Raw genomic sequence first — 72,089 nt, forward strand, 5'->3', positions numbered from 1 at the left:
CGTGACACATTTTCCCCACCAAGTTGAAGTCACTGATTTTGCTGTTCCAGACTTTTGGACTGAAAGTGAACAGCGGGTCCTGACTCCGCGTCCGTGGTAGAGGTTGACTGTCATGTTGTGTAAAGGTGGCATCCTCCTGCCCTCGTAGGAGTTTTTTGAGCTGTGGATCTAAACAGCTTTTTTTATTATTATTTTTATTTTTGCTTTGCCAGACTTCTACAACCTCAACTGAAAACTGTACGCTCCATGGTAATCCGCTGTTACTGGGAAAATATAAGTCAATGCAGTACTGTGTAAATACAGGGAGTTTATTGAAACACAAAGAACTTCAACAAAGCATAGCATGTTAAACCATGCAATCTGAATGGGAAAAAAAGCCCCCCCCCCAAAAAAAAGTGGCATTTAACATGATGATATTCTATTGCCTTCTGGGGGAGGAGGTGGTGCGCTCTTTCGTTTTTTCGCCTCTTTGGTGCCGCTCTCCTTCTTCTGTTTATTGTCCTCCTGTAGCTGTAACAAAGAGGGACGAAATAACAAAAAAGAGAAACATATTTGTCAAGTAATTTTACCCCCCCCCCCCCCCCCAAAGTGGCATTTAACATTTAACATGATGATATTCTACTGCCTTCTGGGGGAGGGAAGGAACAGCGGTTTTTCTTTTGAGTTTATATTCAAGTTTTCTCCTTCTTGCCCCCTCTGGTGTACAATTTCTTCCTTTTTCCTGTTTAAAAAGAGTTCATATATTTTGTCATTTGACTGTAAGCAGTGCAAGGAGGAGATGCTCGCTTTTTGCATGACAGTCTGCCACTTCAGCCTTCCCTTTCTTTATAAGGCTGGAAAATACTTCAGACCCCTCCTCAGGCAGTAAGGGGCCTGAGGTGGGGTCTGAACTGTGGGTACCGGTATGAGGAGAGAAGGGGCACAGGACTGGATGGTGGGTTAAGGTTAGGATTTGGTTGGGGGAGGGAATTGCTAAAAGTCCTCATCTCGTCTTCAAATCCCTTCTTTCCTGTATTAATGAGAATCCTGCGACAGTCTGTTCAGACCCCTCCCTGACTGAGGAGGGGTCTGAACCGGGTCGGGTAGAAGCTGGAGTGGAAAATGGGTTAGGGTAGAAAGGGAAGGGTGACAGACAGTCACACAAAAAGCAAGCATCTCCTCCTTGCACTGAAGTGGCTGCAATCAGCTGGAGGTCCAGGCTCCAGTGGATGAGGGTACAGGTACTCAACAGGTACAGGGGGCAGCCACGGCATGTTGGTCATGAACTGTTGAGATGGAGATGAATGGCTGCTGGGGTAAAAACCAAACAACCCAACTATGGAAGGCTCCTCACATACCCTCGAGGATACTGGGCAAACCCCACTCAATGAGGGCACCTCAAGAGCCGAAAGAAACATCCAAAATTATTGTTTTATATTATATTATATTATATTGTTTTATAAAAAAGCAAGAAAAATCTTTTCATTTCAGACTGTTGAGGCACACTTGGTTGAGTGGAGCTTCAGTGGCACTGTAAACTATCTGAAAACACATTCACTTCAGTAATTATAATCTTTTAAATGGAAGTAGATCAAACAAGCAACAAGAAAAACTACTCTCGTTCAGTGTAACAAAAAGCACTGTAACAGCTTCATATAGCAGAAGCTTCTCCTGACCACTGGAGCATAGCTGATTCTATAATGAACAGAATAAACAATTATTGAAAGAAGAAGAACTTATTTCTGTCCAAAGGACCTACTGAGCATTGGAACTTAAGAAAGGTGAATCACTCCTCCCACTTTTCCAAGGCTTATGGGGATGGCTCATTTACACACTGGTTCCACTGTTCTAACATACACATTGCTGCTCTACTAGTCGAGTGAATGTTGTCCTTCTGTGCCGAATATCACAGTAGGAAGTGCAGGAATCTGTTCATCTAAACCTGTAATAAAGTTGTTAAGATCCAACATTGTGGCTTGTTCTTTACAGATAAGGGCCTTAGAAAGATTGCTGACTGCTCTGCCTTTAGTCCCATTTTCAGCTCCATCACTGGTATTCAGTCCAAAGTTATAAAACCAGATTTTCCACAGGGTGCTTTCTCCAACTGGGCCTCACCGGGTGGCAACATTTCGCTCATGGAAATCTGTCGATCTGTACCCCTCTGCTTTATAGGACGGAGGAGTCTGTGCACATAGGAGTCACCGATGATCACAGATATTTTCTTCACATGAAGATTCCAGTCCTGCAGTTTCCTCTGTGTGTTGGGGTCTCTCGTTGGAGTGCAGACCTGTCGTTCTGGTGAGGATGGTGAGGAAGGAAGACAATAAGAGGAGGAGTCCTCTGTTATTCTTGTTTGGAGGCAGGTCTGCACACAAGGTTTCAATCTGTGTAGGTTTGTGAGTGTAACTCAAAGCTGTATTGTTTCAGTGAGGGGTTGACACGGTTATTCAGCTGTGTCGTTTCCCTGCTCACCTGTGGCTGTTGTTCTGGTTTACTGGGTGTGTCACTGCTGGTGTGGTAGCTGGATTCCAGTCTGCTAGCTCGGCTATAACCACCGCCTGGTTCTGGTCCAACGACTCGGGCTGGAGACGGCGGCCCAGGTTCCGTTTCTCCCAGGATGCTGCCATCTCAAAGGGGCCTCTCTAGAAAACTGAAAACAAATTTTAAACTCATACTCTATGCTTTGGTTATAATAGTCATGAAGGATAAAAATTGATCTCTGAGCTGAGTTTTTAGCATCTCCTCAATTAGAGTCTGTGTCCTTCTATTGAGATAGCTGGTCTAATCAAAGTTACTAAATTTGTGGTTATTTTTATTCAGAGATTGATGATAACGGTCTTCTGAAACATTTTTCTGATGATCAACCGCTTTAATAAGTCTGTAAATTTTGCAAACTTTAATAAAAAAAGTGTGGATCATCCGATTGTACTCTATTCCTCCGAGGTTCAGCTCTTTCATTCAGGGTGGATTTTACATACCGTTTGTCTCTGGCCACTCCTCGTTAAAATCTCCGATCTCCACCAGTCTGTACAAGGTAACAGATCATGTTGTTTTTTCATGTTAGGCTTCTTCTGGGTTAGGCCTTCCTGTTGCTCATGGTGGAAGATGGGTGCCTTTGTTGACCTAGGAGGGATAGCTGGAGACAGGTATTCTGAAATTGCCTTCTTTATTTTTTTTAACGTAATTTGAGATGGGCTACGTAAAAGGTATTTGCACATACCAAGGCAACTCTTTGGATTCCCCGTCCATAAACATCCGACAGTTCTGAAACATGGTTTTTTCCACACAGAGGATGGGAGAGGAGGAGGGGTGAGGAGGGGAGAGCTGGATGGGGAGGGTTCTGTGGGTTCATAAAATGGAGGTGGTCTGGTCTGATGGATTCCTCAAGCAAACGTGTCCGGTGGCAGTTTTATTTTCACCTAAATAACATTTGGGTGGGAGGAATCGGATCCACCGCAAGGCTTCTTTTTAAACAATTTTTCCCCGTTGTTGTAGCCGTTAACTTTTTAAGTGTCATGAGGGACTGGTTGTCTTGTATACTGGGCTGCGGAGCAACCCAGGCCTGCAAGATGGCATTGACAGTGGGCTTGTTGGTGTGCCATTTCTCCTTGTCCAAAGCCATCTGCACACGTGCAGGCTGAGGTGGGTAAAAGTATTTTCATTCTGAAATACATACAAAACAAACAAAGCAATGCAACAGAAGAGGCTTCTACTGAGCTTGATGCTGACTCAGCCATAGCATCCCCAGGTTCAGTGCTCAGGTATCTGTGGTTTTTAATGCATGCAAATTAATTAGAGCCAAGAGAGATGAAAAAACCAAAATACAAGGGGCGAACATCTCTGACATACAGCAACATATGTGGCTGACTGTTATGAGTCCAGGGTTAGGGTTTCTCTGTCAGATCAAAGAAACAAATCTTTCTTAATATGCTATTGATCCAGTTAGGTCAAGCACTCACCTCGCTTTCAGGCGTTTTACATCTAATGATGGGTTGGACAGTGGGACCCCACATTCTCCTAGGAAGAACTTGCCCCTGTCATCGCTGCCAGCAATTTGATTTTGCAAGGACACTGGACGGATGTTCCTAAAATAGCAGTCCAACAACTGCAGAGAAAAAAAGGAATCAATGTTAAATATCTCATAAAATCAATTCACAAGGTGCCTATAGAGCAAGAAGAGAGTCGCTGCTGAGAATGAATGACTTACTTGTTCTTCCTGGCTGGTTATCTTCAAGTTACCACTCAGCTCAACACCATCAGCTACTGCTTTCCGCGCCATCCAGTCCTCTACCTGTGTATGTAAAAAAAAGGTGTTGGAGCTTAAAGAAATACAGACTTACATCAGCTGTCATTTCACTTATCGTGCACTTTGGTTGTTGGTGGCGCACTTACACAAAGTTCTTGAACAGCATTTCCTGTCAGTCCATGTTGTAAAATCAGGATGGCCTCACAGTACTGTCTGAAGGTAGTCATTGCAAATGTGGGGATGCAATCACTTGAGCACCCGCCCCTTTCCTGATGGGTGCCCAAAGTGCCCTTTTGTTGAGGCAACTTTTAAAAAAAATAATTTTTTTTTGTGTGTGTGTGCGTGTGTGCGGAGTCCTGTCTGTGCCCCTCAACAATAATATTTAACTAGTAATCTGGCTTGCATCAGTCAGATGATCACATTTAACCAATGATCGCCCTTGACGGCAGAACGCGCTGGTTACAAGCCGGGAACGAGCTCACAAATAGCACGCGCATTTTTAGCGGTCCGGAGCTGTAGGAGAAACACAAGTTAACTCAGAGACACAGACTGATGCGACAAAAACCAGTAAGTAGGTGTACAGCGTACACTGTAGTGTGTAGCACCCAGGAGTATTGGCTTATTACGTACACGTTGGTAAGTTGTCTTGTTGCAACTGACGAACTGAAACAAATGAGCGTGCTGTGTGTGCAACAGCGCGACAAACATTACCTGTCCTTGTATTAACTGCACAGGTAGTGCTGGTCACAGCTGCTGGCTACCTGTGCAAGGCTGTCATGGGTCTGTAGCTTTGTCCCCGTTTTAGGGAACATATTTAGTTTTAAAGTAAGTTTTCGGGCTTTTCCTGCCTTTCTGGAGGGATTATATTTCACTAAAAAACGATCTAATATGGATGTTCACTTAATTATGCATTATTATAATTATAATATATTTTTTTAAAAAGCTGCATTTTAAAGAACATACATTAAGAAGCAGATTATATTAGATTTATATTTTAAATACGACAACATTTGGATTTTACAGCAGTAAAATTATTGTATCTCTACAGTTTAAACATGTAATAAGCTTTCCCCCTCCACAGAGTGGATAGTGAAACAAATGGAATCATCATAATGACATTATTTCATATTTATTACTTCCCCCTCCTCATTGCTTTATTATTGTAGCTCTAGTAATAAATAAATATGTAAGGATTCTGGATCAGCACAGTGATGCCCATAGTATATACAGTATTCTGAAGAAGGTCTAAAATGTCACTGTGTGTGCATGTGTGTGTTTTATTTAGATGGATTTTTAAAAAATAATATTACTCATGATATAACATTGTCCAGACATGGCTGGTAAGGACATGAGGAGGAAACAGTAGGAGCTGTGTGAGGCTACTAAAGGCAGGGCTATAAAATTTTTCTGTCATCATTTTATTATAGATTAAGTGCAAGAGTTGTGGATAATTAGATTATTATGACTGAATGACTGAATGTTGTGTAAAGCGCTTTGGGGTCCTATGGACTGGAAAAGCGCTATACAAATGCAGGCCATTTACCATTTACCATAAGCGCATTGTCCGCGGGTAACAACAGCAGGCGGGCAGGCTCGGTCGGGTTTATAAGTGTCCAAGATTACATGTGCAACCTTATCACCGACGTTTAGAAGCGATCTGCTCTCGTTTACTATAAAACTAAGGGACTTGGGCCCTGTGCTTCGTACGTCGCTTACTACATCCAAGATTAAATGAAACATCCAAGACCAAATCATCGCGCTAACTCTGAGCTCGCTATTCCGGTTCCCCGAACACACCTGTTGTTGACGATTAGTATAGCTGGATGAAGTAATGTGAGATCACTGGGTGGCCCAACAGGGGCTACGCATCGATAGTAGAAACATTGATCGGCAACCCTTTGATTGGTCGGCGAAAATGTCGAAGGAGCGCGCTCGGTATTTTTCGGCAGCAGAGCAAGAACTCTTGAGTGAGGGATTTCAGGAGTTTCAGAGTTTAATTAAAACGCAAGGGAACACTGCAAAGGCTGCAAAAGCAAGGAGAGAGGGCTGGCAGAAAGTTGCTGACAAATCAAACTCGTAAGTAATTCAATAATAACAATAATAATGGAGTGGATTTATATAGCGCTTTTCAAGGCACCCAAAGCGCTTTACAATGCCACTATTCATTCACTCTCACATTCACACACTGGTGGAGGCAGCTACGGTTGTAGCCACAGCTGCCCTGGGGCAGACTGACAGAAGCCAGGCTGCCATATTGCGCCATCGGCCCCTCTGGCCAACACCAGTAGGCGGTAGGGTAGATTTATCATATCACACCATATTATCCAATATTATATTACATTATATTATATTATAATATGTTATATTATATCCCCTTTCACATTAGAGCCACAACAGGACCCACTAGAACATGGGAACAAGTAAAAGTGAAATATAAGAATATTCTACAGAATGGTAATATTTATCACTTATATTGCTTTTAGTCTCTTGGAAAGAGACCCTGGAATACTCTGTTTGTTTGTTCATAACAGCAACCAAGAAAAGGGCAGAGCAAAAAAAAAGACAGGTGGTGGTCCTGCACCCCCTCGTCAACAAGTTGGTTAAGTGAATAATACCCTCACGGGAAAATCGATATCTCTCTATGAGCACACTGTCGCGCTGAGCTAAAGGATCCTGTCTGTCCCGCAATATACGCTGAATTCTGAGGACTCTCCTTATCAATCTTGCACCTTCCGCAATGGGTTGCTCGCGTAAACGGACAGGACATGGCTGCGACAGACTTCCCAAATCCACCTTCGCTTTTATAGCCGTGGTCTCTCATCTTGATTACACGAAGTAATTTACAATTACTACTCTGAAATATGAATTACATCTGTAATAATCACATACATGTAATAGAATGTTAATAGTACATTTCCCTTTTTTAGGGAATGACCTGTATGTATCTGTGTGAAATCAATAAAAGGATCAAGTGCTGCATTATCTTTAGTTACATTGATGTTATTTATTTATGGTGAAACAGTGGTGGAATATCGCTGTTGCTTTCGTATGAATGACGCGGACATACCTGCGTGGCCGCGATCTAATCCTGTTTACATAAAGTAAGCCTGCTCCCCAGCAGGTTTACGCTTACGGCTCTGTTGCTATGACAGCAAGTCCCGGATGGGCTTCGGGGAACCGAACGATCCAGGATCACGCGAAATCGTCAACAATCTAATCCAGCTAACTTACTTAGCGCGGTACGAAGAACAGGCCCTTGGTGACATAAAACTTATCGAGAAAAAGGTAAACAACATAGACTGAAAGGAAGTCGTCGTGACGTCAATCTTAAGGCGACAGCCTTAAGATTTAAAAACATTATTAAAAACATTACTTTTGTCGTAACCCTCTAATTCAGTGGTAATGTAAGAATGCTTATGGATGAGCACTTACCTCCGAAAGCGTTAGCGGAATGTTCACTGTGCACAATTTCACGCACGCTGAGTCCAGCCCTGTATATGCCGCTTCAGGAGCAAAGGTATTATCATCCAATGGCTGTTCCCATCGATCTCCGCTTCGCTCACAATTTGCAGATAATTGGTGTCTCTACATGATCGATTGACAGTGTGAGATGACAGAAGCTCCATTTTCTGCTCAATGCACGTCTATTTCCAAAGCAGTTTAGCTCAGCTTTCTATCAACGACTACTTCCGGGTCATAGGTCATTCAACGCAGCTGCATTTTAAAAATTATTTTGAAGGTAAAAATAAAATCTATTTTGCTTTTGGTCCATGCTTTTATATTTAATTTGTTTGTATTGCAGTGTGGCTGTCTGAGAGAAAATACTTTTGAAAGCTTTTGAATACATTTTAAGATTGAAAGTGTGTTTGTGTATTTTTTTTCTTTTTTTTAGGCATAAAGACCTTTATATTGTTTAAAAATATGAAGGTCATCGATAGTGACACACAACACCACTCTTTTTTCCCACTTTTTAAAGCAGAAAGACATGCTCAAAACCTGAATTTTTGGCTTGAGTTTGTTCAATGCTCAAAAATGAAAAAGAGAAGAAACAGGGCGCCACCTGGTGGACTAATAAAAAAATCACAACTCTAAGGCCCCTACCTCAAATCGTCAGTGAACGTGAAAAGATCACTTTTAAATTAATGGTAATGGTTGGGCAGTGAAAAATAGCGTTTATAATGGATTTCAATGGGCCAAAATTTGATAATATAATTTGTTTTGTGTAATAAACAACTGCAAGGATAGATGATTACAACGAATAGGTGACTAATACATAAAAGTAATACACAGATGAATAATGATTATGAGTTATGATGCGTAATCATGGGAACAAGCGGGTTTACAAACGGGAGCAGCTGATTAGCATTAGAAAAGCTGAAATAATACCTCAACTGAAGCCACAAAGCCTGAATAAGTTGACACAGAAGAGACTTCAGTTTCAAGGCAAGGCAGAGATCCTTCCTTCCCACAGTGATTGTGGTCTTCAACAACTCTTTGAAGACTTGATTAGTCTGAGCTGCAACAACACCTAATTTCCCTCTGGGATTAATAAAATACTACTGAATTGAATATATATAAAGAATACACATTATATTGAAAACATACATATATATGACCATACCCATTTCTTACAAGTTGCATGCGTAATTTATATTTTAAAGTCAGTTGATAAACTACACAAACTATACAGATATACTGTAATATATATATATATTTCTATTTTATAGGTGACTGCTGCAGAGGTGACCCATGTCTACCACACTGTAAAGCACGGTTTAAGTTATAACTCGGGTGACTGTGCACTCAAACTGAATGTACGAACGCTGAATGACTCCAGTATTGCCAAAAAGATGTCCTTTGGGAGGACGAAAGCTGAAGCAGTTGTCACAGATGTTGTGTCACCAAAGGCAATAGAAGAGGTGATCAAAAAATAGAACAGTGGTGCAACTTCACCATTCTCTCTTCACACTGATGCTTCAAATAAGGGAAATCGGAAGATGTTTCCCCTTGGCCTTGCAGTTTTTTACACCAGAGGCTGTAGTTGTCAACAAGATATTGGATTTTGTAAAAATCCAGATGAGTCTGCAGAGGGAATAGTAAAAATAATACAAAGCTCTCTTGAAAACGTGGGGCTATCCTTAGATCAGGTTTCTGCATTCAGTGCTGACAATGCAAATTATGGCATCCACAACTCAGTCCTCACAAAATTCAAAGAGACCAACAGTGAGATCCTTCGTGGCAACTGCCACGCACATATTATTAATAACACTGTGAAAAAAGTCCTGGACAAGCTCTCTGTTGATGTGGAAAATATTGTCCTCAAGATATACAGCTTCTTTTCCACCTCTGCCAAAAGGAGAGAGTCCCTGAAAGAGTTCTGTGAATTTTGTGACATTGAATTCCATGATATCCTGCGCCATGTTGTGACGAGATGGCTGTCACTCAACCCTGCAATCACCCGCCTGCTGCAGAACTGGGACCCACTGAAGTCATATCTCATCAGCATTGGTGAGGAATGTCCAAGGCACCTGAAGGAATTGCTGAAGTTGACAGAAGATGCTGCTGTAGTTGAGGGAGAGGCAGACATTGTGGAAGTCTACCTCCTCTTCTGTAATAATGTCATGTGTCTGTTTGAAGAAGTGGTGAAAAAACTGGAGAAGAATGTAACCACGTCTGTTGACCTCTATTCCATCATGGAGTGTTTCCTGAAAAGACTTTTTCAGAGAAGAGATAATGGGTTCTACGGGTACCTAACAAGACAAAAGCTCCAGCGTCTCTCGCCATCTGATGCTGATGGTGCCAGGCAGGAGTTTACAGCCTTCCTAGACACTGCCATCAGTTATGTCCGGAAGCGGTTTGACTTTTCAGAAGAAAACTGGTATTTCCACCGGCAGCCCATCTCTCTAGCATCTGTGAAGATTTCCTTTGATGACATGGAGAAGATCATTGAACGGCTTCACCTTGTTTAGCCTCACTGTGTACTGTTAAACTGTATATGGTTGAAGTGACAATAACGCCGACTTGACTTGACCTGGCTGGCAGGTAAGAAGAAAACATTTGCCAGTGAAATGATAAACCATGTTTTAATAGTATTGATGGTTAAAAATAAACAAATACAATTGATAGATAACATATATAAATAAAACCATAATCATTAACTTTGTTTGTAGTGTATATACACACGCATGCAATCTTTTATACACTGTTTTACAAATTCAAGGAGTTCATATACTTAATATAATGATGGATAAATACATAATAAATAAACTATACTTATTGTATTGTTTAAATGCTATACAACGTTATAAACATATACAATACATTTTTTCCATTTATTTACCACTGTAAATGTTCTATGTACCACTTAGGATTTATGTCAACTTCTCATCTCTATTGGCAGGTTAAACATCTCTATGGCTGAGCTTTATGAAGAGTGTGTCACTGCAACCAGCCTCCTGAAGCACCTCACCAAAGAATTCAATTCAATTCAATTCAATTCAATTTTATTTATATAGCGCCAAATCACAACAAAAGTCGCCTCAATGCGCTTCATAGAACATCAGGAGAAGGAAAAGTGGCAGTCCAAGGGAACAGCAGAGAAGTGGATGGAAATTCTTCAGGCAGCTGACCTCCCCAATATGCAGGCTGTTGTATCCTTTGTACTCAGCATCCCATGTCTTGCTCAGAGTTTTACTCTGCAATCCTGAACGACAAACAACTCCTAACTGCAGCAAGAGCTAAAAAAAAAACACAAATGGAAAAAGTAGTCTGTTTCCACATAATGTAGCATTGAGCTTGAGTTCATGAGTTTGTTGGGTTTTTTTTACTTCAACTTTCAGCTACAGTCAAGGCCTTTGAGGCACAAATGTTGTGTTTACAGGTGTTCCACAGACTTTTTTTTTTGCACTTTTCTAATTGCACTAAATGTGCACTGTTACAATAATGTTTTTCTTTCTATTGTTTTCTATTAATTTATATAATTTTAGTTTAAGCAGGACAGAGTTCTTTGTGTTAATTTTGTCATTTTGCACAAAAAGTGAAGCGTACCAGTCTTTCGTTTAGGAAAGATACCTATTTTATTGTGTTAATGTTATCATTTTGCGTTAAAAATAAATGGATAAATTATCATTTGTTTCCCATGTGTTCATATCACAAAGAATATGCATCTACTTAAATGAACTTCAAGTCAAATGGTTAAAAAAATAATGTCACACACAAAAAAAGAGCTAAAAAAATTCACCACACAGGGAAGGGTGAAGACAATTGGGCCACGAGGTGTCCCTTATTTATTTTTCAGGGAGTTGGCAACCCTACTTGGAATTGAAAAATGCAAATGACCAAAAATGGTCCCACAGACAAATTTCGTGTTTGTGTAATTTTAGACATTAAAGTTCTTCTTGTCAATAACTTTTTGAAAAAAGAAGTAAACCTCAAAACTTATTTCTACATTGAGAAACACCACCTATAAAAGGGCAACACCTCTCAGTTCACTCATTTTGGACCTAACATTCAGACCATCAACAGCTCTCTTCATTGGGGATTTATCTTCTTTGGACCTTAAGGTAAGTTCAGTAATTTTTGGTGTGTGTGTGTGTGTGTGTGTGTGCGTGCACTTACCTGCTGTGTGTGTGTTAGTGATGGGTTTTCCGGCTATCCTGGAGCACTTCTGTTGTCTTTTGTACGTGTTTTGAGTTTTTATGTCCTTCTGAGTTTTTACCTGCTTCTGAGTTTTTACGTGTTTTCACGTGTTTTGGAGTTTGTACATGCTTCAGCGTTCGTACGTGATTTGAAGTTTGTATGTGCTTTGTCTCTAGGGGCCACCGTAAATATACTCTTATTTATTCAACTTCTGTTGTCTTTTGTACGTGTTTTGGAGTTTTTACGTGTTTTGGAGTTTGTACATGCTTCAGCGTTCGTACGTGATTTGAAGTTTGTATGTGCTTTGTCTCTAGGGGCCACCGTAAATATACTCTTATTTATTCAACTTCTGTTGTCTTTTGTACGTGTTTTGAGTTTTTATGTGCTTCTGAGTTTTTACGTGTTTTCACGTGTTTTGGAGTTTTTACGTGTTTTGGAGTTTGTACATGCTTCAGCGTTCGTACGTGATTTGAAGTTTGTATGTGCTTTGTCTCTAGGGGCCACCGTAAATATACTCTTATTTATTCAACTTCTGTTGTCTTTTGTACGTGTTTTGGAGTTTTTACGTGTTTTGGAGTTTGTACATGCTTCAGCGTTCGTACGTGATTTGAAGTTTGTATGTGCTTTGTCTCTAGGGGCCACCGTAAATATACTCTTATTTATTCAACTTCTGTTGTCTTTTGTACGTGTTTTGAGTTTTTATGTGCTTCTGAGTTTTTACGTGTTTTCACGTGTTTTGGAGTTTTTACGTGTTTTGGAGTTTGTACATGCTTCAGCGTTCGTACGTGATTTGAAGTTTGTATGTGCTTTGTCTCTAGGGGCCACCGTAAATATACTCTTATTTATTCACTCTACATAAAATGTAATAAACAAATCATATAAAAAAAAATCAACTATTCACAATTAAACTTTTAACTATTTAAATTTTCAGCTTTTTCCTTTTACAAATTTAAAGTGAAAACAACACAAAACACTGCAAACCACAACACAGTGCACTTACCTGCTGTTTGTGTGTGTGTGTGTGTGTGTGTGTGTGTGTGTGTGTGTGTATGCACTTACCTGCTGTGTGTGTGTTACCTGATTTTATTGTGTGTACTTACCCAATTTTTTTCTTTTTACTTACCAGATTCCACCAGCCATGGAGGATGTTGCTAGGGAGAACATGGATGGTTTGGCCACAGCATTTTTGAGTTCCTCCAGTGTTTCAGATTTCCTTACTGACCCAGAGATCCTCATTCCTCTGCAGGCCAGTACTATTGACAATGCTCATGAGCAACTAGATGCTCAGTTTGATTTCGATGGCATCGTTATCGAACTGAAATTCCTGGAAAGGTTGAAGCTGTTGTTTTCAAAGTTCAACCTTTCTCTGTACCGGATCCAACAACTGCGCAATTCTTGGCATTTAATCAAGAAACATTTGGATCTCACCAAGTTTTCCATTCAAGGCCTGGAAGTGCTACACAAGGTTCGAGGCATCGACCTTATTGAGCTGGACGAAGGTTATAAATTGCATGTTGTTGCAATTCCCAGATCCCTTGTTAAGGTGGACAAAGCCTGTCAGTCCCCGGGATATTTTCTCACAGAAACCATTGAACTCATCAATGGTATGATGGTCAACTTTGTGAAGAGTCTTAGAACCCTCCCAGTGGGAGATCTTGATCGACCCTCTGTACAGAAGACAGTCCTGCAGAACAAAGGGTACATGAATGTCCTACCTCAGGATCAAGAGTTCGTGCTTTGTACTATTGATCAGTCCAAGGATTTGTTGCTTGAACATCCGACATTGGATCTCCATTTTTTTGTTTACAAGTTTGGCCAAAAGTCACATGAACCACTCATTTTATCCAAAATCACAGATTTCCAGAATATCGTTCGGTGTTCTCTGCATGTGGCGTGCAATGTGATTCCAGATGACACCAACACCCAATTTTTTTGGTCTAGAGCTGGTTTACAGTTGTTGGTTGGGCCAAGAGCAACACTTTTCACCGCCATGTCCATGCACGAGTGTGCAAACTTTCAGACAGTGCTGGATCAACATGAGCTGGATGTTGCTCCAGCTTTGGCTAAAATTGCCAGTCTGCCGTTTGTCACCTTTTGGCAGTTTTACGTGTCCAGTCCACACACCCACTATCAATCAACCTTCCGACACCCAGTAAGTGGGTTGATAGTGAATTGTGGGCTGAGCCACCCCAACTACCAGAAAGCTATTCACACACGTGCGGAGGATTACTACGTCCACATGCAGGACCTTGCCATCAAGTCCAAATGCAACTACCCCTTGCGCATTGAGATGGTCCAGGGGCTGGATGAAGAGCATTTAGGAGTACTGAAGGAACCCATTCCTGCTCACTCTTTCTTCCGGATTCCTAATATCCAAAGGTTATTGGAGAACGTCCCAATGCTCGTACCTTTCCAATGGAAGGAGGAAGAGTTAAGCCTCCAGTCTGTCCTTTCGCAGTGTCTAACCCACATGGTTGAGGAGCTCTGGCAGCTGGGCCAACAGCACGAGGGCAAAGGTGGGTTTCTGCCCACGTGGAGAGCCTTTCAGCTAGAAATAGCACTAGAAGAGGCATTCCATGGACACCCCTTGTCTAACGTTGACATTGTGTATTCCTCTGCCCTGGGCACAAGTTCTCGGCATGAATTCAGTGCCACACATGTCCGGGGCTTCATGGCGCTTGGCCCTGCAACTGGGCCAGCAATTGAGGACACACCTCCCCCTTTGTTACACTGGACCAAGGATCCCCTACAGGTTCTTCGAGTTCGCAGGGTGTTTTCCCTCACATGTAACATGGGGTGTGAGCCTGCCATAGTTGGTCCCTCACTTCTCCTCCTTCTGCTGCAAGATATTTTTCGGCGAAATGAAGAGATCCCCGTCGCTGCGCTCCAGGGAGCCAAGTGCCCTGAGAATTTGAAGGGACACGTCAACCTTTCCGCATTGGTTGAGAACCTCGCCATAAGGGACTCTTTTCCAACACCTTTCACCTTCTCCAGGGCCAGGGTGCTCATTGAAGATTGTGGCAAAGATGTTCAAGAATGCCTGAAGGCTGGCTTCGTTGAAATGAAGATCAGGTGGTTCCCCGACTTGAAATTTCGTGATCTCCGGGGAACCCGTAAGGCAACTTGGAACTTCGTTGACTTTGTTGAAGTCCACAACGATGACCAACAGCCTTCAGTGGAGGCACAGTCATCAGCCATGGTTGGAGATATTGCAATGGAGATGGAGCGACGTTCGCTTTGCTATGCCCGGAATCTTGACAGATACAAGGAACATGGCATGCCATGGTTGGTCGATGTACTGAAAAGGCTTCCAAAACAGATCGATCCTGAAACTCAGAAGAAAATTCTCGTTCTGGTGAGTTCAGTTGGCCTCCTGATGAACCGGGATTTCGTATCTTTTGAGAAAATCAAGGATCTGCTACTCGAGCTAAAGGTCAGTCAAGCGGACCTTCAGAAATGTAAGATTCTGTCTACATCTCCATGTCAGCGTACGTTTGGATTCACCCTGTACAAACTGTACTACGACATCCCATATCGTATGGTGATCCAGCCAGTGCATCCAAAGAAGAAGCCTCCAACACTGCAACTGGAGCTTGATCATGTGGAACTTCCCGTCCTGCTGGAGGATGAAGAGCCTCAGGTTGTGAGCACAAGCGCAGTGTTCATCCCTGCCAATGTCAGCAGGCGTTGGTCAGACATAGAGATAGGCTTTGTGAACACGGACCCTTCAGTCAGGGTAAAGAATGCATATGCACAGTATGTGCGGGATTGCAAGGCTGCAGGCTTGTCTGCCCGGTCTTACCAGGCATTTGTCAAGAAAAGACTGCACTTGGTGTCAATGTTGGACAAATAAAGAATTGGTGTTACAGAATTCACCAATCCAGTGCTTTTTCAAGTTATGGTGTGATGAAAAACTTATTGTCTTTTTTTTTTAAACTAAGTTTTGATTTTTTTCCCCATGTTACACGAGTGTGATGCCATGTTACGGTTGTAAACATGTTTCCAAAATTGTTAATTTTACCTTGTTTGCTTTGAAAACGTAATTCTTGTAATCAAACAATAAATGTTCGCTTTGTAAATATATCTGATAATTCTGTTTTTGACATCATGTTCTGTTAAAAAATCATTGTTGAGATGAAAATAATGTATGTTATTTTTGTAAACATTTGTGAGAGAAAATGAAAAAAAAAAAGTTAAATTTTCTGCGTCTGTCATTGTCTTTCGTTTGTTTTTTAAATACACAGCAAGTGTCACTCTCTCTCTCTCTGTCTGTCACAAACACAGACACACACACAGACAGACAGACACTGTGAGGTCTGCAGTGCAAAATTTGAATTTTAGTGCTTGGTGATTTCTCTCTCTCTCTCTGTCTGTCTCTCTGTCACACACACACACACACACACACTTATTTCTGCACAAACTCGCCTCACCTGGGAGACATGAAAAATATTATCCATCTTCACCTTAATAGGCAGAACCAGCTGAATGGTAACAGGATTTAACTTTGCTTCCGCTGGGAAAGGACCAATAAATCGAGAATATAAACCCTTCATGCTCCTTTCAAGCTCCCCTACCCTGATACTATGTACATTTAAGATAAAGCTTTTTTTGTTTTCAGTAGAGCAGGGCGATATGGCCAAAAATATTTATCATGATATATATTTGAAAATTTGCGATAACGATATAACTGACGATATAATTGATGCGAGACAAAATACAACTCCACAACATTACTAGCGCAAAAAGACAACCTTCCATTTATTTTCACTTAAACAAGAAGCTGGTTTTTATGTACATTAAAGCTTTATAAAAATGTAACAGTGCAAATGCAAATTCCTTGCTGAAAGTTTAACCAAAAGGCATTTCCAGTAGAAATGGGCTGACATATCCTGAGCATAACCATGTATAATATCCACTGAAGTTAAAAAGAGGTGCTTTGCAACATTAAACTGCAGTGTGCAGTACGTATTTTTCGGACCGTAAGGTGCACGGGATTATAAGGCACATTAAGCGAAACAAAGCAGTCAGATAAATCAAACTTTATTAAACTCATTCTTCTTGCTTCCTCCACTTCTGTACCATTGATTCATTAATGTTGAATTCTCTGGCAGCTGCTCTATTCCCATGTTGTTGCAGTATATTAATGACTAACCTCGTATTGTGGATGGATTATCTCAGTTGTTCTCCTGACTGAAGTTTGGTCCGTTTACAGCATCCTGCCATGCGATTGCATTTGTCTCTAACCATGAAGAACCTTCACGTTAACTTTTATAAGTGGAAAAATGTTAGTGTTCGTCCTCCAGCTTCACTGTTTATGTTATGCTAACATAGCTGTGTCACTAGTGATCACGTAGCACATCATTATATACCAGCTAGCCCAACTTCAGTAACCCTACAAACGTCACTGCTGTTTAGTTTCCTGTCTTCATTTATGTTGGAAGTGATAGCAGAGCTGTACGTTTGATTTTTTTCAGAAATCTCTCAGTCAGAACATGCTATATCATGCTTAGGTAACTAGCGAAACTAGCGAGCTAACTTCCGCTAGCTTCCTGCTAGCTTCTAACTCCGTTAAATGGTAAATGGCCTGTATTTATATAGCGCTTTTCTAGTCCCTAAGGACCCCAAAGCGCTTTACATATCCAGTCATCCACCCATTCACACACACATTCACACACTGGTGATGGTAAGCTACATTGTAGCCACAGCCACCCTGGGGCGCACTGACAGAGGCGAGGCTGCTGGACACTGGCGCCACCAGGCCCTCTGACCACCACCAGTAGGCAACAGGTGAAGTGTCTTGCCCAAGGACACAACGACCGAGACTGTCCAAGCTGGGGCTCGAACCGGCAACCTTCCGATTACAAGGCGAACTCCCAACTCTTGAGCCACGATCGCCTGTAAATGTAATACATTTTGTTTTCATGGATGCCTGGAAGTTAAACTTCATAGTTACACCTGGTAAAGCAGCAATGCTGATCGTTTTATTAAAGATGAAAGAATTTAGACAGTTTTTAACTCTTAGTGATGCTGCAGTGTTCGTTTGACCTGAAGCATCACTAAGAGTTTAGGACCCAGATTACTCCCAGATTTAAGGGCATCTTAGTCCGACGGCCGCTTGCATGTTCTGCAAAAAAAATGTGCTTTGTCGTGTATCTGACGGACAAACACCAAACCAGTTCCACATCACTGAAGTTGCACCATTTTTACAAACCAATTCTGGTTCATCTGTTTCACTCAACAATCGGCCATGTGCGTATGAAAACAAAGGCACTGCGCATGCGCGTTTTACTCATATTCTATCGCGATATTTCATTTTCCTATCGTAGCCTAACATTATACCGGTATTACCGTGAACGGTATAATATGGCCCAGCCCTAGTTTTCAGTATATGTAAAAGTATGGCTTTGTTATTCTATGTAATAATTTCTGAAAAACCTTTAGGTATTTATTTTATAAAGTCCATTTTTTATAATTTCAAGTAACATACTAACAGCTTCACTGTTCACCTTTCGCTCTTATAATCTAGCCAACCTTTATGTACTTGAGTAAGAAAACGGTATCTCACTGTACGGTAACTGATCAGCCAGTATGGTTTTAGGAAATTTTGAATTAGGCAGAATGACATTTTCATTATTGTTTTTATTTTTTATTTATTTATTTATGTATTCATCTTTGCTTTACCACCCTTCTGAAATCTCAGCTGAAAACCATATTCTCCATGGTAATCTGTTGTTACTGGGACAGTGGAGGCTTGGGATGTAATGCCATCTTTTTACAAACTGTCATTTGGTATCTCTCCCTTAATTGCTGGTCATTGATGAGCAACACATCGATGCAGCTATCTGTCCTCCATATGTACAATTATAGAAACATACAGACACACAGACACCTTTTAAGCCCTTGTCCTCTGATCAGGTGTCCATGTAGCATTTACCTGGACCACTGTCACCAAACCACCTGTTTCATAATACATATAATGTTTAATCTGCACTGGTCACTCCACGTTATTGTCATTGATATTTATATTTAAAAGTGCAATACTGTAATTTTCTGCTGCTCATTCCTGTGCAATATCCCATCTGCCCTCCCGTCATATTTCTTTTCAAGATTTTCTTATTTAATCACTAGTGTACATATATTTATATTTATAGATAAATATATATTTAGTCATCTTTTCTCTTTTACCATGTCTCTCTAATATTTTGCTCCTTACTATTTTTATTTTTTCTTATTATTTTATTTTCTTATATTTTCTCCTACTGTATCATGCTGCTGAGTGACTGCTGCTCGTCAAACACATTTCATTGCAATGTTGACCCTGTGCTAACTTGCATATGACAAATAAAACTGAAAACATGTAAGCTAATGGTCCCAACGTGCTTAAAATACATTTTTTAATTATCTGTGTAATTTCTGTTCATATTTAAATTAAGAGGGGGTGGCAGTAAAAACTCTAACAGAAATGTCATCAAGTACACTTTCAAACGATTGCGCTGTACGGACTCGCGTACTTGACTACTGAGAAATGACTTTCACGTCAGACTTAGCGGCTCTTATTTATCCAAAGTGCGACACCTGAGCGCAGACCCGGGCTGTTAAACAAATATGAGCAAATGCAGATGTCAGACAGACTGTCCAAATTCTCCCAAAAAATCTGCAGGCACCTGTTTAAAATTAGGGTTAGAATAGAAAATTCTAAGTCTATTATTGAGATATTCTTATTTTCTGTTAGTAGTTAATCTTTGCAAATGACAAGAGATAATGCCTAGATATCTCACCTCATCTTTCATCTGTGTATTACATATTAACTGCAGGAGACACTCATGTAGAGCTAGTATCTCACATTTATTATTATTATTGTTATTATTCATCTGTAAACCTGACGTGTTTCATAATTGCCTTGGCTATGTTAATCCTCATGCTCTTCAGGAGGCGTCAAGACGCGGGGAACACAAATGAGAAATTAAAATGGAGCCACAGTGGAAGCAAAACCAGACACCTGAACATGGAAACACAAGACTTTCACAATAAAACACGAAACGGTGAACGTAAATAATACAATATGAAGCAGAGTTAAATTTGGAAACATCACACTTTATTTCAATACGTAAATTAAAACAAAACAAAAAACCCTCAAACCACATTTAAATTACATGCAAGACAATGTAAAAACATCTGTGTTTTTTTAGAATAAAATCACTACATAAAAAAAGCCCATGCAAAGAGAAGAGGAAAAGAACAGATAAAATGAAAGTCAGCTGTCCAGCCACTCCAAGTCTTCCCCTTCACCACCATAAGATTTCCGAGTTACCCCGTAGTCCCATAATACCTCCTCACCAACTGCGATGTCCTTCAGGGCAATGAAAAGTATTGTCTCCTGAGGTCCTGCAGGGAAGTTCATTGTAAACTTCTGTGGCTTGGTGTTTGGATTTTTCCGGGAATGGTTCATTCGCCTCCCATAGGTGTCAATGTCGGGATGACAGGCACAGGGGAATGCAGTGGCATCGATGCACATCCCTCGGTCACACTCGTCCCTGAAGAAGAACAGATACCCCGACTGGGGCCTCCGTTTCCCTTCTGCTTCAGTGATATATGTCCCGTGGTAATCGCACACTATATCCCCTTTGTGGAAAGGCATAAGTGCGATCACACCTGTAAGTTGAAAGAGACCATCGGTCATGACAGGGCTCTTAGAAACGTTCACTTGCAATTTGTCTAAATGTTGTGTGCATTTTACCTTTGCCCTTCCGTTCCCCGAAGTCTTGCAAAGCCAGGCCCTTCCACTTCTGCTCTGCAATCGAAGACATGAGGGACTGGTTGTCTTGCATACTGGGCTGCGGAGCAACCCAGGCCTGCAAGATGGCATTGACAGTGGGCTTGTTGGTGTCCCATTTCTCCTTGTCCAAAGCCATCTGCACACGTGCAGGCTGAGGTGGGTTTCCTCTTCTGCCAACTGACTGACCTAAATGAAGTGGTCACAAAGCGATGTACAAGAAATAATGCAAGTGATTATTGCGGCTTAAAAATGAAAAATCAACCATATGCATTTTAGTCAATCACGTATTTGTACCTTAAAATATTCCATATATTTATAATTGAGCTATCTGTGTATATTTGGGTGTACAACATTGAGTCGGTTGAACTTACATGTATTGTATTATTTAATTAGTTCAGACTGTTACTGCTATTGTCTCTACACAAGTGTATTTCCACATAATTTTCTTAGAGATTATTAAAGTATTTTCATTCTGAAATACATACAAAACAAACAAAGCAATGCAACAGAAGCAGCTCCATTAACATGACATGCCCAGGCCTTACCGAGAATGTACCCAACTCTGTTCTTCAGCTGAATATCCCTCCATTTCTTGTAGTGGTGTCTGTGCTGTAGAAAGCCAGCCTGTACACACTGCCGTTTGGATGGTGGCTCTCCAGTCAGCGTGACCGGGAAGGCCTGCAGGAAGGCATCCCATTCTTGGAGTGGCAGATGCGTAGATGATGTGCTACATGAAAGGTGTAGAGGAGGGGATGCATCAAATCCATCAAAAGTTTTTAAATGTGGAAACGTGTAACACAGGTTGACTTGTGGTAGTGTGTGATATTTTTAAAAAAAAGTGTACCTGGCCTGTCCTGGTGTCGGTAGTCCTCCTACTGAGCTTGATGCTGACTCAGCCATAGCATCCCCAGGTTCAGTGCTCAGGTATCTGTGGTTTTTAATGCATGCAAATTAATTAGAGCCAAGAGAGATGAAAAAACCAAAATACAAGGGGCGAACATCTCTGACATACAGCAACATATGTGGCTGACTGTTATGAGTCCAGGGTTAGGGTTTCTCTGTCAGATCAAAGAAACAAATCTTTCTTAATATGCTATTGATCCAGTTAGGTCAAGCACTCACCTCGCTTTCAGGCGTTTTACATCTAATGATGGGTTGGACAGTGGGACCCCACATTCTCCTAGGAAGAACTTGCCCCTGTCATCGCTGCCAGCAATTTGATTTTCCAAGGACACTGGACGGATGTTCCTAAAATAGCAGTCCAACAACTGCAGAGAAAAAAAGGAATCAATGTTAAATATCTCATAAAATCAATTCACAAGGTGCCTATAGAGCAAGAAGAGAGTCGCTGCTGAGAATGAATGACTTACTTGTTCTTCCTGGCTGGTTATCTTCAAGTTACCACTCAGCTCAACACCATCAGCTACTGCTTTCCGCGCCATCCAGTCCTCTACCTGTGTATGTAAAAAAAAAGGTGTTGGAGCTTAAAGAAATACAGACTTACATCAGCTGTCATTTCACTTATCGTGCACTTTGGTTGTTGGTGGCGCACTTACACAAAGTTCTTGAACAGCATTTCCTGTCAGTCCATGTTGTAAAATCAGGATGGCCTCGCAGTACTGTCTGAAGGTAGTCATTGCATATGTGGGGATGCAATCACCGCCAGAAAGTCTTGTGTGGAAATATTCAATATCCTTCTTGGCCACGGCAAGAATTTCCTTCTTATCAGACCTATTGCAAATGTGACAGAGGTAAGACATTATTGAAAGTTTGTATGTGTCATCCAATATGTGGAAGTGGCAATAAGGTCATCATACCTCGCTGTTGGCACAACTGTCGAAAACGCTTGGGGACTGTTCGTGATGATAAATCCACGTGTTTGAAGGCGAGTGCAGAGTTTAATGCAAGATTCTTCATCCTTGCAGTACTCCTGGAGCTCTGAGAAGTTCCAGACTCTACCTTCATTAGAAAACAGCTTCTGTGAAGCAATGGCTCTGGAAGCTTCTTCCTCACATTCCTGTGGTGTGCAGTCTTTCAGGCACACTCTGCTCAGGTGTGTGCGAATGGACTGTTGCGGCTTTTTACAAAGCAGGCAGTAGACAATGTTTCTCTCCATCTTGTTTGCACTGTAAATACAAAGAGTGAGAGGCAGAAAGTGAGAGAGAAAAACTGCATATCAATTTAGTTTATTTTGATAGTATGAGAAAACAAACAAAGAACAACAACAATACATCGACACACAAACTTTGCTTCCATCCCACCCCCCCAAAAAAACTTAAAGAAAAAAAAGTTTTAAAACAAGTTTTAAAGTTTAAAAATGAGGAGAATGGCACATGCAAGTTTTACATGTTCAACCTGTCACGGCTGCCGAGGCGAGCCGTGTGGATTTAGAAGGAGGACCCAAGATGCAGGCAGTGGATGAGATACCGGTGGTTTTATTTACAGAGGTGTAGAAGCAAACAAACAGTGGGGTATAACAAACAACTAAAGACACCTAAACTGGGAGAACTAAAATAACAGACCTGGGAGCATATGACAACGGATGATGAATAGCAGAGAGACGCAGACGAGGAACAGGACTCCGTGGAACACAGGGTAACAGACTGACACAGAGTTACACAGACTGACACGGAGGAACACAGACGAACCGGCAACAGGCAGGAGAACACACAGGGCTTAAATACACACACCAGTAATCAGGGGTTGAGAGACAGGAGGGCAACACAGCTGGGAGGAATCTGGGCTGACGGGACAGGGGAAACGTAAACTGATCACACTCACATACGACGCGGACCTTCACAATAAAACAGGAAACTTGCATTAAAATATTCATTAAAATACCTCATTTGTAGATACCATCATTTTGTAGACCGCGGCTGAATACCCGCTAACTAGCTTTAGCATCCAGCTTCACCACGAGACAAAGAAATCACCCAAACACGCATAAATTCCAATCCAGGCAGAGAGACATACGCATAAATAAATCACTTTCAAACCGGGAGACGCTTAATATCCACTAAATAGCTTTAGGTGCCGAACATGACCACGACAGACAAAGAATCACCCAGTCACATGAAAATAATCGCGATCGCCAAGATACACATACAAAGAAAAAAAATCACTTCGCTTCTTACAAGTTTTAATTACAAACGATACCTCTGGAATAAAGTGACGTCCAAGTGCTAACCACACCATCATTTTGTAGATACCTCATTTGTAGATACCATCATTTTGTAGACCTCGGCTGAATACCCGCTAACTAGCGTTAGCATCTGCCGAACATGACCACGACAAAGAATCACCCAGACACATTAAAAAATCACTTTCAAAGCTAAATTTTAAACCGGAGAGAGAGAGATACACTTACCTTGTCAAACCTTACACTGTTGTTCCGAATACTTCAGAAAATGATGTTCAAATCTCAATTTCAAAACGTAGGAGAGGTGGACAGATGCATGCGGGTCCAGCATACGCTACGGTGTCTTCTAAGGTCAATTTCAAACTGGAGGAGGGGCGGACTGACGCGCGCCGTTGATAGTGTCATCATTACGTTAATCCGAATAGGCCGCACCACTCCCGGCATACCACTAGAATAAAGGAATTATCGGCCCATATTAACGAAAAATAAGTCCAGTGTGAAACAGTCGCTTGGCGAGCGATCGGGTGGTTTAGCGAGTGTCAGCCTCTTAAGTTTAAGACAAGCCCGGCTGCTTTTTAAGCGACGCGGCGCTAGCTACCCAGCTAGCGTCAGTACACAGGAACTACTTCCGGTAGTTATACAAAATAAAAGCGTCCCCCATTATAATCCGCTATAATGCTCTTATTGTGAAGGGCAAGCGGGACGCCATACTTCCGCTGCAAAATGTATTCTAAACGCTTTTAGGTTGTTTTTTTAACTCACTTTATGTGTCTTCCATAATGTTATTTCTCTTTCCTACAGTGTCTGTTACAAATGCTCAGGCAGGACCAATTAAGTAAATTATGGGATTAGTTATCTCGCGACTTCTTGGACAGCCAATAGCGATCGTCCTTACGTAGGCGTTGACAAAACTGGGCGCGATTGGGAACTGCTTTCTACAAATCGTCAGAGGACAGGATGCCTTCGCTGACTCTTAGGGGAGTGACAGTGAATTTCCCCTTTTCTCCGTATGAATCTCAGAAGGCATACATGAACAAAGTAATCGAATGTCTTCAGGAGGTAAGAATCGACTGTCATGTGTATGTCTGTTGATGGAAATGGGGGCAATACCGAGTAGTCATGGCTGCTGGGCTTTGGAGTTGACACATTTCTTGCAAGTATCAGCTCGTCTCACAGCTGCTATCCAGGCTAGATGACTTCTTTTGGTAACATCTGATACACGAGCTCCCTCATGATGCTTCCAGGTGGGGAAAGAATAAAAATAGAGCCGATTTTCCAGCTTATTCCCTTCCCGATCGTGCGATTTAACAACCAACAACACATTAAGTGCGAGCCATTGCTGATGCTTTCGCTCCTTCAGCCCTTTGTTTGGCCTGCTAAAATGGCACTTCGGCAGTCACACCCCCTCCCGTGACATCACGCTCCAAAGCCCCATGAAGCCACCATGCTTACCATTTGCCGAAAGACAAGCCGTCTGACGTCTGCTTGTCCAAAATGTAGCTTCACATAATATAATGATAATAATGGGGAAAAAAACATATGACAAAAGAGGCTTCATGTCATTGACCTGTCCTTAGAATTTCTTTACAGTTTCTATGTAATACAATAAATAGCACTCTGCTGACTTGTCTTGGGTTTACCCTGGCTCTTGACAGCTGACAAACAGCTCAAATACCCCCGATGTTTAATCAAGAACTGATTTAAAAATCTGCCTTTTCATGTGTATGAATGATTACAATGTTTTTCAATCATAAAATATTTGCTCTGGCAGTGAAAGCTTACTGAACCTGAACCATCCTTATGTTAGGCTCCCGAGACAGTTTTGCACTAAACATGTGGTTGTGTACTCTCTCTGATAGTTTTTTTCTACTTCTCACCACACTACACATCTGGCCAAAGGTCTGATCAGTTTATGCAATTGCAAGGTGTATATCCACATATCAGCCACAAGTCACAAGAATTTCTACTTCTACAGTGCTGGTCAGAGTTTGATCAAACTTGTACACAATTGTCACCTAATGGATCTTGACACACGCTGTGCTGTTTTATTTATTTATTTATTTTTCACCTTACCTTTTAACTGATCTGTGCAGATATCTGCCCTTTTATGAACCTGATCTGCTAGATATTTCTTTCTGCTAAAAGGGAGATCTTTTTCCACAATGCCAAATCTTTGCTCATAAAAGCGTAGTCTAATACCTGGAAGTCTCTAATATTTTAATGTTGTTACCATCACAATTTGTGTTTTTGGGTTTTCTCCGTTTGTTTTTTATTTTATTTTATTTGATGTATATCTTTACCTGTCTGGTTATTTCAGAAAGTCAATGGGGTTCTGGAGAGCCCAACAGGCACAGGTAAGACTTTGTGCCTGCTGTGTGCCACCCTGGCCTGGAGGGAGAACTTCAAGGACACCATGTCTACCTGTATGATGGCAGAGAGGCTGGGCCAGGAGATGTTTCCAAACACACCTATGTCTTCCTGGGGGACAGCTGACGGTGACAAACCATGTATGTTTGTATCATCTGCAAATCAAGAGTCATTTGTAATTTTACTTGTCAAAGAAGAATAACAGATACATATACAAAAACGCAAAGGATATAAGCTACGAAGACATGCTGTGTGCTTACATCGCTATGCAATAGAAAATGAGCTAGCACTGATTTCTTTATATTTTGATAAATGGTAAATTGACTGCTTCTTCTATAGTGCTTTTCTACTCTTTTTGAGCACTCAAACCACTTTATATTTTGTTAGGAAAATAGGATTTAACGATTCACTCAAACATGTAATGTTTCCAAACATACATGGAAATATTCTACATATTTCAAGACAGCATTTGTACTACTCTAACAAGGTTGTAAGTCAATATTTGGTAGGATGTCCTTCTTCCATTCCCTGTCAAGATGGGTTGTCATCCCCATGTTTCAGCTATGCATTCAAATCGTACAAAGAATGGTTGAGATGTAGGAGGCTGCTCAGCTTGGTGTTCAGGGGCTCCATGAGGTGGTAGCACAGCTAATAGCTGTGGCAGGTGCTCAGTCTCTCGCTTTGGGAAAACAGCTGTTGTAGAAATGTCAATCTGGACAGAAGGCTGATATAGAAGTTTAGAATATACATCATGTTGCAACTTTTGCATATTTATTGCTCAGCTGTTTAATCTGTTCAAACTGTATTGTCTGTGTTCTTTTGGATCATTGCATAAATTCTCAAATTTCTTCAAAGACAGATTTGCGCATATACACTGTTAGTAAATGAGGCCCAATATCCCAGAAGTTTGACTTGATGGTATACTATGTTAAAAAGTGTTCAGTTAATTTTTTTCAGCAACGTATAAAGCCCTAATTGTCTTTTCTTATTGTTGTCAAGCCTACTACACTGATGTCCCCAAGATCATATATGCAACGAGGACACATTCTCAGCTTACACAGGTTATTAATGAGTTAAAGAACACTTCATACAGGTAAGCATTTCTAACTTTTTGATCATGCATGATTGTCTGAATGACAGCTATTCACAATATAAAACAACATTTCTAATAGGTTTTGTGATCATGGTGTAATGAGGACACCAAACCCCTACTGTTAGTATATACTAGGGAGATACAAATTTTAATTACCAGGTTTACAGTATACATTTTAGTATAGCTGAATTTGATCCTGGAATGGTACAATAGCTACCGTTTTTATTTTGTTTTGTTGTGTAATGAGTTCAGTTTCACAAAAAAACACTCAGGCCTGATAACTGAAACCTAATAACAGAATGTATCTGACAAAGTTTAACAGGCTAAAAGATCTCAAAAAGCAACACACAAGTCCCAATTAACCAAATACTACTGGTGCTTTAAAGGGTTATTACATAAGCTATAATCATTTTGAAGTCTTACTGAGTGCAGCACCTTTTGTCTGTTCTGGTTTTTTTGGCTATTTGTGGTAAACCAGTTCTCCCATGTCTCTTTCGATTCAGCCCAAAGGTGTGTGTGATGGGCTCAAGAGAGCAGTTGTGTATTAACCAGGACGTCATGTGTCAGAAGAGCAACCACGTCAAAGTAAGTTATAAAGGCAATATTAGAGATATAAATATAATGGGATGTTTTAACTGCTATGTCTAATGAATTGTTTTAAACACAAAACAGTGAATTTCTTCAAGCTCACTGCTGGAAAAAAAGGAGGAAAATCTACTTAAAGTTTGACTACATTCACAAAGAACAAAAATCAGTTGTGCCAACTGTATTCTATTGGACTTCCACTCGAAACAGTAACTTCATCCTTGTTCTGGTCAGCCGCCAACAGTAGCATTATAAAATCAGTTCTCCACCTGCTGCAGGTTCTGGTTGGTGTGGTGCCTTCAGTGTGCATTAGATCTCAGGAACACAAGCACTACTATCGCCCGCTCTAGTTCAAGACGGTGGAGCTTTATTATATCTGAGAGCAAGATGAATTCCTCATTTTTGTGGAAGCAGCTCAATGAAACCAACGGCCACCACACCAGCCCCTTTACATGAATTCCAAATCCTGCTCCTCACATACAAGGTCTTAAATAATCAGGCCCCATCTTATCTTAATGACCTTGTAGTACCATATCACCCTATTAGAGCACTTCGCTCTGCAGGCCTACTTGTTGTTCCTACAGTATTTAAAAGTAGAATGGGAGGCAGAGCCTTCAGTTTTCAGGCCCCTCTTCTGTGGAACCAGCTTCCAGTTTGGATTCAGGAGACGGAGACTATGATCATGCTTAAAACCTTCCTCTTTTCTAAAGCGTATAGTGAGGGCTGGATCAAGTGACCCTGAATCCTCCCTTAGTTATGCTGCAATAGGTGTCTACTGCTTCTACATTTTAAATATTTACAACATTACATCATGACAATTTTCTAATTTTGGTGGGCTCAGGCCATTTGCTAGTAGTTGTCTTTCTACTGCGTGCCAATAGTGCCTCTACCAACTTGTTATACTTGTTCAGTGTCAAACAGGGAAACCTATCCAGGGTAAATTTTCTCAGAGTTTAAAGTAGGCTACTCCTCCACATTCAAACGAGCCAGTTGAGGTGGTTTGGGCATCTTACAAGACCTCACCAGCATGTCAAAAAATAGTTATTTCATCTGCAACAAGAGTGTCTCAACCGTGTTTTTCACGTAACAGTCACATGAAGATTCACCTTCCAAGGCCTCGCCCCGCAGGCCCTCTCAGTCCCAAAGGTCAGAGACGGGTCTCCTCTTCTCCAGTGATTTATGGTGCCTGGGTGTGCCAGTCTACATATAACTTGCAATACCTAACTGTGTGTGGAATAAAGCATAAAAGACATATGTGACGCTATCCTTTCTAATGTCTGTATGTGTACTATTAAAAATGAGCCAATGAGCTAGCTGGTGGAAAAAAAATGATAAGTAACGGGTTATGGGTAGATAGTTAGTGATTTTTGTCTTATTGTGGAATCAATTTTTTTGTTTTTCAGGTTCATATGTGCAGAGGAAAAGTTTCCACCAGGTCATGTGTCTACTACAAAAAACTTGAAGGTAATGGTCTAACAGAGTGACTATATCCGTGTAGCATAATAGTCTAGAAAAGCATGTAATTTACCTTTTTTGTTTGTGTTGTACAGACTACATATATCATTCAAATATTATATTATTCAACACTAATAACTTTCTATGTATCGCACAACCTTGGCCTCACGTACTACTGTGAGGAAGTTTGAAGTCCAGGAATGTCCAAAATGTGGATATTAATGAAATGTCTACTGCCTGCTTTTAGTGGCTGTAAAAATTTGAATGAAAATTGTTATGTTGAGAATGTGGTCCATGCATTTGTTACTTCGAGGATAGCAAATTATAATAACTTGTTATGACGCCGTTCTATAACTTATATAAAAATCCCCCATTTGATAGAAAACAGGAAACTTGACACGTGTCATTTTTATACATCTCTCTGTAAATTTTTATCTGCACATATGAATTTGGTTTCTTGTGTATAAAGGACTACTTGTGTTTATATCTGTCTTGCTATAAGAGCTGTGTAACCATCCCAAATTTCTAATTTCTGGGAATATAAAGGTTTAATCTATTCTATTCTATTCCATCAGTGATTTATAGCAATTTATCTTATAAATACTCAATCTTAAGCTTGATCTTCTTTTTTTCTTCTAGAAAAGAGCACTGATAGAGACTTTGTTAGTTCTATCCTTGATGTGGAGGATTTGGTCCAATTTGGCAACAAGCAGAGGTGTGTAATTGATGTGTTCTTTTTTTTTGTAAATTTCTGTTTCACTAATAAGTCTCTGTTCTGCACTTTCTTACTTTGGTAAGAAATAATCAGCATTGGCAGGTGGGTATGTCTCTGTGTGACACCAAAGTATTGTCTTAATAGTAGCTAATGAATCAAATAGTATTTTATTAATCAGTCACTTGATTAGTAGTATCCTCTTTACTTCAGTATAAGATGCTATTTAGCGCTGTCCAGCAAAACCCTTTAAAACTGTAGCCAGTGTGAAACCCCTGTAGGTAATCTATAGATGGGTCACAACTTAAAGTTAAGCTGAACTCTTGATTGGAACAGTGAGGTGACCCAATAAATATGTTACAAAATAGAGGCATTTCATTATAGTGGGTGGAGTGGGTTAAGTGACTTGCAAAATGAATGGGGCTTAACAGATATTTGGTGTTAACCGTTTAGGAATTGCAGCCATTTTTAATGCATCGTCCTCTATTTTTAGCAGTTTAAAAGTAGTTGGATAACTGACTGATAGACAGTTTCATGGCCAGGTAAGGACTGGTCTTTCATCATTTCATGACAAATTAAGCAGAAAAAAGATCTAGAGTTGATCAAAGTGTTGAATTTGTATTTTGTATCAGTTCACTAAAACTTTCAATACAAGGACCAAAGTCATATCAATACAATTGAAGGAGAAACATCATAATGCTGAAAAAACCCAAAGAAATCCATCAGAGGTCGAAAACAAAAATAAATAAGAGTGGTCAAATCAACAATCTAAAAGTACCTGGGTGTACCATAGCCGAAATAATAAAATGGCCACTGACACCTTATATAGGCTACTGATATCAGGACATACGGTGTCCTCACAGTTTATAGAGATCTTCACCCAAACTCCAGCACCCCAACCAATAGAAAGAGGCAAGGTGATTAGTGAGTTCAGGATGAAACCCTCAGCATCCATGAAGACACTAGCAAGATGGGCCACCCGAGATGAGCTGCTTGGGTGACTCAAATACATGATAAGGAATTGTCATGCACAATCCCTCTAGCACACGCACCATTGACATGGCAACTAGCAAAGGCTGGCTTAAAGGACAGCACAGAGGCTCTGATTGTGGCACCACAACAATAGGCCCTAAGCACCACTTCAATAAAGCCAGGAGTCAACCATAGCGCACAGGACCGAAACTGCAGAGTGTGCAATGGCTCCCCGGAGACTATCCAACACACAGTAGCAGGATGTAAGATGTTATATAGGCCTGGCTACACTTAGACCCAGCTATCAGGATGGGTCTGTTTTTGTTTGAAGTTCATGTATTTGATTTCGGATTTGCACATTTTTCCACAGAGTCTGTCCTTACTACCTCTCTCGTTCACTGAAACAAGAAGCAGATGTCATTTTTATGCCATACAACTACCTGCTAGATCCAAAGGTGAGCTCAGTCATCCATCCTCATTACATCTCAGGATGATATATGTGACCATAATTGAGCATTGAAAGAGACTTTAGTGTTATGATTGGCACTGTCATTTCCAATTTCCATGAATCCTAATATTCAACTGCCACTCTCTCGCTCTCTCCGTCTTTCCATTCCACAGAGCCGTAAGGCACTCAGTATCGACCTGAATGGAGCTGTGGTTATCTTTGACGAGGCTCACAATGTGGTATGGTTATATCTTTCCTTTGTTAAATGTATTCACTAAGTAAACTAAATTAAAGCTTCGAAGACCAGAAGTGACCCACTACTAAGGCTTTCAAATTCATTTTAACTTGTATGCCACATAGAGCCTAAATAAAGACCGCTGGGCTGCTCAAACCCTAAGCACATATTAAAACAAATGCTTCCAGATTTTCCTTTTGTTTTAGTGTAGAGAAATACAAGTACATGCACAAATTCACATTAATGAACTATCCTTTTGCAAGCCAGATATTGAACAGCATAGCTTCACAAAAAAATGCATTTTTTAATAAATCCCATGTCATTACTGTGCATTACAAGTGATTGATTACAGTAGATCTACAATTTCACAAAATGCTCAGTGTACAGTATTTAAACATGAACAAATATTTTCTTTTATTAATTAAAGAACCTAAAAAACATAAATTCAAACTCCTGTATGAAATGTACTCTTGGGCATACTAAAGTACTAATGTCATCATCATGCCATAATAGTTGAAGTGAAATGTATTAAAATTTCCAGTTACTTAAGCTTTACAAACAATTTGTAATAAATAAAACACAATGTGGTGCGATCACTATTATTTATAGGCTGATACATATTCCATTTTCAAACATGAAGAGAACGTTTGCAGACCTTTTAATTTGGGGTAGCAATGTTTATATTATATTATATTAGATAAAACTTTATTAATCCCTCCGGGAAATTTTACTTCTTTTATTTGCAGGAAAAGACATGTGAAGAATCAACATCATTTGATCTCACTCCCTACGATGTAGCCTCAGCCATTAATGCTGTGGACAGGCTGCTTGTGGAGCAGTCTAAAGAAATCAGCCACAGAGACTCTGTGAATGTAGACTTTCATGGAGAAACCTCCGCTTCTGGTAAGAAAACCTACTTGTCTCAATTTCTCAGGTTATATACATGTTTCTAAAAGAGTTTTCCATGGAATATAGTATAGTTATGTATAAATTTCATGGCATTTTGGGCTACTTGTATACTTGTATAAGTTTGGATTTACTTCTACCTTCTAAGTCTTCACTAACTTTATTAGCCTTAGTTTAGCCTTGGCCTTATTAAATTATTAATAGTAATAATTTTTTGTTGTTTTGTAAAGCAAGTAAAGGATTGTCAGCTGCACGTCTTTTAATATTTTCTTTTTTTGTTTTAGGTTTCAAATTAGGTTTGTCCACCATTGCAAAAATCAAACGTAAGTATTTATTAAAGTATTGCGGAGTCAGTCGTCCTGTTGGTTTGTGACAAGAGTTAATTTTCAAAACTTATTTTCTGCTTTAACAGAGATACTACTGGATCTGGAAGCTGCCATTGATGCCTATGATCCAAGTGATCAAGGCATTACCAAACCTGGAATGTAGGTGACAGCATGGTAGAACAAATAAAGTGTGGTCATAGAATGTCTCTGTAGTTAGTACCTTAACCGTAGTGCGGGTTCTCACTTAAAGCTGCTGAGAGAATGATTCTGAATCTTAACTGTTATAATAAACCTAATAAGCACTGCATGTCTCTATGTTGTGTCTTAGCTTCATCTATGAGGTGTTCGAAAAAGCTAATCTGACCTTCAGCAGCAAGACAGCAGTCTATGAAGCTCTGGAGCACATCATTGGATACCTGGCACAACGTAAGGCATCATATTTTGGCTTAGACACATTATCACATCATTTATCATTTGTAACATTGGCTGGTTTTATTATACCGATCAGTGCAACTAATTAACAAATGACCTGTTTGATGCATGTTTCTCCTCAGAGCCAGGAATATTTCTCAATACTAGTGGACTCCAGAAGCTTTCTGATATCATACAGGTACACTTTGTATGGCTATTAAAGAATTTGGTCAATATTAAACTTTTTTTGGGGGGGGGGGATTTTTGTCTTTTTGAGTGAAAATTAATATGCATTGGTCCCATATTATTTGTGTGGCCTAACAGATTTGATTGAGGACAGTCAATAAAATTATAGAATTCATTACTCTTCGTTGTATAAAGAGTAGTTATTTAATCACCTTGTGGCATGTTTGAAGGTTCTCCTTTGTTTTGTTATTTCAGCTGGTATTTTGTGGTGAACCGTCAGAAAAGGAGAAACTACACCAGATGGAAACCAACACGGCTCATTTCAAGGTGTGTTCATTAAGTCAATGGAATTTTTTTTTTTTAAATTTTTTTTTTTGGGGGGGGGGATACAATTCGTGTTCATATTGGAACCAGCTAAAAGTAGCATATCTTTGCCACAACTATCACCATTGTTCCGGTATATTAAATTTAAAAAGAAATCTTGGAAATTAAATAACTAATTATGAGCTTCTGTCATTTGTTCGGCTCAGGTTCATATCCATCGGGACACCAGCATTCACTCAAAAAAACATAGTGTTGATATGTGGGCTTCAGGTTCATCAAAAAAGCAAGGTAACGGTGCACAACCTGATGCATTGTTGTGTTACATGGATCCACATTGACAGAATGAATTTTATTAATACCATTTATATATTTCCGCTAGAGTGTGAACCCTGTTAAAAGTTATAGTTTCAATCGTTATTAGTGTATGAAAGATTCGTACTACAGGTAAATGTGATGTGTTTCTCTGGAAATTGCAGGAAATATTCTGAGTTACTGGTGCTTCTCTCCGGCCTTCAGTATGCAAGATCTGGTGAATCAAGGCATTCGCTGCATCATTCTGACAAGTGGTACCCTATCGCCCCTGTCTTCTTTCACATCTGAGATGAGAATGTAAGTTAGCTGTCACTCTGACTGCCCTGCTGCACAATTACATTTTTCCCACACCAGCTTGAGTAGCAACTACTTTAAAATAAAAAAAAATAAAAAAAAACAATCACCTTTATACCTGTTTAGTCTGAACATTGAACAGAAGAATTAAACCCTTTCTACAGTGAACTGCTGTTTGATGTAGAAACTGTTCACTATCTCATAATTTAAATCTTCTGTTCATTATTTGATTTTTCTAGCAATTGAACGATGCTCAACATAAAAGTTAATGATTCATTTTATAGCCAGGAGAACTTGTTTGACATGGTCTATGAATAAATCAGAATGATTCTGACAATACACAGATCTATGTAATCCTCTAACAATTTGTTAGCATCCAAAGGCATTGTCATCTCTGCTATATACAGTGTAGTATATAGCGAGACAAGACGATGAGGCTCCAATTCCATGCAGTGCAAATGACTAACAATAAATATAAGAAGAGTAAGAAACAAATACACACTTTATGACTAAAGTAAAAGGATCAATAACAATTTAAATTTACAAGTTACAGTTGAAAGAGTTAAATTGACCTTGATGGTCAAAGGAGCTTGCAAAGGAAAGCGTCTGGACTTCTTTAAGTTGCTTGAAGACGTTTCACCTCTCATCCGAGAAGCTTCTTCAGTTCTAAGGTCAAATGGTGGAGAGTCCCAGATATAAACCTAGTGGGAGTTTCTCCCCACAGAGGGACAAAAGGACCCCCTGATGATCCTCTAGTCGCCTGAGCCAAGGTGGGAAACTGGGTGTGGGTCCCAATCAGCCAGAGTTTCGGGTGTGTTCATTGTGAAACCTGGCCCCACCTTATCATGCGAATTCCTGAGGTCAGATGGCCCAGGATGTGAGTGGGCGTTAAGGCGTCTGGGAAGGATCTCAAAACTGGATTATAGATGGCAGAGAGTTGGTGTCGTAAACCCCGCCTCTGTTCAAAGATGGTCGCTCACAGTGGACATAGATGGCTTCTTTCACTCCTCTTTCAAACCATCTGTCCTCTCTGTCCAAAATGTAAACATTGGCATCCTCGAAAGAGAATGCCAATTGACCTTGATGTTATTTAAAGTGACGAGTGTAGCAGCTTGTAAATATGGGCAGGATTCTTGAGAGTGGAGTTAGTCAGTATGACACATGCCGATGAATTTGCGGCATTTTATCTTTACATTTTCAAAAAATTCTGTCTAATACATCTAACATATATGGTTTTCTGTAAGTGTAATGCTTTTTGAAAATGTTGTAACCTCCAATTTTTCTGTCCTTCACTGAATAGAAATTCATCATGAAGTATCATATGAAGTAGCATTACTAGTAAACTTTTGTTTGCTGCATGGACAGCGGGGTAAACCTAAAACTTGATCACAGTGAGTTTCTGCTCCTCCTCTTACAGAGAATTCCCAGTATGTCTGGAGAACAGCCATGTGATTGAGCGCGACCAGATCTTTGTGGGCGTCATTGCACAAGGCCCAGATGGAGTGCCCTTAAGTTCAGCGTTTGATCGAAGGTCAGTATTCTTTTTTTAGCATATGATTACTTTCTAACAGGTCACTTTGGAAATTTGCAGTTGTTTGAAATGAAATATGTTTTGCCATATGCCTAAATACAAATTAAGGTGCATGGCAAAACTTATAATTTGCTCATTTATTTGCTAGTTTTTCTGACTTCTGGAGTCAATTATCGTTGTGTAACGATATTTTTTTCTCATGTTTTGATTTATTATAAAGTCAAGTTAAATCCTTTTATGTGTATGTAAGACTTTAGTTAATTTTTATATAATACTAATTCAAGAAAACAGTCTTTTCTATGCACTTTGTATTGCAAGATAAGTATTAGAAAGAACACCCCACCAATCATACTGTTTTATATTCTGCACTCCAGATGGATTGAGTGCGTTAAAATATTTTTCATGTTAATTGTGAGGACTGCCTTAACGCGTTTAAGCCTGTTAACGCCAGATTAACGTGTGAACGCTGACAGAACTAATATATACCTACATTGGTTCTGACTGTGAAGTTTTTACTTGATTGCTAAACTCAAACTTTAAATTTCTGTCACAGGTTTGTTCCTGAAAACATGGCATCTTTAGGCAACACTGTTGGTAAGATCACAATATACAGTATTGAAATTGTTTGGTTTTGCTGTTTCTAAGGAGATTTTTTTTTCTTACTGACATCAGCAACACTGTTAACTTAATGCTCTGATCTTCATGGTTATTTCATATTGCTTATTATCTTTTTCATTAAGTGATGACGTACCTGAACCCAGTTTCCGGGCCCAAACTACTCTGCATTTATTGAGGCTGTTGTGTTTTTAACACATTTTAAGGCTTTTATCTTGTTCTATTCAATCTGAACAAGCCCATTTTAAAAAAAAAAAAGTTAGCGTCCATCCTTCGGCTGTATGTTGTAATGTTTTTTTTTAGAAATCTCTCGATCAGAACATGGCGTACTATGTTTAGGTGGAAACTAGCAAGCTAACTCTCTGCTAACTTTTAACTCTGTTAAATTTCATAAATTCTATTTTCACAGATGCCTGGATTTTAAACTTAATTGTTACCTTGGTTTTGATTGTGATACAGTTTTGTAACCTGTGTTCTTTTCTCAGCCAACCTGAGTCGTCTGGTTCCTCATGGACTCTTAGTATTTTTCCCTTCCTTTCCTTCAATGGAAAAAACACTGGAATTCTGGAGGGTAAGTGTAATTCAGCAGAATCACCTGTGGAAAACCATAAGGGTTTGGTTTTTTTTTTTTTTGTTTTTTAGCTTTTCTAGTCACTTTTATGTTTTGTGTTCTCTTTCTCCATGAATTATATTTTGTATTGTCTAGCAAATTAGAAATACATTTAATGGAAATTTAATATACAGACAACTCTGCTATTGTTTCCAGTGGATGATGGGCCATGCAGACGAGCTTTTGCAACAGTCGTATACGGATCGAATGGCCCGGAGCAATGGGCCAGACACCCTTCTCAAAGTCCACAAAACTTCTCAAAGTTTTGTGGACTTCTAACTATACCCTTACGTTCACGTGGTCTGTCCAGCATTCTCCCTGGTAACCCTGTCCCGGGTAGTAGGAACTGTTCCTTTGACGTTCTATTACCAGGGGCCTTTTAAATCGCTCTTTGTGTGGCCCCTCAACCAGGACCAGTTTGCCATGGGTGACCCTACCACGGGGCAAATAGCCCCCTCACAATTTAGCCTCTGGGATACCTGGGACATACAAACCCCTCCACAACGATAAGCTGGTGGGGCGGGGAGCCATCAGGGTGCGTAAGGGTACAGTGTGCATATTTTAAAAAATAGTAAAGATATCAAAATATAAATGTAATAATTAAAAGTAAAAAGCCTTTTAACCAGTATGAACTCATTTCTTTCTTTCTTTCTTTTTAAGTGAGGTACTCCACAGTCAATTTAATCATTTATAACAATCTAAGATGTTACTGTATAAAGTAATTTCCTGCGTGTGTATATGTGTTATCACCAGGCTACTGGACATGCAAACCGCATTGAGAAGTTAAAGCCCATGTTTGTTGAACCTACAGAGAAGGGCACCTTTAATGAAGTTAGTATTTATTTATATTTTAGGTGTCTTATCACTCGGCTGTGAACCCCTCTTTAAACATTTCACATCTGAAGAAATATCCTAAGCTTTTTATAGTTATAAAAATCTAAAGATTTGAAAGAAATTGAGCTTCTTTCTGTCTATTCCTAGGTCATTGATGGTTATTACACCAAAGTCAATGATCCCCGATCCAAAGGAGGAGCCTTCTTTGGTGTGTGTCGAGGGAAGGTGAGGAGGCTGTCCATGGACTCTGCAAAAGTCCTACAATGTTTTCTGTTGTCATGTTTCAGCTCCAACTTTTGCTGTATAGTGTGGGTATACAGTTGTGATCAGAAGTTTACATACAATCATCATGATCATGAATGTTCGTACAAATCATCCATCTGTACCATACTTGATAGTTGGTGCAGTGTTGTTAGGTGTTAAGCCCTCACTTTTACTCGTCCAAACACACCTTGTAATTGTGGACAACAACTCGATCATTGTTTTTCTCGGTCCAAAAAACTGTTCTCCAGAAATCATTTGGCTTATCTATGTGGACACCTGCAAATGTTGTAGTTGTTGATATCCTAGAGTCCCCCCCTTCAGAGCATGGTAAAGTAGTGAGTCATTTGAATATCTTGTATTTAATTGAAGTTGTTTGAACTAATGATCTTGGAATTGCAGTTCAGAATGGTTCCAAGAGACCTTCCCAATTTACATAAACTGAGTTCCTTGGACTTTCATGTTGTTCTGAATATTTGTCCTTTTTATGCTTGCAAAGAGAAACTTCCAGCTGTAATAAATCACAATCACTGATGAGTTTAATGGCCTTGACCTCATCAATTTGAAAGACAAAGACCTTATGAAAGATTTAAGTGGATGTCTGTTGATATTTGAGTTTATTATATGCCTTTGACCCTGTGCGATTAATATAAAATCTCAATTAATTTAAAGTAGTGCATCCAATAATGTTCAAGTCATAATAGATGAATGCTGTAAAACCATTTCAACCTGGAAAAAGAGCAGTTGAAAGAAATCATTAGAAGCCCAAAATAATCATGACATTCATACCCATGATGAGTGTTCATAAACTTCTGATCACAATTGTATATGATATTCAAAGGACATGTCATATCTTTGGTACCCTTGTCCTCTTGTGTCAACATCAGGCAATTTTTTTTCTTTTGTTTACAAGTGTATTACCATACAATGTTTTGGGAATGACTGTTCATTTTTGTGACATGAATATCTCTCTTTGTTAACCGTTTTATGCTGTTTTTCCATTTTGCAACCTACCTCTTTTTCTATGATGGCTGTGACTAATTGGATAAACATTTAAGAAAACGTAGATATGGAGTTAGGATTCTCTTTCATTTTAATGTAGGGTTACACAAAAACTTTCTCTCAAAGCTGCTATGTAATTATATCTTCTTGTCTTAGGCGAGCGAGGGTCTGGATTTTGCAGACATGTTTGGTCGGGGTGTCATCATTACTGGCCTTCCTTTCCCTCCAAAAAAAGACCCTCGCGTTGTCCTGAAAATGCAATTTTTGGATGAGATGAATCAAAAGAATTCTGTAGGGCAAAAGGTGAAAGAAAATCAACAAAATTAACTATTGAGGTACACTAAAGGATTGCTTGGTCGTATAACGGTAGTTGGATTTCTGTGTGTGTGTGTGTGTGTGTGTGTGTGTGTGTGTGTGTGTGTGTGTGTGTGTGTGTGTGTGTGTGTGTGTGTGTGTGTGTGTGTGTGTGTGAACAGTACTTATCAGGGCAAGACTGGTACAGACAGCAGGCTTTCAGAGCTGTGAATCAGGCCATTGGTAGAGTGATTCGTCACAAGGAAGACTATGGAGCGATCTTCTTGTGTGATCAGAGGTCAGATATAGACCACGTTTACTTAATTAAGTAACATCATACAAGAGGGAACATTCTCCACTATACCAGACAGTGTCTCCGAAGCTTCACATTTAAAAAATTCTCAATTAAGTGCTTAGTTCACCTTATTAATTGAAAATGTAAAAAAGTATTCTTAAACTAAAATGAAAAGTTTCCCAACAGATTTAAAAATGCTGATACCCGGGCCATGCTTCCATCATGGGTGAGGTCTTATGTGCGCCTCTATGACACCTTTGGCAATGTCGTCCGTGATGTCTCTCAGTTCTTCAGGACTGCACAAAAAATGGTGGGTAGTCGCACCTGCACAGTTCATACAATGCTGCAAATTCTTTCATTATTCAGTTTTGTTAAGGAACCAGCTAATAGTACTGTTGGTAATCCGGATTTGTGGGTAGGTTTTTTAAGCTCTGAAAAGATAGGAAACTTGAGTTGTGATTTAAAACAAAAAAAATCCAGAGTAGTTAAAAATGTGAATATTTACCTTGAGTATTTTCATTAATGTCTATGGCACTATTTATCTCGCCAAAATATACTTTTAATGAACTTTGATTTCTAGTTTTTTCTGCCAGTTTTTTTATAATAAAGTTAGAGTTATGGGTTTTTGTAACACCGTGCCAACCTTTGTTGTCGGATTCTTTTAATAATAAATATCGGCTAACATATCATATCATTGCATGTGCAGTAAAATGTGTAGACGCTTTTATGAAAGTTGTTTGCAGGTCAGTTGGTCAGCTTCTCCTGACAGTGTGTGCATTAAACATTTAAGAGGCCTGTGGTTGGGAAGAAGGCTCCAGCACACAACCACGAGACTGAGTGTTCACGAGACACTCAGTCCTCCAGTTCCACTTCTCGCCGCTACTTGCAAACTTCTCACACCCAGAAGGCCAAGGTGTTGGACACATACCTTCCCAGCTTGAAGAGGAGGAGACTCAGTTAGTACAATGGATGTGGTTTGATGTTTTGCTATGTTTCGTTTTAGCATATTAAAGATCAAGGTGTGCTTTTGCTATACCAGATATATTTCACTAGAATGTCTTTACAATTCATTGAGTTTAAATGGAGAAAAACTACATTAGAAACAATGAGTTCAATAATAAATGGTATAAATTGAAGTGACTAAAAGCCAGTTAAACCGAAACCTACAGAAATGCAAATATTAGTTTTAAAATGTACAGCTGCCCCAATGTGAGTCCTTGATTATTTTTTTGTGATCAGATGAGAAGAATGGAGCCAATGACATGGCCAATTTCCTTAATCAGTATGAGGTGCTGCACAATAACAGGAGACCACTCAACTTGCTGGATGCTTTGGAGCAAGCCAGCAATACCATTGAAGAGGACATGCGAGAGCAAAAGGTAGATCATTTTCTGACATTGTCACAGTGTAAGAAGTACTAATTCACATCATGAGTAACAGACAAAGTGTGTGAGTAATTGTGTGTGTGTGTGTCTGTGTGTATGTGTGAGGGGGGATTACTATAGATTTTGAAGAGGATGAAAATTGGAAAGGCAGTTGGTACAAATGACATACCTGTGGAGGTATGGAGATGTATAGGAGGGAGAGCAGTGAAAATTTAACCAGATTGTTTAACATAGTCTTGGAAAGTGAGAGTATCGCTCAGAGAAGAAGGATATTGGTACAGTTATTTAGGATGTGCAGAACTATAGTAACTACAGCAGGATAAAGTAGATGAGATATACCAGCAGCTAAGGAAGATATATATTCTTGGTGCATATATACCAATCTGTTTCAGGTATGCTAAGGCACGAAAACTAGATTTGTTTTTTGCATTGAGTGTTAACAGAGAAGTATGCCAGTATGGTATAACGTTATAACCATTTTCCTAATATTGTGTTGGTTGTCCTTACTTTCCGAAACAGTCCAAAAGACCTCTGAAGGTCGTCTGGGTTATCTGGCACCAATATGTTTGCAGCCAGAGTTGTGTTCCTCAAAACATTTTTGAACGTATTTTACATTATCTTGCTTAGCCATCATGGAATACTATTTCCATGAAAGGGTGTGCATGATCTGCAACAATGTTTATGCAAAATTTACATCTCAAAGTAACATCCAAGTAATGATCATCTTCTACTGTGGCTCCATTGAAAGTGTGCTCACATGCTGCATCTGTTTATGGTTCTCTAGCTGCACCATGCCACACAAAAAGGCATTTGAGAGGGTCATTAATATGACCCAAAAAAATAATTCAATTCTAATTACCTATTATTGGCAGTGGACAGGGCTTAGCATGATCACCCTGACTGGTCTGAAGCTATGTAGCCCCATACTTATATGTGATCCACTCTGTATTCTGACAGATTTCTATCAGAATCAACCAAGACTTTTTTAGCAGTTTTAGCCACAGTCGCTTTTTTTGATTAGTACACATAGGCCAGTTTTTACTCATTAGTGAGCCTTGGCCACCCATGACCCTGTCGCTGGTTCACACACTTTCTTTCTTGAACCACTTTTGATAGATACTGACCATTGCAAACTGGAAATTAATATAAACCAAGACAGGTACCATGATGAAGAGAGAATCAATCTTCTTCACTTCAGCTGTTAGGGTTCATAATGTTAAGCCTAATCTGGTATATAGAGAAGGTCAGAAGTATTCGCATTGTGTCTTTTTGGACCTCACATGGTAGCATGCCAAGAAAGGAAATATGGTACTGCAGAAATAAGTCAGAGTAAGAGCCAGATACATGAGTAGGTGTGCAGTAGGAATGACAGATGGGGATCTGATCTGGGCCACTTTTGTTTGCAGTACTAATGGTTGACAGATGAGGTCAGGCAGTAGTCTCCATGGACTGTGATGTTCTCAGACAACATTGTGAATTGTAGTGAGAGATGTAAGCACGTGGAAGACAGTCTTGAGAGCTGGAAGTATACTTAGTTTTTGATTGATTTCTGTACTTGTAAAATAGTGGTAAAAAAGTTTATGCTGCTCAGATTTTGTTTCTTCTAATGTCATTGAAGAAGCTGGGTGTCCCTGAGGATTTGTCTCAAGAACGTAAACCCAGCAGGGCTAAGACATTCCTGGCGGACATGAAGAAGTCCCTGAGTGAGGTCTGCTGTCACCGCATCATACGGGCGCTGCACACCTACAAAAAGACTGATGACCTGAATCACCTGCTGACTGAAACCGCATTTTTAGGCAAAGACACTAATACTCAGAATCTCCTACATGGTAAATCTTCTGCTGTCATAAATTAATAGCTGCAAAAATACCTCACTTGGTTAACACTGAGACTTTAAGAATGACAATATACTCACTGGAGGCATGAGAGTACGCTCTCTCACCTACATCTATGAAGTATACCTGCTTTGCACAGGTCTGAACTCGGAACACGTTTTCTAGATTTACGAGTAGTTCATATTACTCTCTAGGTAAAATGTGTCTAACCAATTCACTTATTTACAAATCCATTAAAGTCATTATCTTTTTTTCAACTCTTTCGAATTGAATGAAATATTTTAAATTATTATTTTTTTAATATTAATTTGTTTATTTAAAATCTCACGCCAGCAAAATAGTTGAAATATGTGCAGAATGCATTGACTTATTGAAACAAGCAGGGATTTTGATTTTCAACTTGGTCATGCACAGTACAAAATTGTAAAAGTTGTGTTTTGTCCAAATGGTAAAGATGAAATGAGCTTTAATTCAAGATAGAGAGAGAACTCTTTATTGTAATTGCACATTCATACCTATCACAATAGTAAAACAAAATAGAAAAATTTCCCACGTCGGCACTACAAACCAGGATAATTGTTAACATGGATTGTTTTTAATAACTGGGTAAAAATCTCTTGCAGTCAGTGATTTCCTAAATTGTCCCATCAACATCACCATATTTAATTTCAGCCTTCATACATGTTGACCATGGCTTGCCCACCTCAACTTGGATGAACTGGCATGTTTGGATACAGTGCAGATCATAGTTGGTCAATATGAATTTCCACTCTTTTCTTAAATTGATTTCTCTACCATAATATGTATACGTAATGAAACTATGTACTGTGGATAGGATCATTGCGTTCTTTGTAGTTTGCCCAGTTTTTCACAATAGCTTAGGAACCCCTCAACCAATGTTACTTTTAAAAAACTGAATATACCTGTATTCATTATCAGACATTTACACAATACTAATAACAATGTCAAAGTCATAATTTCGCACCAATATAACAGTGTGTTAGTGGAATATTGCTAAAACAGTTTGTAGTTGATTGCTATTGCTGCCTTGTGTCACAGGCCTCTACCACTTTGTTCGCCCACACCACAAAAAGAGGTTTGATGAAAATTGCCAGAAGATGGCAAGGCAGGGCTGTGGATACAAACCTGATCACACTCTGTCCAAGGATAGGAAGAATACAGTAATGCTGCAGAACGGTAAGAAACATTATCTGATATTTACTTAGTGCTCTTGTGCGAACAGATCAAGTTAAATTTTAGTTAAATGCCTGCTGTGGATGTCATATTATAGTTTGTGGTGTATCTACTCACAGACAAGTCCAAGTAGTTTGGAGATGACATTTGGGTGGAAGATGTCAGACTGGCGTATCACCTCTTCCAGGATGTCTCCTATTCCAGCAGAGAAGATGACTTGTCATTTGAGGACAACTTTACAAAAATGTTTTCAACGTTCAATAAAATAAACCAGCCATTCAGTGACTCCCGTACCTCAGCTTGGCTTCAGAGTTGTGTTCTTATGAACGTATGTATGTATATGTGGACAGTGATTGTGGAGAAGTGTTCTGGCAAATTGGAAAGACAATTAAAATTACAAAAAGCCAAACAGACAAAAGCTGTCTTGGAATCAACATTCAAAACATGATCACTACTGTATAAAAAAAAAGGTCCATAAATTACAAATGAATATGTTGCTTAACTGTAAACTGTAATCTCAGGTAACAAGGCAATTCAAGTGGCTTTTATTTTAATTTCAACCATGTATAGTGTTACAGTACAGAGTGAAGTGAGACAGCGTTCCTCTGAGACCCTGGTGCTACATACGACATATAACGGACAAACACAGGACTACTAACATCAGTCATAGTAAATGTTCTGTAAGAAAGATTGCCAACTCTAACTACATAAACCTGTAGTGGACATTTCAGTTAAGTAATTATATAATCTACACATTAAGGCCACTATTCAGCATCAACATGGACTGTCAACTTACAACATGAAGCATGTAGAGGTGAGCACTATTGCTGTTTTTCTAGCAATTTATATAGATCCAGCCAAGTGCTGCCTTTTGGTGGTTGCATTGTGCATAAGCAGCATGACCCTATAGAAAACAAGACGAAAGGAAAGCTTTGTACAATGTCATCACTCTGAGATGGACATCAAAAGTTTCCACGAGGACTCTGTGCCTCCCTGGACTACTTCAAGCACAAAAACAAGAAGGGCTGGAGATGTGTCAAACCTCAACATATTAACCAAAGGAAGAGCAGGGAAAGAAGAACTAAGTAAAATCACAGGGGGACCCTGAGAGCTTCAAAAGACCAATCCCTGGCGCTCTGATCAAGATTCCTGTGGATGCAACTCATCAGGGAATGGCAACGAGGAAGAGGAGAGGGGAGGCCTGTGGGAGTAGCATAGTGAGAACAACCACACATCTGCCAACTGAGTCAGCACTGCAGGATTGATCAGAATGACACAGAATGGCCCTGTCACAAGCCTATTTAGATATGCTTGAAAACAGACTTTGGGGGGACATGTGATACCACTGACTACTCCCCAGCTTTTTCCAACTTGGATGTTGTATGTGGAGTTTGTTGCTTTTTTCTCCTCTATCTCTCTCCACGTTTATATACATTATTTTAATCGTGTGTGTTTTGGTCTGCCTCTGTAATGTGAGTGTCAGCCCAGTGATGCTCCAATTCAAAGTGACATTGCTTTGGCAATGACTCCATCTAATGGTTAAATTTCTGAACTGCAGGCTCAGTAAGTAAGTAAGTAAGTAAGTAAGTAAACTTAATTTATTAAGCGCTTTTCACAGACAGACATTCACAAAGCGCTGTACACAAATATTAAAATAAACAATAAAATCAATAGACATTATATACAATGTAAAAGATCAAATGTAATTAGTGTAAAAAATATAAAATGTAGATCAACAAAAGGCTTGTTTGAACAGAAGAGTTTTTAACTGTTTTTTAAAAGAATCCACAGAGTCAAGCAAACGTAGTGGTAGTGGTAAACTGTTCCACAGCCTTGGTGCAACAGACTGAAAGGCTCTGTCCCCTTTTGTCTTCAGTCGTGTACGGGGAACAACTAAGAGACTCTGAGTCTGTGAGCGGAGATGACGAGCAGCAGTGTATTTTAAAAGAAGCTTGGATAAGTAATCTGGAGCCGTTTAGTGCTCTGTATGTTTAAACAAGAATTTTAAAGCGAATTCTAAACTCTATTGGGAGCCAATGTAAAGAATATAAGATGGGAGTGATGTGAACACGCTTGGTAGAGCGAGTTAGTAGTCTGGCTGCTGCGTTTTGTATTGTCTGGAGGCGAGAGAGAGATGATTTATCCAAGCTAGTAAACAGGGAATTACAGTAATCTAAGTGTGATGACACAAATGCATGAATGAGTTTCAGTCACAAAAACGCAATATTTTGACCATTACTGAGCTTACACTTGAGAATACTATTTGACCTTTGTGACCTTTTGTACTCCTATTGATATATGTTATATTGTACAAATAGTTCATTAAACACACATTTTCTCAATTTGATGACAAAACAAACAAACTGGGAAATAATTATTGGCTTTATTTGTCACACCGTGACTGTGGCTGTGGTCTGTGGCAAATTTTCATCTTCACCACTGTACGTGGAGTCTAGCAGTTATCTTTGTGAAAAACAAAGGATCTTGCGGTGCTTGCGGGCAAAATTGGTGCTTGAGGGCACTTCTGAACTCCTTTCAGGCTCTTTTACTCGGTCTTGTCTCACTAGGGTGGGCTGTTATGCAGTGAAAGCAGGTGGGAAGATGTGAGGGACACTTCTTCAAAGAATTTGTTTTCAAAAAAATATTTATCACTTTACACAATATTTATCACTAAGCAAATGTCTACGTGACTTTTGACATGAAACTCTTGTATGATAAACAACTTACAGCTTCCTCTTACTGTAAGAACATGCAGATTTAGAAAAAGGGGAACCTCAGCTCTGAATTCTTAGAATAACTCTGTTGTATTTGTACACACACACACACACACACAGACACACAGAGAAGTATAAATAAAGCACGCACACAGTGATGAGACGCAGGTCTTGCGTCCATGACTGCCCTCGCGAGTTAAAGACAGCTGCAGTGTTTGTGTTTTCTAACTCAGGTGTCTCAGCTGAAGAACTGCGGGGTGATTTTAAGAAATCCCCTGTCAATTGGTTATGAGCAAAAATTGTTTCTATAAAATAAAAATTAAAAAAACACAAAAAAACCCCCAGTTTTAACCGTAACGTGAAGTACACATTTTATTATTTTTTTCCTTTTAGTGAAAGGAAACAGCCGTCGCCGGTATGCTAGTGCGCACGCTCCACCCCCTCCTACGCCTCTTTTCCCCCCTTCTTTTTGCTTTGTGAATAAACAGAAATGTGACTTTTGCTTCATAAACAGTTTGACAAACAAGTGGTGCCTGCAGGGTGTATATTCATGGTATAACCGGCATAAACACAGCCTCACTTCGTGTGTGATTGTGCAGGAAATACAACTGTGCGCTCAGCTTCGAAAAAGGACCGCATCTATCCATTTATCCTCATCTCACCTCTATGTATGTGCTCTCTTTGAGCGCAGGTGCGGCTCTTTGCTGTGACACATCTCTAATGTAGTCTAGACGCTCCGGCGCCAGGGGTCATCGGGTGACACACACACACACACACAAACAACAAGTAACACAACATGGACCATGAACTCTGCGTGACTCAACTATACCAAGACAGTTCACCTATTACGAGCCTTTAAAGTAAGCTTATTGCTAAATAGTCTTGATATTTAATCAACAGGTAAGGTAACACCTGATTCTGTTCACATGGACGGAGTTTTTTCAGTGCTAAATAGTCTGCACATCCCGGCTCTTATTATTTATTTTGCTGCGTTATTTTGCAAAATTATCTAATCTAAAAATAAACTACATAAATGAGTGCGATGCAATATTTTGCTCTTGGTGTTTTCAGTCCTTTATGTCCATCTTATGTGTCCTTTTTTTCTGTTATCAATCAACCAACCGATCATTCGATTAAAGGCCTGTCAACGGGCTTCGTAAAGGTTCTTTTAAGGTCACCAGAAAGCTACATAAAGACTGCACCTGCACCTGCACCAAAGTTCTTTTTTTTTTCTCTCTATCTCCGAACATTGTTGCATTTTAAAACCTTCTTCAGTGAGCTATAAATATGAGGCGCTCCAAACACACTCTCAGTTTTACTTCTGCCAAAAAATGACCACAATGCCGAGACGACTGGAGGTCCAGAACTCGATCCTCACTGGTGGGGACAGCTTTAACATGTGGCACGACTACATGAATCTGAGCCAAGTGTTCGAGAAACTGTGCAGCAACCGTGAGGTTGATAACCGAGACACCGAGCGTCCAAAGAAGGGACAAGCGCCCCCTTGGAGTAAGGTCCACACTTCCACTCGGGGGAAGAAATCCTCCAAAAACTCATCACAGTCCAGTCCGACCAGCAGCGCGTCGGACACCAGCAGCAGCGCCTCATCCTCGGACTACTGCCGCTTATGCAAGCAGAACGGGGAGACTCCGAGGGTGTACCTATCTCACAAGCTCAAATCAGACGACGGGATAGTTTTCTGCCCCGTCCTCCGGAACTACACTTGCCCGATCTGCGAAGCCACCGGTGACAGCGCTCACACACGCAAGTACTGCCCGCAGATGAAGTGCGAGGCTGCTGGGAGGATGCAGACGGTAGGCAAGTTCTGGTAGCTGCTGAAAACTGAAGCTGCGAGAAACTGTACATATTTACCGAACTGTTTGGGGTATGTGTTCGTGTTGGCAGAGACCGTTTCAGTTCCAAAGACTGTTTCAAGTTTGACTGTCAAACACTCCGCTGCAGTCTGCAGCAAGGAGCTCTCATCCAGCACATCTGTGGAGCCCCGAGCCGGGGTGAGCGCTCTCAAACCTCGGAAAAAATTAAACTCTTTAAAGTCCTCGAGTGTTTATTGTTGTTGTTATTGTTGTTGTTGTTGTTTAATATGATACAATTTCGGGGGTACTTCATAGGTCACAAGTGAAACACTAAAGTGGCTAACCTTTCTGTGGAATTAAATAGATTTCTAAAAATGTGCCCATAGTGTCAGAGCGCGAGTCTTTTAGTTAAAATGCAAATGCTATATTATCCCTCATGTCAGACAGATTATTCGACAAAAACGTCAGTATTTTGTCTTTTTTTTTTTTTTTTTTTTTTTTTTTGGTATTATAGAAAATTTTTAACTCACATGCAACTCTTCCACTTGAAGTTACAGATGTACCTGAACTCACCAGAGAACATGCGTCATAAAAAAATAATTAAATTAAATTAAAAGTAACACTTCAAGGCAAAAGTGAAACGATTATGTGAAGTGAGAAATTGAATTAAGGTTCAATAGTTTTAGTTTCAAAATAGAGGGGCTGGGGAAATACAGTATACAAGGTCAAAACAGAGTTTGTACAAGTTTGTACAAAGACAGCTGCAGTGTTTGTGTTTTCTAACTCAGGTGTCTCAGCTGAAGAACTGCGGGGTGATTTTAAGAAATCCCCTGTCAATTGGTTATGAGCAAAAATTGTTTCTATAAAATAAAAATTAAAAAAACACAAAAAAACCCCCAGTTTTAACCGTAACGTGAAGTACACATTTTATTATTTTTTTCCTTTTAGTGAAAGGAAACAGCCGTCGCCGGTATGCTAGTGCGCACGCTCCACCCCCTCCTACGCCTCTTTTCCCCCCTTCTTTTTGCTTTGTGAATAAACAGAAATGTGACTTTTGCTTCATAAACAGTTTGACAAACAAGTGGTGCCTGCAGGGTGTATATTCATGGTATAACCGGCATAAACACAGCCTCACTTCGTGTGTGATTGTGCAGGAAATACAACTGTGCGCTCAGCTTCGAAAAAGGACCGCATCTATCCATTTATCCTCATCTCACCTCTATGTATGTGCTCTCTTTGAGCGCAGGTGCGGCTCTTTGCTGTGACACATCTCTAATGTAGTCTAGACGCTCCGGCGCCAGGGGTCATCGGGTGACACACACACACACACACACAAACAACAAGTAACACAACATGGACCATGAACTCTGCGTGACTCAACTATACCAAGACAGTTCACCTATTACGAGCCTTTAAAGTAAGCTTATTGCTAAATAGTCTTGATATTTAATCAACAGGTAAGGTAACACCTGATTCTGTTCACATGGACGGAGTTTTTTCAGTGCTAAATAGTCTGCACATCCCGGCTCTTATTATTTATTTTGCTGCGTTATTTTGCAAAATTATCTAATCTAAAAATAAACTACATAAATGAGTGCGATGCAATATTTTGCTCTTGGTGTTTTCAGTCCTTTATGTCCATCTTATGTGTCCTTTTTTTCTGTTATCAATCAACCAACCGATCATTCGATTAAAGGCCTGTCAACGGGCTTCGTAAAGGTTCTTTTAAGGTCACCAGAAAGCTACATAAAGACTGCACCTGCACCTGCACCAAAGTTCTTTTTTTTTTTCTCTCTATCTCCGAACATTGTTGCATCTTCAGTGAGCTATAAATAGGTCACAAGTGAAACACTAAAGTGGCTAACCTTTCTGTGGAATTAAATAGATTTCTAAAAATGTGCCCATAGTGTCAGTACAGGATTGTGAACATCGCAACGCAAAGTTTTTGATTTCTCTCAAAACATATATTTCTTTTCATGTTGAACAGATAATATCTTTAATTTGAGTCAAAGTGATTTGCACTTGAACACGCCCACCAGAAATAGACCGGGACCCATTTTTATTCTGCATGGCTGCTGGAAACATCATGTCACATCTTTGATTAATTTCATCTGAAAATAAACGTAAGTAAAGCCAAGTGTGTTACAAAAGCTTTTATAATTTGTATTGCCAAAATCGCAGAAAATAACCCCATTTAAGCTGGGTCGACAGCCACCCCTAATTTTTGCATGATTGTAGCTGCTAGCTATAAGCTAGCTAGCTATCCTGCGCAACGTTAGAACTGGTTACCAGAAACCGACCATCACAGTCGGGAATACAAGTTAGTATACTGGTAAAAAACGGCTTTTTGCCTAACTAGCTAGCGTTACCACGATGCATCGGTGGTGGATAAAGCTAGCTAGCATAAGTTCATAGTTCATAACATTCATAGTATAACTCCGTGCTCCGCTTCGTTTGAATTTTTCTGGTGAGCTCGCGGTTTCTAGACACAAGCTTGTGTTTGTGCGCGCACGTTTGTCTCTCTTCATATAAATATCTGTGTGTTATGTGTGTGTACACCGAGCGCAAAAGATAATTATTAATGTGCATGATTTAGAGACAGAAATAACAAGCCAGCATATAAGATCAATGACATAAGACTAATTCCTTCAATTGACTTTCAGGCGCAGCTCGGAAAAATGTGCATTTTCTGAAGAAATTTTAATTTTAACAGCAAAAAATTGACCCTATGCCAAACTTAGTCGCTAATGGCTGGTCTGTAGACTGTTTGGTATGTCATGTTACGTATTTCTTGGTTTTTCTATGTAATGTGTTTTATAGAGAAGTAACATTATTCTTTTTTTTCTGTATGCTTTCAGAACCACAGATCGCTCCATCCATTCCATGGCTGAAGCATACATTTTCATTTAATCTGAACAGGTATCATTTTGCATTTACACTGCACATCCTTTTTAAACATTTCATAATAATCTAGACTCTCCCTCATTATCCTCTCATTCACCTTGCTGATGTGTTGAGGACTTGATAAAAGAATACATGGTATGTCCATATCTGTTCTGTCTCTACATGAGATGCAGTCTCTTGATGTAAATTTGACAACTCTGCTATTAAATGCAGTGATTAATGTAGGACAGCAACGATTAATCAACTCATCAAGTTAATATCTTAGGGTTCTGTATTGTTTTCTTTTTTTTTCTTGGGCTTTGTGGAACATTTATGAAAATGTTCCACCATTGATTTAATTTAATGATTATGCAATTCACAATCTGATTAGTCAAATAATTGTTCTAATAGTCTGTGACCAAACAACTATCAAAATAGTAGTTTATTATGGTCAAAGATTTATCAGGTGTGCCAGACTTCAATTCTTCACTTGTACATTTTGTTCCATATTTTACCTCAAGATATCCCAGAAAGATGAAGCTGAGGAAGAGCTGCAGAGTACCACCATGGCACTCTTCGTCTTCAGGGACAACTCAAGCCTCCTACATCAGCCTCGAGACATCGGGATAATCATTGATGGTGTGGAAGTCCTGAATGAGTTGCCTTCTGTGGCAGCTGGAGTGGCAATGGTCTTTGGACTCTGTTATGCTCTTAATATGGAATATCCACGAGGATTCAGGTTCACCTTTGAGGCTCTTCAAAAGATTATGATGGAGCTTGACTTTAACAAGATGACCTCTAAGATTCGCAAACTTAATTGTGAACTTAACACTGCACAGTAGTGTGTTTGCATGCATGTGTGCATGTGTATGTGCACATGCATGTGCATGTGTGCTTGGTTATTTTGCTTGGTTGGCCTGCAGTGGTATTCTACATTCAAAATTTATAAGAACACCCATTTGAAAGGGAGATTTAAGTTGATTTCATTGATACATGTGTAGATTTTTTTTTTTTTTTACATTGTACAGGCACAGTGCACATATAAACATTTTTGAGTACTTGCAAATTGGTTTAAAAAGAGTTTTTATAATGGTTTTATGCCAGTTTTAGACAGGTTGCAGGTTTTATACTGGTTTTCAAAAGATTGCAGGTTTTATAAAACAAACATTTCTCTAATCATTTCTGCCGTAGCACTAAATCTGTATATTACTAATCCTCTCTATTGATTATAGTTAAAATGGTTTGGAACAATAAATAATTTTGAAATAATTGGTTGGCCAACTGTCTTGTTTTTTATAGGAAATGCAGAGCATTTTTGAACTGAAATGAAATGTAAAAAATATAGTTTGAATATATGTAAATCAATTACCTGGCTTCAACACAAACATATTAGTTCATGTTAATTTGGTTCGATGTGAATACATTAGGTTGGTTAAATTTCAATATATTAGCTTGGTTCAATAATTAAAATATGGTTCTATGTAAAAAAATCAATTTGGATCAATGCAAAATTTAAAGTTTCAGTCAAGTCTAGTAATATTGTTTATATCAACATAAAAGTATCAGGTCATATCAAGTGACTCAATTTGGATTCTATAAAGCCAAATATTTTGGATGTGACAACTGGACATCATTTTTTTTAATTTGAATAGGGTTTTTTTTTTTTTACAGTGTAGTTTATTTCTCACAGTTTTTTAAAAATTCTCTTGCTTTATGGTTCTTAGCGCTGTTACCAGTTTATCATCATTTTTTCTCTTTTTTCTTTCATGTTACACAAACATGATTACATATTGCATATGAATCAAGGTTGCGCAGAGGTGGTTGCATTTCCCAGACAATCATGCAAAATATATACATTTCTTTTTTAAAAAATGACATGGTGCGACAGGACTGTAGCACAGTAATACAGCAACATCAGAGGCAAATTCCATTCAAGTTTTGCAAGCCTAGCTTTGAACTTTATTTAAATAAACGGCAGTGACTCGTTATGACAAGGATCATTCTTAATCTCACTCAAACCATGCTGAACGGCTCTAACCCAATTAGGAACATAGGGTTGTTGTTGTTGTTGTTGTTTTTTTTTTTTTAAAAAGAAAAGAAAAACATAACTGAACACAACAGTATGTCAGTGCAGTGACTAATCAGGCAGTACAGTTTCAGGAACCGTTTTAACTGAGGCAGGATGGCATTTTGGTTTTTAAATGGGCATTTAAAACCTGAAATAATCCTAAAGGCTTAGACAAAAAGGTGACATTTGTTTTCGAAATTGAGGTGATGGGCATCTTAGTCGCTGTCACTCCTCTCTCCTCTCTGGAGCAGCCTCTTTCCACTGGAGGGCACGGGAACCTCATGCTTCACTGAGACCTTTGACTTGCTTTTGCTGTCCTTGTCAAGCAGCTCCAAACCGTCATTGATCTTCTTCAACATCTCGTAACGCTCACGCCCACGAACAGGGAGGAGAAAAACCTCCTTGTCGTCCCCCTCAGCACTGGAGGTACATTTGGACTTCTTTGTGGATGTGGTGTCAGGAGGTGGTGCGCTCTTTCGTTTTTTCGCCTCTTTGGTGCCGCTCTCCTTCTTCTGTTTATTGTCCTCCTGTAGCTGTAACAAAGAGGGACGAAATAACAAAAAAGAGAAACATATTCGTCAAGTAATTTTACCCCCCCCCAAAAGTGGCATTTAACATAATGATATTCTACTGCCTTCTGGGGGAGGGAAGGAACAGCGGTTTTTCTTTTGAGTTTATATTCAAGTTTTCTCCTTCTTGCCCCCTCTGGTGTACAATTTCTTCCTTTTTCCTGTTTAAAAAGAGTTCACATATTTTGTCATTTGACTGTAAGCAGTGCAAGGAGGAGATGCTCGCTTTTTGCATGACAGTCTGCCACTTCAGTCTTCCCTTTCTTTATAAGGCTGGAAAATACTTCAGACCCCTCCTCAGGCAGTAAGGGGCCTGAGGTGGGGTCTGAACTGTGGGTACCGGTATGAGGAGAGAAGGGGGACAGGACTGGATAGTGGCTTAAAGTTAGGATTTGGTTTGATTAGGTGAGCCGGTTTTTGGTTGTGTCTGCTTATGATTTGAAACAGGTCTGAAATGAGAGAAAGAGGAGTTTGTTCCTGGGGAATTATAAGACAGTGGTGTCCCGTTTTCCTTCTCATTAATCATATGAGAAGAATGAAGGCGTTTTAAAGATTTTTGAGTTGAGGTTTGTCCTTCTCTTTGGTTTTTCTGTGTGTTTTTTTTTTCAAATCCACAGCAAGTGTCACTGTCTCTCTCTGAGTGCGCAAAACTTTTTTTCTTATGCACACCATTAAAAAAAAAAAAGTTGGGCGCACCCAAATCAGCGTTCAAAGATTGATGGCTCCCTGTCAGAGCACTGGCTATGAATTTCAGATCGATCAGGCCTTAACTTGACAAAAAAGTTATCAATCGTTCTTTTCATCTTTTCTCATTGCCCACGGTCAGTTATATCCACTTCTGTCGGTCCTAGGATATTCACAAGCCCTGTGTATCATCACTGATTTCTATAATCCACTTGATTCCGCTTCACAAGGTCCAGATTCGATTTGGTGCAATTTTTACTCAGAAAGTGAGAGATCTTATAATTCTGATCATTTATCAGTACTGACACTAAACTTTATCAGAGATGTGACCATCACAGCACATGCCGTTGTGTCAAAGTAACTGAGAATAAAATAAAATAAAAAACATAAAGGAGATTTTCCTGGCATGGATTTTATAGCAGATAACCTTAAAAATATTCTGCAATTATACCCAATTTGAAAAAGTTTACATTTCTTCAGTATTGAACAGCAGAAATTATTCTTTCTTGTCCGAGGTCATTTAAGTACAAAGAAAAGAAAAGACAGCGGCCGCCAGCGCTGTAAACAACGGTAGACTGATGGGTAATAAGCGAATGAGTAATGCGGAAAACAGATGTTTGAGATGGGAAACTTTTCTTGAAGTACAGAGCGAGAGCTGTGCATGAACTGTGGTTTTTATCGTGTTGGAAGCAAAACAGCAAAAGTAATAGGGAATTAACGACGATATTTATCAAATGTGAAGCATAGTTTGGTTCTTCTTTTGCTGCTGGCCTAGTGAATTTTGGTTGAAGAGAGACAAAACCTGCAGCCCAGAATCTTGCGCAAAAAAGACGTAAAGACGATTCAGACACGACGAATCAGAATTAGTGAGCTTTTGGCTTTCAGCCCCGACGGCGGCTAAGCTAATTCTGATGCGCCGGTCCGCTCTGTGTTTACCGTTTCCTGCTCTCATTCGCTGGTTGTTGTTGAAATAGTTTTGTGAGCTTTAGCCTGAGACTCTGGCGTTTCTGGTAAAATACATTTATATTCATTCAATTCAGGATTTAATGAATCGGTATCGCTTCATTCAAGCTACTCACCTTTCTCTATCCACCTGCACTTTCAGCTGGACCAAGGACATTTCCAGAGGTCCCGCCCCTGACTATCTCTGATTGGTTTAGACCACGAAGGGCAATGACGTGTGTCTGTTGTTGATCACATGGATGTCGGTGGCAAATTTTACAAACACTTCTCATAATGACTAACTACTCCTGACATTTTTGAGATGTTAGCTCTTTATACAACGAAGTTATAGTGCGATACAAATAATATCAGGCTGATCCTGCCACAATTTGTTCCCCCTGTGTAAATCACGGACAAACAGTATCCCACATTGCTGATTTTTCATTCACAAACACTTCTTATTATGACGCATTACTCCTGAAACTTTAGAGGATTTAGCTCTTTTTAGAGTAAAGTTACAGGAGAATAAAAATAGTTATCAGCCAAAATGTTAATGTTTTATTAAAATAATCCCATCTGATACCCCGTGAGATGAGATAACTCTTTAATGTCATTGCACAGTCATACATAGTACAGTAGTACAATGAAACTGGAAAACTGTCCTACGTCGGCTTTTCCATATATATATATAATTTTCTGTTGTATGGTAATGTAACGATACTAATTTTTCACAAAATGAAAACATCAGTACTTCCTGCGTGCTCCCAGCACAGGGGAAACAAATTCTGTCGGGGATACCTACTTTGGCACAACAGATCCAAGTATAAAAACAATAACAAATACAATTTCTAGGTTCCATAACAGTTTTTATCATTACTTTATTGTGGATTAGGTGAAGAATTGTTAAATGTGGACAATTTAAATAATAGACTAATGCAATAGCAAATTGTGCCTTTTTCTCAGATGGACAGCAGATGGAGTTAGAGGAGATGAGGTAGGAAGAGAGGCAAAGATTGAGTCATGGGCAGAGCCTAGTTTATTTCTCATAGTTTTTTAAAAATTCTCTTGCTTTATGGTTCTTTGCGCTGTTACCAGTCTTTGCATTTATCATCGTTTTAAGTGTCTTGATTTTAACTGGATCTAAAAGGCTTGGATCTCCACATCGTTGGTGGGAGAAGGTTATCAGGGTGGCTTCAAAATTTGCGACCACACGTTTGCTTTGCATTTTCCCCACCAAGTTGAAGTCACTGATTTTGCTGTTCCAGACTTTTGGAATCTCAGCTGAAACCCACATTCGCCAGGGTAATCTGTCGTAACCGGAACAGTGGAGGCTGCAGGTGTAATGCCGTCTTTTTGCAAAATGTCATTTGGCAGCTCAAAGAGATTTTCACCAAAGTTTTCAGCTAATTGCTGCTCATTGATGATCTGAAACATCTCCATGGTGTCATCTGGCCTCCAGGTTTCATCATGACCCGTTGTATTGCTGTTCACGGTTGAGGTAGTGTCCAAACTGACGGACAGAGATTCAGTCACAGGTAGCTGTTCCCACAGCTCTTTAAATGAATTCTGGCTGAAGGGTAGATTCTGATTAAAAACCAAAATGCCATCCTGCCTCAGTTAAAAAGGTTCCTAAAACTGTACTGCCTGATCAGTCACTGTACACTGTTAGGGTTAGGTTGTGGAAGATAATCCCTTCTCCGAGAGGAAAAGGAGCGTACCCGTACCCGTCCCAGAACACTTGGCGGTCACGTTGGCGCCGGCGGCCATAGCGCACCACAGTCCAGCCGTTTTCCATGGCGTCCAGTCTTTTTTTCTTTTCCTCTTTTTTAAATTGTCTTTCAAAAAATCAAATGTTCTTCAAAAAAATATCTATTTAAGTTAATGTGAACCAAAAACGGGAGATTTTTTTTTCTTTTGTGTCCTTTCTCACTGTCCCTGTTGCCCAGTTTTTCTGTTCCTTCATCTTTCTCTCTCATCTCTCTCATCTTTCTCTTTCCCCCAACACTGTTTGTCCCGTCATGAACAACTGAAAATAAAATTTAATAAATAGTAACAACAAACGTTGATCAAATTGTTTTAATTTTCATTATTCAACATTTGCACAGTATTCAGGTGAGTATTCGCTACGACCAGGTAAGTATGTAGGTAGGTGTGTGCTTGGTGAACAGGTATGTATTCAGGTAACTTTGTGGGGAAGGCGTCACGGTGTGCAACTTGGAGTCACGCGCTGCACTCCGGGGATGGATGCACACAAGAGAATTTATTAACGTACAGTGTCCAACAAGTGTATATACAAAAGGTGAAACGGGCATGGCTCCGGGGGGAAATCCAGGGGAAAACTCTCGTTTCTCTCCAAACAATCACAGGAATCCACTCGAACACTCGCCACTCAGGGAACACCAGGGAAAACAGTCCAGAGGGTCTGCGCATAAGGAAACGCTTGTTAGTTTCAAACACACAACGACACGGAAAAACACTTGCTAGAATTTCACTTACGCGATTCTTACAAATCCAGCGAAAAACAACCGTTGTTTCCTGGCTTAAATGCAATCCACACTGACGAGGCACAGGTGTTTCTTCCTCCGAGAGCTGGCCCGAGGGCGTAAACCCGTAATCAGTTCCGCCCTGGAGAGAGAGATAGTGATAGGGAGAGAAACACCTGATCAGCGACCAGCTGAACCTCCAGGCAGTGACAGGAGGGTGAGGGACAGGAAGTATACTGCTCTGTCCTTCACTGTTATGGCCTGGAGGTTCAGCTGGTCGCTGATCAGCTGCTGGACTCTTTGGTTGTGTCCCAGAGGGACACGTAAGCCCTCACGCCACGTCAAGGCAGAGTCCATGTGAGGGGTGGTTTTTTTTTTTGGTTTTTTTTTATTTTAAATACCTCTATTTACACTGGAACTTGTGAACACCACAAAATGAACTGAGATCACACTTCTTCAAGATCAACTACAACAGAAATCAAATTCACACTTGTCTTAAAGTGGATTCAAAAGATAAACAAATATGTCCTACTGTGCTAGTTCTAAGCATAAAGTCAAAATAAAGAAAGGACATGATTAGAACAGGAAATCAGCTTGTATGCCTATGCATCCCTGAGAAGGTCTCTTCGCTTTCTCCCAAAGCCCTTGTACGACCTTGCAGGTAGTCTTGCTGCTTTGCATTGTCCGACATACTCCTTGTACGCCACGCCAGTGGAGATTGTTGGATCAAGGTTGATAAATCCCTCTTCCTGCTGTGTCCAGTGTCTGCTGGTTTGAGCGGGCATGTACACAGCTCTCGTCTGCAATAGGTCAGGTTCCTCATCCTCTTCAAGTACAGGTGCATCCTCTTCCTCCATCTCCAGGGGGAGATCTGGAGGCAACTTTTTCTCCGCATGGGGTTTTGGGTTCCCCATTCGATAAAGAATGTCATAGTGGAGCTTATAGAGAGTGAAGCCGAAAACCTTTTCACAGACTGACGTTGAAAGGATCCTGTACTTTTGGAGCTCTGCCTGTGTCATCTTCAGCTCCAGGAGTAGGTCCTTCACTTTCTCATATGACACAAAATCCTTATTCATGATAAGTCCCACTGAGCTGACCAGCACCAAGACCTTGTTCCGTGTGTGTTTTTCAGTCTTCCCCGGAATCCTCTTCATCACTTGCGCCAGCCATGGCATTCCATGCTCTCTGTACCTTTCAAGGGTCCTGGCGTAGCACAGTCCACGGCGCTCCATCTCCATGGCCACATCTCCCACTATGGCCATGGCCTGGGACTCGATGGAAGGCTCCCTGTCTTCATTATGTATCTCTACATAATCAATCAAGTTCCAAGAAGCCCTCCTTGTTCCCTTTATGTCGCGGTACTTAATGTCTGGGAACCACCTGACCTTCAGCTCAAGGAATCCTGCTCTCAGGCATTCTTGTACATTCTTCCCTTCCCCTTCAACAAGCTTCCTCGCCCGGGCAAAGGTGAATGGGGTCGGGAAGGAGTCTCTGGTGGCCAGGTTCTCCGTCAGTGCAGCCAGATTAATGTGTCCCTTTAGATTCTCTGGGCATTTTTCCCCTTGCAGCTCTGAGATGAAGATGCCGTCGTTCCTCCTGAAGAGGTCTTTCAGCAGGAGTTTCACAAGCTCAGGTCCCAGCACGGAAGGCTCGCACTCGAGAGTCAATGTGAGAGCAAATAGCCTCTCGATTCTTTTCATCTGGAGTGTGTCCCTTGTCCAGTGTGCCAGAGGAGGTGGGCAGTCGTCAACAGCTGCACCAGTTGCTGCACCCAGGCCCATGAAGCCCCGCATGTTGGTTGCACTGAATTCGTGCAGCGAGCTGGTCCCGAGTGCTGCAGAGTACTGTCTGTCCATGTTGGACAAGGGGTGCCCGTATAATGCCTCCTCCAGCGCAAGCTCCAGCTGGAATGCCTTCCACACTGGGAGAAAGCCGCCTTTGCCTGTGTGCTTCTCCCCAAGTTGCCGGAGCTGGTCAGCCATATACTTTAGACAGCGAGACAGTATTTCATTCACGCTTGGCTGTTCCTGTTCCCGTTTAAAGGGTACAACGAGGGGGAAGTCCGTCAGGCACTTATGTAATGCACTCAAGTCGAAGAATGAGCATGCATAAACAATGTCTGTAAAGTCTGCCAGTTCCTTCCCTTCTATCCCCTCCACGATCTCTATTCTCAGGTTATAATTACCTGCTGCCTTCCTGGCCAAGTCCATCATGTGGATGTAGTAGTCCTCAGCTCTGGTGGCCACCGCCTGAACGTAATTCGGGTGGCCGAGGCCACCAGTGACGATCAATCCACTAATGGGGTGCCGGAATGTGGACATATAATGAGTGTGTGGGCTGTCCACATAAACTTGCCAGAAGGTGACGTTAGGCCTAGTGGCAATCTCTGCCAAAGCTGGCAAGATGTCCGGTGGGTGCTGGTCAAGTTCTGTCTGCACGTTAACACACTCGTGCATGGACATGGACGTGAAGAGCCTAGCTCTGGGTCCAAACATCCTTTCCAGTCCTGCTCTTGACCAGAAAAGTGTGGTGTGAGGGTCCAGTGGTATGAGGTTGCAGGCCACGTGCAGAGAACATCGCACAACCTCGTCAGGGTCAGCTACTTCCCACAAATGAAAGGGGTCCCTTGTCTTTTGTCCAAATTTATAGACAAAGAACCGGACTTCCAATGTTGGATGCTCCGGCAACATCCTCTTCGCTTCATCCAGTTTGGAGAGTACGAACGTTTGATCCTGCGGCAATACGTTCATGCTCCCCTTGTTGTGAATGATGGTCTTCTGCAGCGTGGGTCTGCTCAGGTCTTCCAGTGGAAGGTCTTTGAGCAACTCAACAAATTTTGTTAAGATGCCATTAACAAGGTCCACCGTGTGTCTTGGTAAATAGTCAGCCATTTTACAGACTCTGTCCACCACCACAAGGGACTTGGGAATTACTATAGCTTCTAACTTGAATCCCCCGTCCAGGTAGGCAAAATCAAAGCCTCTTACCTTTCGCAGCACTTTTAAGCCCTCCACAGACAACTTACTAAGGTCAAAGTGTTTCTTTATGGTGTGCCAGGAGTTTTTCAGCTGGTGCATTTTGAAGGGTGCCATGTTCAACCTAGAAAAGGGTATATGCAGGCCTTCCAAGTTTTTTAGTTCAACCACCACTCCGTCGTAATCAAATTTACTCCAAACACGTCTCGTTGGATCCTCAACTGTCGTTGCCTGCAATGGAATGAAAATGTTGGGGTCCAGGAGGAAATCCTCAACGCTTTTAGATCTGGCGAAAGCATCCGCCAAACCCTTCATGTTTTCGACACCAACGTCCTCCATGGCTGTTGTGTTCTGGAAAGAACAGAAAGTATAATCAGGTAAGTAAAAAAGAAGTGAAACAATGTAACTGAAAAACTGTTAAACCAGGAAAGACAAAAAAAGTGTAATCATGTAAGTAAAACACATTAAAATCAAGTAAGTAAAGAACAGGAAAGAGCAATTTGCAACAGTTAAGAATATGCCAAAAATATTACCTGTATTGTAAATACAGTCTTTCAAGACAGCAGATAAAAAAAGAAAAGTTGTGTGTCTTAGTTAACCAAGACGCTGTGGTCATAAATCCAGAGACACTGCTCCTCTGAGTTTCAGGGCATGAATGACTGAGCTGAGCACTCCTCCCCTTATATAGGGTCCAGTCAAAAGTTGCCGCCATAGGAAATGAATGTCGTTCAGTGAATGAGCCAGTGAACGACAACCCCTGAACGACACTCACTGAATAACCCACTCAACGACACTGACTGAATGAGCCAGTGAACGACACCCACTCAACAACACTGTTATTAGGAAAATTGTGCTTAGTAGTCAGTATAATCTTTTAACACTAGCATCCCCAGGCTTCTACCTTTCTACCTATAAAACCCGAGAGCAGTCAAATGGTGGAAGTGGAAGCTAAATTGGCTAAATTGACCGCGGAGTCATCATTTTGCGTTTCTACCTTTAAAAGCCGGAGAGCAGTCAGTCAAATGCTGGAGTCGTTCATATGTATATTAGGTCGTTACCTAGGAATTCTGGAGGGAGGGGAGTGGGGGTGAGTGATTGAGGGGGTGGGGGAGTGGAGTGTTTCAGTTTGCCATCTTAGGGAGAAATCAACACGTCCTTTGTATGTCCTTTGTTGCTGACATTTATTGATGAAAACAGTACAAAAAACCAACCATTTGTACACATATTTACAAATAATGATAAAAAGTGAGTGAGTACATTTCAACATTTTCAGCAATCACTCACAATCCTGGCACTGCCACGGTATCTGTCGTCTGCATTTCCCACATGTGTACCTGTAGCAGTGAACACATCGCACAGTGGCCTGATTTTTTTTGCATCTGTGTACTTGGATTTTAGGTCGCAAGCCACCCAAAACTTGCTCCATGTACCACTCAGCAGGCCATTTGTAAATATGTGTACAAATGGTTGGTTTTTTGTACTGTTTTCATCAATAAATGTCAGCAACAAAGGACATACACCCATGTGTGTTGATTTCTCCCTAAGATGGCAAACTGAAACACTCCAAGTTGGTGACTTTTGGAGATTTGTTTCCCTGGATGATTGAGAATGCATCAAGATGAAACACAAAAGGAAGCTCACCGCTTTTAGCAGCTCCCCCACCCCCTCAATCACTCACTGAGTGATTGAGGGGGTGGGGGAGTGGAGTGTTTCAGTGTTTCAGTTTGCCATCTTAGGGAGAAATCAACACACATGGGTGTATGTCCTTTGTTGCTGACATTTATTGATGAAAACAGTACAAAAAACCAACCATTTGTACACATATTTACAAATGGCCTGCTGAGTGGTGCATGGAGCATGTTCATTGGTTCATGGACCTCCCTGAACTAATGGCATTTATTGCAATTGTCATCTTGCAGGGGGTTTACAGGGTTCCATCGGTAAATGACTGCTGGTCAGCAAACCTGGGAAACCCACAGATAATTGGAACTATGGCACGAAACCGCTTCCAAGACATCATGCAACACTCCACTCCCCCACCCCCTCAATCACTCACCCCCACTCCCCTCCCTCCAGAATTCCTAGGTAACGACCTAATATACATATGAACGACTCCAGCATTTGACTGACTGCTCTCCGGCTTTTAAAGGTAGAAACGCAAAATGATGACTCCGCAGGGGTCTAAGGTAGAAAACCAAAATGACTGCTCTCCGGGGGTCTAAGTGCTAATGATATAAGTTTGCATATGGTAGAATGCTGCATGTAATCATTTGTGTGTAGAAGTATATGGTAAATATATAAATAATAAATATACAAGTATATAGTTGGTGGCATATTGAAAGAATGTCTCATCCTAGGAGGTCTGTAACATTTTAGGATGTTCACCCCCACATCCTAGGAGCATGAGAGAGGTCGTACCTTGTCTTATTCTCAGTTCTGGAGACTGCACTTTTGCTAGCAAGAAGTTTCTCTTCTCTGAGTCTTTACTGAAGAAGTGTTTTAGACTATATTTCTTAACAGACACTGACTGCATGAGCCAGTGAACGACACCCACTGAACGACACTCACTGAATGAGCCATTGAACGACTCATTGAATGAGCCAGTGAACGACACCCACTCAACGACACTGACTGAATGAGCCAGTGAACGACATCCACTGAACGTCCCAAATGTTATTCTATGTAATAATTTCTGAAAAACCTTTAGGTATTTATTTTATAAAGTGCATTAGTTATGATTTCAAGTATGGTTTTAGGAAATTTTTCCTCCATATGTACAATTATATAAACATACAGACACACAGACACCTTTTAAGCCCTTGTCCTCTGATCAGGTGTCCATGTAGCATTTACCTGGACCACTGTCGCCAAACCATCTGTTTCATAATACATGTAATGTTTAATCCGCACTGGTCACTCCACTTTATTGTCATTGATATTTATATTTAAAAGTGCAATACTGTAATTTTCTGCTGCTCATTCCTGTGCAATATCCCATCTGCCCTCCCGTCATATTTCTTTTCAAGATTTTCTTATTTAATCACTAGTGTACATATATTTATAGATACATATATATTTAGTCATCTTTTCTCTTTTACCATGTCTCTCTAATATTTTGCTCCTTACTATTTTTCTATTTTCTTATTATTTTATTTTCCTATATTTTCTCCTACTGTATCAAGCTGCTGAGTGACTGCTGCTCGTCAAACACATTTCATTGCAATGTTGACCCTGTGCTAACTTGCATATGACAAATAAAACTGAAAACTGAAAACATGTAAGCTTTTTCTCTTTGGTTTGTTTGAGCGTTTGTTTTTTAAATACACAGCAAGTGTCACACACACTCTCTCTCTCTCTCTCTCTCTCTCTGTCTGTCTGTCACACACACACACACCTCCACATTCCAATCTAAGGAACAAACGCTCACTGAATTATAAATAAAGACCGGGGCAGTTCCTCAAGGCAAGGCAAGGCAAATTTATTTGTATAGCACAATTCAACAACAAGGTGATTCAAAGTGCTTTACAGAGACATTAGAAACAAAAACAAATAAAAAGCATGATTTAAAATAGATTAAAACAAGCAAAGAAACAAACTAACTAATTAACAAACAAACAAACAAAACAGTATATAAAATCAAAACAGATCAGCATCAGAACTTTAAAGTCTATCCTCTGACGGACAGGCAGCCAGTGTAAAGACCTCAGAGCTGGACTGATGTGGTCCACTTTTTTGGTCTTAGTGAGGACTCGAGCAGCAGAGTTCTGAATGAGCTGTAGTTGTCTGACTGATTTTTTAGGTAGACCTGTAAAGATGCTGTTACAGTAATCAAGCCTACTAAAGATGAATGCATGGACTAGTTTTTCCAGGTCCTGTTGAGACATCAGATCTTTTATCCTTGAAATATTCTTGAGGTGATAGTAAGCTGACTTTGTTATTGTCTTAATGTGTTTTTCTTTTCTTTTTCAAGTTTAGGTCTGCATCCATCACTACACCCAAATTTCTCGCCTGGTTTGTGGTTTTTAGATGTATAGATTGAAGTTCTCTGGTGACCTGTAATCGTTTTTCTTTGGCGCCAAAGACTATTACCTCAGTTTTGTTTTTGTTTAGCTGGAGAAAATTGTGGCACAACCAGTCATTAATTTCCTCAATGCATTTACCAAGAGCCTGTACAGGGCCTTGGTCTCCTTATTTATCTTATTTATCCAAAGTGCGACACCTGAGCGCAGACCCGGGCTGTTAAACAAATATGAGTCAATGCAGATGTCAGACAGACTGTCCAAATTCTCCCAAAGAATCTGCAGGCACCTGTTTAAAATTGGCTTAGGATAGAAAATTCTAAGTCTATTATTGAGATATTCTTATTTTCTGTTAGTAGTTAATCTTTCAAATGACAAGAGATAATGCCTAGATATCTCACCTCATCTTTCATCTGTGTATTACATATTAACTGCAGGAGACACTCATGTAGAGCTAGTATCTCACATTTATTATTATTATTGTTATTATTCATCTGTAAACCTGACGTGTTTCATAATCACCTTGGCTATGTTAATCATCATGCTCTTCAGGAGGCGTCAAGACGCGGGGAACACAAATGAGAAATTAAAATGGAGCCACAGTGGAAGCAAAACCAGACACCTGAACATGGAAACACAAGACTTTCACAATAAAACACGAAACAGTGAACGTAAATAATACAATATGAAGCAGAGTGAAATTTGGAAACATCACACTTTATTTCAATACGTAAATTAAAACAAAACAAAACAAAACAAAAAACCCTCAAACCACATTTAAATTACATGCAAGACAATGTAAAAACAGCTGTGTTTTTTAAGAATAAAATCACTACATAAAAAAGCCCATGCAAAGAGAATAGGAAAAGAACAGATAAAATGAAAGTCAGCTGTCCAGCCACTCCAAGTCTTCCCCTTCACCACCATAAGATTTCCGAGTTACTCCGTAGTCCCATAACACCTCCTCACCAACTGCGATGTCCTTCAGGGCAATGAAAAGTATTGTCTCCTGAGGTCCTGCAGGGAAGTTCATTGTAAACTTCTGGGGCTTGATGTTTGGATTTTTTCGGGAATGGTTCATTCGCCTCCCATAGGTGTCAATGTCGGGATGACAGGCACAGGGGAATGCAGTGGCATCGATGCACATCCCTCGGTCACACTCGTCCCTGAAGAAGAACAGATACCCCGACTGGGGCCTCCGTTTCCCTTCTGCTTCAGTGATATATGTCCCGTGGTAATCGCACACTATATCCCCTTTGTGGAAAGGCATAAGTGCGATCACACCTGTAAGTTGAAAGATACCATCGGTCATGACAGGGCTCTTAGAAACGTTCACTTGCAATTTGTCTAAATGTTGTGTGCATTTTACCTTTGCCCTTCCGTTCCCCGAAGTCTTGCAAAGCCAGGCCCTTCCACTTCTGCTCTGCAATCGAAGACATGAGGGACTGGTTGTCTTGTATACTGGGCTGCGGAACAACCCAGGCCTGCAAGATGGCATTGACAGTGGGCTTGTTGGTGTGCCATTTCTCCTTGTCCAAAGCCATCTGCACACGTGCAGGCTGAGGTGGGTTTCCTCTTCTGCCAACTGACTGACCTAAATGAAGTGGTCACAAAGCGACGTACAAGAAATAATGCAAGTGATTATTGCGGCTTAAAAATGAAAAATCAACCATATGCATTTTAGTCAATCACGTATTTGTACCTTAAAATATTCCTTATATTTATAATTGAGCTATCTGTGTATATTTGGGTGTACAACATTGAGTGGGTTATACTTACATGTATTGTATTATTTAATTAGTTCAGACTGTTACTGCTATTGTCTCTACACAAGTGTAACCCACATAATTTTCTTAGAGATTATTAAAGTATTTTCATTCTGAAATACATACAAAACAAACAAAGCAATGCAACAGAAGCAGCTCCATTAACATGACATGCCCAGGCCTTACCGAGAATGTACCCAACTCTTTTCTTCAGCTGAATATCCCTCCATTTCTTGTAGTGGTGTCTGTGCTGTGGAAAGCCAGCCTGTACACACTGCCGTTTGGATGGTGGCTCTCCATTCAGGGTGACCGGGAAGGCCTGGAGGAAGGCATCCCATTCTTGGAGTGGCAGGTGCGTAGATGATGTGCTACATGAAAGGTGTAGAGGAGGGGATGCATCAAATCCATCAAAAGTTTTTAAATGTGGAAACGTGTAACACAGGTTGACTTGTGGTAGTGTGTGATATTTTTAAAAAAAAAGTGTACCTGGCCTGTCCTGGTGTCGGTAGTCCTCCTACTGAGCTTGATGCTGACTCAGCCATAGCATCCCCAGGTTCAGTGCTCAGGTATCTGTGGTTTTTAATGCATGCAAATTAATTAGAGAGCCCAGAGAGATGAAAAAACCAAAATACAAGGGGCGAACATCTCTGACATACAGCAACATATGTGGCTGACTGTTATGAGTCCAGGGTTAGGGTTTCTCTGTCAGATCAAAGAAACAAATCTTTCTTAATATGCTATTGATCCAGTTAGGTCAAGCACTCACCTCGCTCTCAGGCGTTTTACATCTAATGATGGGTTGGACAGTGGGACCCCACATTCTCCTAGGAAGAACTTGCCCCTGTCATCGCTGCCAGCAATTTGATTTTCCAAGGACACTGGACGGATGTTCCTAAAATAGCAGTCCAACAACTGCAGAGAAAAAAAGGAATCAATGTTAAATATCTCATAAAATCAATTCACAAGGTGCCTATAGAGCAAGAAGAGAGTCGCTGCTGAGAATGAATGACTTACTTGTTCTTCCTGGCTGGTTATCTTCAAGTTACCACTCAGCTCAACACCATCAGCTACTGCTTTCCGCGCCATCCAGTCCTCTACCTGTGTATGTAAAAAAAAAGGTGTTGGAGCTTAAAGAAATACAGACTTACATCAGCTGTCATTTCACTTATCGTGCACTTTTGTTGTTGGTGGTGCACTTACACAAAGTTCTTGAACAGCATTTGCTGTCAGTCCATGTTGTAAAATCAGGATGGCCTCACAGTACTGTCTGAAGGTAGTCATTGCAAATGTGGGGATGCAATCACCGCCAGAAAGTCTTGTGTGGAAATATTCAATATCCTTCTTGGCCACGGCAAGAATTTCCTTCTTATCAGACCTATTGCAAATGTGACAGAGGTAAGACATTATTGAAAGTTTGTATGTGTCATCCAATATGTGGAAGTGGCAATAAGGTCATCATACCTCGCTGTTGGCACAACTGTCGAAAACGCTTGGGGACTGTTCGTGATGATAAATCCACGTGTTTGAAGGCGAGTGCAGAGTTTAATGCAAGATTCTTCATCCTTGCAGTACTCCTGGAGCTCTGAGAAGTTCCAGACTCTACCTTCATTAGAAAACAGCTTCTGTGAAGCAATGGCTCTGGAAGCTTCTTCCTCACATTTCTGTGGTGTGCAGTCTTTCAGGCACACTCTGCTCAGGTGTGTGCGAATGGACTGTTGCGGCTTTTTACAAAGCAGGCAGTAGACAATGTTTCTCTCCATCTTGTTTGCACTGTAAATACAAAGAGTGAGAGGCAGAAAGTGAGAGAGAAAAACTGCATATCAATTTAGTTTATTTTGATAGTATGAGAAAACAAACAAAGAACAACAACAATACATCCACACACAAACTTTGCTTCCATCCCACCCCCCCAAAAAAACTTAAAGAAAAAAAAGTTTTAAAACAAGTTTTAAATTTTAAAAATGAGGAGAATGGCACATGCAAGTTTTACATGTTCAACCACTTAAAAGCCCAACAAACAGTACTTACATTAAAATTGAACCGTTGTCTTCTGTTGTCGTCTTTCTCTCTCTCAGTGTCCTGCGGAAACAGAGTGGCAATAGCATATCACAAGTTGGCTACATTTATGTCCTTGTAGCTGTATGCTTCCCCATCCCCTTTTGCCCACTGAATGACAAAATGACAGGCCCACTTTTATCACCTACTGAACAACCCACTAAACGACCCACTGAACGACCCATTGACCCACCCACTGAACTGAATTTCTTGGTGAAAAATGTTTCTCATGTTACTTTAAGAGCTGTTAAAACTAACTAGTCCATTCTCCCGAGTGTTACTTTGTGTGTGTGTGTGTGTATGTATATATATATATATATATATATATATATATATATATATATATATATATATATATATATATATATATATATAAAAATTGTAAAAATTAACTATTGCTGTGCAGCAGTCTTTAAAGAAGGTGGTGCTCAAAGTAAAAAAAGGGGCACATATAACCAGGCTGTATAGCAACAACACACATTCATCGGTATATATATATATATATATATATATATATATATATATATATATATATATATATATATATATATATATATATATATTTTTAAACTTTTCTATCAGTCCTTCACAAAGAGGGAACAGTCTGTCTACATATTGGCCATCTCTCAGCTGGTGCTGGTTCCTGCTCATACTCTTCCTTAGGCGCTTGTGACTGTGTCCCCCTGTATCATCAAGGGTCCCAAAGCCAACACAGATGACCCTGCTAAAGTGGGTCCCCCAGTCTCTCCTGACTCTGGACATTTGCAGGTTCTCACACCTGGAAGTCAAGCAGGTCATAGGCTGCAGCACTGAAACACAAGTTACAGTTATAGGTAAATGTTCATGTACCTATAACTGTATGTATGAACAGTTTATGAACATTCAGCTCATAGATTTCTCACTTCTGAACTCTTTTAGTGTGTTTTTTTTCATTTATTGTTTAATCATGTGTGTGTGCCTGTGTGTGGTTATGAGCACCTTCTACAGAGGCACCACTGAGAGTATTCCCATTTAACACTCGTAATAACACACGCTGAAAATACTCCTTCTGTTGTTCTTTTTCAGTACTGTACACCACCTGATGGTTTTGGCTCCTGTCTCTTTTTGCTTTCTCTCTCATTGTGGAAAAGCATTATAAACATGCCAAAGAGAGATGGGTTCATGCATTTCAGTTTTAACTGTTAAGCATTCTGTGTGCATGCCTGTCTGGTTGTGTGTGTGTGTAAGACATTTGCTGTGTATGTAACCTTCCTGTCGTTGCCGGGTCAAATCTCACCAATTTACAAATTTAAAAAACCCTCACCAATATTGGGTTTTACATCTGAGTGCCTCAAGGCCTTAGTACGTCCTCCACACTATGCACTTGAACATATTAAGGTGATGAGAACTTCTTTTGTTTAACTTTGAGTGTTTGAATCAAGTTTGTTACATATGTGGGAATAGGAATCCACCCCCACCCCACCCCCTTTTGCCTACTGAATGACAAAATGAAAGGCCCACTTTTCCCACTTACTGAACAACCCACTAAACGACCCACTGAACGACCCATTGACCCACCCACTGAACTGAATTTCTTGGTGAAAAATGTTTCTCATGTTACTTTAAGAGCTGTTAAAACTAACTAGTCCATTCTCCCGAGTGTTACTTTGTGTGTGTGTATGTGTGTATATATATATATATATATATATATATATATATATAAATATATATATAAATTGTAAAAATTAAAGCCGGCTATTGCTGTGCAGCAGTCTTTAAAGAAGGTGGTGCTCAAAGTAAAAAAAGGGGCACATATAACCAGGCTGTATAGCAACAACACACATTCATCGATATTCATATATATATATATATATATATATGAATATATATATATATAAAGTTTAAAATATATATATATATATGAATATATATATATATATATATATATATATATATATATATATATATATATATATATATATAAAGTTTAAAATATATATATATATATATATATATATATATATATATATATATATATATATATATATATATATATATTTTAAACTTTTCTATCAGTCCTTCACAAAGAGGGAACAGTCTGTCTACATATTGGCCATCTCTCAGCTGGTGCTGGTTCCTGCTCATACTCTTCCTTAGGCGCTTGTGACTGTGTCCCCCTGTATCATCAAGGGTCCCAAAGCCAACACAGATGACCCTGCTAAAGTGGGTCCCCCAGTCTCTCCTGACTCTGGACATTTGCAGGTTCTCACACCTGGAAGTCAAGCAGGTCATAGGCTGCAGCACTGAAACACAAGTTACAGTTATAGGTAAATGTTCATGTACCTATAACTGTATGTATGAACAGTTTATGAACATTCAGCTCATAGATTTCTCACTTCTGAACTCTTTTAGTGTGTTTTTTTTCATTTATTGTTTAATCATGTGTGTGTGCCTGTGTGTGGTTATGAGCACCTTCTACAGAGGCACCACTGAGAGTATTCCCATTTAACACTCGTAATAACACACGCTGAAAATACTCCTTCTGTTGTTCTTTTTCAGTACTGTACACCACCTGATGGTTTTGGCTCCTGTCTCTTTTTGCTTTCTCTCTCATTGTGGAAAAGCATTATAAACATGCCAAAGAGAGATGGGTTCATGCATTTCAGTTTTAACTGTTAAGCATTCTGTGTGCATGCCTGTCTGGTTGTGTGTGTGTGTAAGACATTTGCTGTGTATGTAACCTTCCTGTCGTTGCCGGGTCAAATCTCACCAATTTACAAATTTAAAAAACCCTCACCAATATTGGGTTTTACATCTGAGTGCCTCGAGGCCTTAGTACGTCCTCCACACTATGCACTTGAACATATTAAGGTGATGA

General features: G+C 40.1%; 4 protein-coding genes across 4 annotated transcripts; 2 read left to right on the top strand and 2 right to left on the bottom strand.

The window, feature by feature from the left end:
- Nucleotides 1-20,117: 20,117 nt before the first annotated feature.
- On the bottom strand, nt 20,118-22,755 carry LOC146612660 (uncharacterized). The gene is made up of 8 exons (XM_085343336.1): nt 22,457-22,755; nt 22,196-22,370; nt 22,010-22,093; nt 21,762-21,907; nt 21,484-21,567; nt 21,185-21,366; nt 20,601-20,825; nt 20,118-20,515 (listed from the first exon to the last, which is right to left on the bottom strand). The coding sequence occupies exons 1-8, from the start codon at nt 22,753-22,755 to the stop codon at nt 20,118-20,120; spliced, it is 1,593 nt and encodes a 530-aa protein (XP_085199462.1).
- Nucleotides 22,756-24,735: 1,980 nt separating this feature from the next.
- On the top strand, nt 24,736-46,255 carry LOC146612661 (regulator of telomere elongation helicase 1-like). The gene is made up of 29 exons (XM_085342497.1): nt 24,736-24,837; nt 26,096-26,285; nt 27,145-27,238; nt 27,742-27,823; nt 29,227-29,287; nt 29,918-29,993; nt 31,333-31,417; nt 31,584-31,649; nt 32,392-32,548; nt 32,836-32,874; nt 32,964-33,036; nt 33,206-33,303; nt 33,432-33,487; nt 33,730-33,801; nt 34,005-34,086; nt 34,275-34,407; nt 35,822-35,935; nt 36,489-36,529; nt 37,036-37,121; nt 37,914-37,991; nt 38,142-38,219; nt 39,414-39,560; nt 39,734-39,849; nt 40,033-40,156; nt 40,637-40,802; nt 41,086-41,225; nt 42,850-43,060; nt 44,126-44,263; nt 46,137-46,255. The coding sequence occupies exons 1-29, from the start codon at nt 24,736-24,738 to the stop codon at nt 46,253-46,255; spliced, it is 3,024 nt and encodes a 1,007-aa protein (XP_085198623.1).
- Nucleotides 46,256-48,305: 2,050 nt separating this feature from the next.
- LOC146612662 (nanos homolog 2-like) lies at nt 48,306-49,097 on the top strand. Its single transcript, XM_085343329.1, has one exon. The coding sequence runs from the start codon at nt 48,306-48,308 to the stop codon at nt 48,804-48,806; it is 501 nt and encodes a 166-aa protein (XP_085199455.1). The 3' UTR covers nt 48,807-49,097.
- Nucleotides 49,098-66,297: 17,200 nt separating this feature from the next.
- On the bottom strand, nt 66,298-68,937 carry LOC146612663 (uncharacterized). The gene is made up of 8 exons (XM_085343434.1): nt 68,639-68,937; nt 68,378-68,552; nt 68,192-68,275; nt 67,944-68,089; nt 67,664-67,747; nt 67,364-67,545; nt 66,781-67,005; nt 66,298-66,695 (listed from the first exon to the last, which is right to left on the bottom strand). Exons 1-8 carry the CDS (start codon nt 68,935-68,937, stop codon nt 66,298-66,300), a joined length of 1,593 nt encoding a protein of 530 aa, XP_085199560.1.
- Nucleotides 68,938-72,089: the final 3,152 nt, after the last annotated feature.

This window comes from Diplotaxodon limnothrissa, linkage group LG19, assembly GCF_057381915.1.
Source record: "Diplotaxodon limnothrissa isolate DT_005_m linkage group LG19, D_limnothrissa_male_GT1.1, whole genome shotgun sequence".
In the NCBI taxonomy this organism is placed as follows: domain Eukaryota; kingdom Metazoa; phylum Chordata; class Actinopteri; order Cichliformes; family Cichlidae; genus Diplotaxodon; species Diplotaxodon limnothrissa.

Coding starts and splice junctions, on each gene's coding strand:
- LOC146612660 (XM_085343336.1), bottom strand. CDS start 22,755: ATGGAGAGAAACATTGTCTACTGCCTGCTTTGTAAAAAGCCGCAACAG. Junction 20,826..21,184: donor CAGAGTTGGGTACATTCTCG/GTAAGGCCTGGG, acceptor CACTTCATTTAG/GTCAGTCAGTTGGCAGAAGA. Junction 20,516..20,600: donor CGGGGAACGGAAGGGCAAAG/GTAAAATGCACA, acceptor TTCAACTTACAG/GTGTGATCGCACTTATGCCT.
- LOC146612661 (XM_085342497.1), top strand. CDS start 24,736: ATGCCTTCGCTGACTCTTAGGGGAGTGACAGTGAATTTCCCCTTTTCT. Junction 32,549..32,835: donor TGGAGAAACCTCCGCTTCTG/GTAAGAAAACCT, acceptor TTTTTGTTTTAG/GTTTCAAATTAGGTTTGTCC. Junction 38,220..39,413: donor TTGGTGTGTGTCGAGGGAAG/GTGAGGAGGCTG, acceptor TTCTTGTCTTAG/GCGAGCGAGGGTCTGGATTT.
- LOC146612662 (XM_085343329.1), top strand. CDS start 48,306: ATGACCACAATGCCGAGACGACTGGAGGTCCAGAACTCGATCCTCACT.
- LOC146612663 (XM_085343434.1), bottom strand. CDS start 68,937: ATGGAGAGAAACATTGTCTACTGCCTGCTTTGTAAAAAGCCGCAACAG. Junction 68,090..68,191: donor TAACCAGCCAGGAAGAACAA/GTAAGTCATTCA, acceptor TTTTCTCTGCAG/TTGTTGGACTGCTATTTTAG. Junction 66,696..66,780: donor CGGGGAACGGAAGGGCAAAG/GTAAAATGCACA, acceptor TTCAACTTACAG/GTGTGATCGCACTTATGCCT.